Here is a 72,089-nt window from a genome sequence, read left to right on the forward strand (position 1 = left end):
GCATCTCTTTAAAGAAACCTCTTCTGCCTGGATACATGCTCTGGAAATTATCTTTGAGACCTCTTTCCCCCCTCTTAAATCTGAAATTTGCCAATGGGTTCAGAATTTCATGTCAAAAACATGCTTATACAAATGAGTGGGGTTTTTTGTGTGTGTGTGTGTGTGTGTGTGTAAGAGAGAGAGAGAGAGAAAGTGCACCCTAGTCAATAACCAAGCACTCTTATTTAGAAATAATCTGGAGGAAAATTATCATTTTTTCCTTTCTTCCCTTCCCAGCTGTCACTCCTTTATAAGGAAATGAGTCTTCTCTCTCCTGGTCTCCTGGTCTGCCAAGAAATTTTGTTGTCTATCACGTGACTTGCCCGGATCTCCCCCAAACAGATTTCTGTGCGATTTCTCTACCCAATTATTCTCTTCAGGACTGACTATCTCTATCTGTAGGCTGAGAATGCAGCAAGGTGATGTTAAAAGTACTGTTCTTCCATCTATACATACCTGGTCCTTAGAGTTATGACTCAGGAGAAGTGAATAGGTTATCTGAATTACTGGAATTTGCATGGTATTCATTTTATCTTGCACATGACCTTCTTTTTGCCTTCCAGGTTCCATGTCAATAGATTTGGGGGAAAGGTCTGGGTTTCTAAATATCTGAACAGAGAAGGAATTCAGCTGGATGACTGAATGGAAGAACTGAGCTCAGCTGAAAAGGTGTTCATATCAATGTCGTGACTGTAGCCCTTGAATGGGGCGTCTATAGTGGTTACAAATCTTCAGTACATTGGAAAGTGTTAAGAGACTCCGAAGAAGTTATGGAGAAGCGAAAGACTTCTTTGGCTTTTGGGGGATGGGCAGCCAGGAGCTTTAAGGGAGGGCTGGAGAGGGGACTGGGACTACAGAGGTGAGAAGCTGGGAGTCATTTCTGCAATGGTCCATAGGACTGGAGTCTAGTCTAAGCATGAGACACCATGACCAAGACTGAGGCTCACTTCTTAGTGCACTTCCTCTTGCATTTAGACATGTTTTAGTCTTAGTCCAGTAGTAAAATGCAGGTAACAATAAGAACAAAAGCTAAACAGAGGGTAATTAAAGAAGATAAGAACAGCTCCATTTTATGATGGCCATATGGACAAAGCCCCAGAATAGGATGCAAGTGGCCTGATTCAGAATCTCAGTTCTGCCATAGCCTTCTTGTATGACATGAGAAAAAGCTAAACCGTTAATCATTTCAAGAGCCATTTTACCCTTGTGTAAAATATAGACCATACTTCTTCCTTTCACCCTCACTTTATTATATACATTTAGATTAAGATTTCTCCTAAGCAGAAACCATTTCTTCTGTTGTTACTGAACACCCGATGTCAAAAGTCAGCTGGAAACTCTAGGCTATAGCATTACAGATGAACAGCAAGCTTCTGGCATATTTCTGGTAGTCGAATTGAATACAGTCTTGATCTCCCCTTCTTTCATGTCACACTCACTGTCTGAGGGACAGAGAATGTTTTCTGCTGCGTAGCTTCTCTCTAACTTGGGCTTCATTTCTATGTTAAGTGATTTGAATATGATGTTGTTATTCTTTTAGGTCTGGTGGGGAAGAGAAACCAAACTTCGCAGCAGTCTTTCGATTCAGTGTGCTGATGAAACATATTAAGACAGGTTATGTTGCTAGATGAATTACCAGCTGCAAGGAGGACTTAGATGTGAAAATGCTCTTAGATGGGCTGCCAAATTGCACCCGTTGATTGCACTGTCAATCTAGTAAAACATCATTAAAGGAGGGAGAAGGAAGTTCGGGTCCATAGAGCATTTGGTCTATTCCAATAGTTTAGGTTGATTTCTAGATACTGTGGAGACATTTGCAAACTACTAAAGATCTCTGCATGCTGGTTTGCTTCCATTTGCACTTTAAAAAGCCGCTATATGAATAGGTAACAGCTTTCCAAGCTGAAAATGAGTGTGAACCATTCTAAAAGTTCACAGGGAGTGTAATTTTTTCCTTCCCATTCATCAAGTTTGCCAGTGTCAGTGCATCACCTTGTTTATCATTCATCTGTAAAATTATATTAAAGTAGCATGAAAAATGGGAATGTAAAACTGAAACCCAGGAAATTCACAAGGGCTGTAATTTCTTCCTTGACTCAACCTCATAAGCTGATATTCCTTCGGGATATGAAGTTTTGTCAAGAGGCTGCAAACAGGGCGTATCTTTACCTACACTGTATTTTGTGATATGAAAACAAGAAGCGTTAGGAGAAGAGATTAACGCCAGAACTGAAAGATACTGGCTGCTGTAATATCATCAGCTTTCTCCAACTAAATGGGGCTGGATAAGGATGATTCAGTCACAAGAAAGGTGCTGAGTACAGTGATAATGGAAAAGATCACCCACACCAATCCTCACAAGTATTTTATGCTATGCCACCCTCCCAAATGAACTCACTGCTTCATGACTCACAATTAGCTTGAGCTCTGAACGTTGCTGATCCTCCCCCATTCCTGAGGACTGCTGGGACCCCTTTCATTTTATGGAGTCCCATAGTTTCCACAAAATGGACTAAGTACGCCTGGCGCTAATGAAGCTTTTGGGTTGTGCTCTATGTCTATCATGACACTATTAATATTCAGATTCTGTTTGATCCCTTGGGCAAAGGATGAGTGCAGTGGAGGTCTGCATCCACTCCCGGCTCAGCGTGCAYCTCTCTTGCCCTCCACTGCACTGATCCTTCGAGCTCTCTTTTCGTGTCTTACCTGACTTACACCATCTCTACTGCAACCAAACTCTTTTTCAGGAAGAAACAGTTTCACAGCTTGTACGTTACAGCCCCGAGCACATTGGGGTTTTCACCTTAGTGAAGGAATCTAGGTGTTATGAATCACATTAAAATACAATAGTAATATGTATGTGCACATACTGAGACTGCAGAATCTGTCACAGAGAAGACAGTAGTAGTCCCCTGAGACAGGCAGCTAAATATCCCCCAGGACTAGCTCCTAACATGTTCAAGATCAAAATACTAATACTAAATACTGATACTAATAGATAAACTATAGACTGGACACTGTTAACTGTAATTGGCATGCACAGTGAATAAAAATAACACAAAACTCGGGAGCCAAGTCTAAGCATTTGAGCAAATGTCTGCTGGTGGAAAGGTCTGCCATAAAAAATAACACGAACCAGGTGCTGTTGGCAGTTCATTTTATTCCTGAAGCTATTCTGGTCATTTCCTCACACCTGGGAGCTCATGGGTTAAGTCAGCAATGATAGAAGAATTTGCAATGTAGTTGCTTGCAGCGGAGTTTCATCTCCTCGTGAGAGGGGCTGAATTTGGCCCTCAATTTTGAAAGATTGGCTTGAAGCTAAATAAGCCTCAGAATTAGTAACACATTTTCAGATCACCATGGCTTCTGCATCGAACAAGCTCAGTTGCCCCTGGAGGTGAGAATGTAGGAAGTAAATTAAAGCAATCTTTTGCCATTATGCTGGTGTGTACATCCAGATTAATTGTCGGTACCAGCAGGGCTTTGCTGCGAGGATGCTCTCAGCAGGGCTGCAGTCCTAACCTATGGCTGTTGCTATAGGGAAAAAGGCTGTCAGAAAAGGGGGTGAAATTACACAAAAGGGGAAACGCTCCTTGGTACAGCTTAAATTAATGCTAATTAAAATAAGAAATAGGTTGCAGGAGGGAGACGGCAGTGTTAATCAGCATAATATAAGGCAGAGGACTGGAAACGCTCCGCTAGGATCTGCGCCCGTATAGCTCAGTTTGTTTACAACAAACAAAATCTTCTCAGCTACTGTTACCGTAGCCATAGCAACAGTATTGAGGTTACATCTATCAACAAAGAGAGCAAAACAAAGATAAGGCTGGTGTTTAATAAAGATGAGCCGTGATAATTATATGCTAGGCGGCAGAGGACTGCAAAACGAATAGCCCGTGCCCCCAATGTATGTGACATTCACTCAGCAGCAGCAGAAATGCTATAAACCTGTGACACCAGTGTCACCGTTCCCCTCATAGGTGGACGAAAGGGACTGAACATGTTCCCGTTCCCTTTAAATATTACACAGTGATGTAAACTCCTGGCCCACTTATTTATTCAATATATAAGGCATGGGTGCTGCAGTAACATCTGAGGCAGAAGAGAAGAAAAAAATGCTAGGGCTCACAAGCATGATACATCCAAGTGGAAGAAATAATGTATTAAAAGAAACAGCATTTTTACCACTTTGGATGGATGCCAAATGCTACTGTATTTTATCTGCATATCTGTTCACTGTATTTCTTCTGCCTCCTTATATACTTCGCTATGGACACCAATGTCCATGTGGTCCTTTGCAAAGAGGTCACGGATGGGTCTGTATTCTGGGGATGAAGTCAGCCTGTCTTCAGAAGAAGAAGTGGAGCACTGCAAGCCTTGAGATGGTCCCCCACATGTGATAGTTAGAGACATGCTGAAGATGCTGTGCTCAGAAATGGAAATGAGAGTAGGACATGGAAGAATATGTATTTATGGCTGACCTAGGAAATCTCTGTTTCTTTTAATTGTGTCTGACACACTGATTGTGCCCCTTCTAATCTGAGAGAAGGCCTCACAAGGGATGACTGTGGAGCTAAATTGCAGCAGGATATTTTGTAGCAGGACATTTGTTAGTCAACGCAACAGGTGAAAAAAAATTCACAGAGTAAATCATCCGAGTGAAAAAGGAATGAGTTGCAGTCATTCAAACGATGGCGTTTGATGGAATTATTCTAGTTGCATATCCCCCCAAAATGGGTCTGTTATTTGGACACCTGGCCTCCACACACCTATCAAGAAGAGCATGAGTCTCCTCTTAGTCCTGTGTCATATCTGACAGCACTAAGCAGATGTTCTGGATGCCATAGAGCATATAAAATGTAATATAAATATAGCCATCTATGCTTAGACAGCTGAATTGTTCTTTCAGCAGATAACCTGCTTTAGAACTTAGAGTAAGGGAATGATTTAAAATAGATCATTTAAGATCACTTTAGGCACCTAAAAGTTAGGGACTCAGTCTAAGAAGTTAGTTGTCTAGACTCCCTCATTAACAAATACGGAAAGACTGGCACCTCCAAAAAATGATTCATCACCTCCAAAGATACATGTCTAAGATGAATCACCCTCTGGAGTTTTGCTGCTGAACAAAGAGAAAGCTTAAATGACTCACTTAGAACCAACATACACCTCTTACGTGATTTAATTTTAGGGGAGAAATATTTTAAGTGTACTAGTAACTTATTGTAGTGATTCCATTATCTTATTTGGTAACAGATTTATTTTTTGGAAATAGCCAAAGTTGTCATCTGTGACCTTATTCTTCATGTTTTTTCTTCATCAGCAAAAGCTAGAGTTATGTCATTAATTGAAGCAAAGCCTGAGATCTTTCTCTGGTCTTGAGGTTGAGTGACACAGTTTGGCTAAATCCATACAAAGTATTTTGCTTTGCATCTGATCTGCGCTCTGTGCAGTACCGCTGTAAACCTTTGAAGGACTTATGATTTTGTATGTGTTTTTCTCAGTTTGAAGTTTCTGATGGTGTGAGGCTCAATTGCAGACCATGAGGGAGTTGTCGCATAGCATGAAACTTAGTGTTCAGCTTGCATGCCTTTCGGTGTGGCATGAGGACACTCAAGGGTCTCTGAGAGTATAAATTTTTTCTGAGAACTGCTGGAGGACTGTGTAAGACAATGGGCAACAAATATATCTATGCCTTATCTATAATGCCCATTAGAAATAGTCCCTAAGCAGTCCTTCCCATTAATTGTGTCTAGGCAGTGTCTCAGATGGTGCTTGCTGGCATGGCCAGGAAGAATCTCAGTGTGTAGCAACAATATAAATGATGCAGAATTCCAGTACAGACATAGTCAAAGCCACTATTAACTTCAGTGACATAGCAATTTTTCCTCTGGTTCAGGTTTTCTGTAGGCTTAAATGAAGCTGGAGAAGCAAATATGCTACAACCGTTTAAGCTGTGCATACACATCTATAGGTATGTGCCTAAGGGTAAAAAAATAAGTATGGCAATGTATTTTGTGGTACAGCTACCTGACAGAAAACGGAGGTAGAAGCAAAGCTCAGCAAAGAGCAGTTAATCAGACAATGGAAAAACCCTGTGAGCATTTAGAAAACATTTTCAAATTATATAATGAAGTGCAGTGACTCAGGAAGTTGACAAGCAAGATGCCTTTCCCTTTCAAATCTGGTTTAAGGCAAACCCAGATTTACCATCTGAAATTAGTAAATATGAAATGCTTGCAGTGGCTTCAGACATAATTGTCCTACTCTTTGGGAACTGCATCCAAATTACAATTGGAAACTGTGCCCAACAAGTCCTCATCCGGGAAGGTGAAGATTGGTGGAAAGATCCCTGTGCTCCTGCCTTCCCAGGCATGTGAAATACTACAAGTCTTCAGCATTCAGGCACACCAGAGTGGCACCATATTGTGATGGAAAATCCCAGTGGCAGAATTCATCTCACCTGTCCTAGACACAAAAGATTTCCCACCGGAGGACTTCAGAGATACCTATCCTTCTCCATTAACTGGAGAGAAGCCTATGTGCTTATTTTACGAGTGTTGTTTCACTTGACCCATAAAACTGAAGCCTCTGTTGTGCTTCTGTGCTTGGCAAAATAGAGCCTGCCCAACATTTTTAAAGGATTTGTTTGTTTAGACTTTTTTACACATATCCTTTCACCAAAAATGAATCAACAGAAGGAAATTTACTATGTATTTTACTGCAGACTGGTTATGGCTGAGGTTGTAAGATGAACATGAGATTCCTGCATGCTGGAATGGTTTGTGGCTAAATTATCTTCTCCTTTATGAACTTTCATAAACTCCCAAATATCTCAAAATATTTTGTTAAATATTTTGGATTCTATTCCAATCATGATTCAGGGAGGAGGTTGTTGACTTTTCACAAAATGTATGTATCTCCTGAGATAATTTTATTCCAGATGATGCCCTCATGAAAGAATTTGGTCCACTAAACATATACAGAAAACAGTGCAACTCATTTACACAAGTGAATATGGAATAAAGCACAAAACAAAACAAAACAAAACAAAAAGTTTTGTTTAGAATAAGAAGACAAATGTAGTTTAGATAATAGCTTGAATTTGGGAGGACTGATTCAGTTGCTGACAGTGCTACAGACTCTCTACCTTGGCAAAATCATTTTATCCTTGGATGCCTAAGCTACATTAAAGCTAAAGTATGTTTTTCTTCCGTTCAAGTTTTCCTTGCCTTTTCTTTCTATACTGTAAGCTTCTGCAGAGAGAGCTTGTTATTAACTCTATTTGCCTGCCAATTGTAACAAAACATGCCATAATATCAGTGAGGTATTTTATGCACGGTTTACAAGGGCGATACCAGTGCAGAAGGTAGCTCTGCGGCTGCTGCCATAGCGGTCTCCCATCTCCCATTTTTGGCCCCATCTCTCACATACCCCTTTTGCTAGGGTGCTGCCAGGAGGGATAAAACCAAGGCAAGGGGTCAAGTGCAAGGATGGGATTCAGCTTGTCCTAACTCTAATAGACTATATATGGTCTATAGCAGTCTACACTGCTGTTTTAGCCCATGGCACTAACTATACTGACTGTGAAGGGAGCTTAGACAACTAGCTTATATATAGACACTTATACTGTCAACAGCTAAACTTAGGACAAACTAAGCCCTATCCACGAAGGAAAGTTTGAGTGAAAACTGAAAGCAGCTTCAGAGTTTATTAAATATAGATGTAGTTCTTGATCTACAGGATATAAGGATGGGAGTAAGAGTAGAAGAAAAATAGTGACACCTGAGTTGCTCAGCTCTGTTACTACGGTGACCCTCCTCAACCAGTACCGTGTTTTAGCAGTGTTCAGACTTGGCCAAAATCTCCTACAGAGATACTAAAAAGGGTTAAATATTGTTTTGTTCTGGAAGAACTAAAACCTGTTGTAGGTTTCTATTGGGGTTTTAGATCTTCAGAGACTGTCAGACCAGGAGTCAGATTTGGATACATCTCTGAACCAAACTGGCAAATCTACAGAGAAAGGTTAATGAACCACTGGAAGTTTTTAATGAAAGTAAGAGAAGCCTCTGTTAAGTAGGAGAGATCATGTTGGTCCTTTTGGAACAACATAAGCTGCTGAAATCCTTTACAATCTGTAGATACCTTCTGCCCTCCTGGTAGCCCTGAGCTTGCCTCTGAAAGTTTGGTAGTTGGGTTCAGGGAAACACCTCAAATTGCCTTACCAGATGGTCAGGAAAAAAAAGTCTTTAAATGAGTAATGGAAAATTTAGGCTGAAACCAAGGGTAAGTGAGATCTATTAGACTGTAGACTGATCTCTAGAGAGAAATGGTGGAAACTGTTGCATGAGTCATTTGAAAGTGGACCGTAAAAAGTACTGGAAAATATACCACAGGGAGTGATCTTGCATCAGATGAGGGATAATGTAAGTGATTTACACTAACAGGTCTTTTCCATCTTTAATTTTGATGAATCTATGATCCCTAGCAAAACAGGCTTATTTCCTCAGTTTAATATACTGCAATCTGGGAGAGAATATGACAGAAGTGTTTGGGGATGTGATCTTTCATACAGCCCAGCAAATGCCAGAAATCAAGCTGCCAGCGCGCAATACCATTTTGTCACTGTCACTGATCCACATGCTAAGACAGCCCAAGGATTTTGGATGCTAGGCCAGTACGAGGGGAGTCTTTTGTTTTTTCTCTCTTATTGACTGGAAGTGCAGGCCACGTGACCAAAGTGTAATAAATACAGAAAATTCATTCACATTACTTCCATTTCGTAATGCTTATTTCCTTCTAATTTCTCCAGTACGTGGTCTGTTTGCTAATGTGATGTCACCTGCATTGTGTGCAAGAACATTAAAAGGTACTTTGACTCATTGTTTTTGCCTTAAGTGCACACATTCCCTACCTTCTTCATAAAAGCCGGGAATCACCATCTGCAGGTTTTGTGGGTTTCTTTTTTTTAAACAAACAAATCAGGCTAAATCACTGGAGAGCTGCATTATTCTAAACAATTTATGAGACAGTCTGCCTCACTGTATTTCCCTGTAGAAGGGATTGGGCTGATTTTATAAATGATTTATTACTGTTTTCTTCTGTAGGCACCAATAGACTAGACAGAAAAATCAAAGTAAATTGAATGCAAAGTAATCAGCTTTCTTCCTTTATAGTGCAACAACACACTCACACATCCATATGCATACACTAAATATTGTTAAAATTTGAGAGTATCTATTTGGTTTATGAAACAGGCACTATAAAAGTCTCATCATAAAAATACTGGATGGAGTAACGTTAATTGTGAATATAAAAAGTGGTAAGGAAGGAAAGACTTATAGCTGCCTGTGGAGACAAACTGACTTGATTGTTCAGCAACTCAAGAGCTGATTAGGGCCAGGTGACTTTCCTTTTATTTCCTGGAAATTCTTTTCCAACAGTTTGGAGAAGTTGCAGCAAGTAATAAATTCCACTTGACTTTTGATTTGACTGTAAATTAATATCAGTATTTCATTTCAACCAATGAACAAAACACAACAAAGCAGAACAAAACAAAACAAATTAAAAAGGGCAAAACAAAAGAAAAGTCAGGTCTGTCCAACCACATACAGTTTATATATATATATCTGCCATTCCAAAGCCAAACAAAAGAACAAAAATTATTTTTGTCTTACAGCAATTTTGCCAAACATACTGAGGAAGGTAAATAGTCATTTGGCAATTAGTTGATGAGTTCATATGCTAACTCCATTATACTTTAGCAGTAACTTAAAAAGCCAGTTTTGAGCTAGTTTAGACATATCTGCAAAGCCTGTTGATGTTAAAAATAGGGAACCACGTGTTAAATCTAAGAAATGATGCTTACAAACTACAAATACCTTGAATGTTAATTTTAGTTGATGCAGTTTGTTAAATTATATTTATACTGTCATTGTTACACCTTCTGTTGAAAATACTTTAACATAAGGACATAACCTAATAACAGACCATTTATATAACCCCCATTTAGAGAAAACAATAGCAACTTGCTAATACAGAGTCATGCCTGCATCAACTGATCAGAAATGTACTATTAAATGTACCATTTTGTTTGTGCTCCCAGTGAGCAAGAAACCGCAGACCCATTTTAATTTTACAGAGACAAATTAAAGAGTCAAGCATCTTCATTACGGTGCAGCTGTCATAAAAACTGAGATAGAAAACAGAAGTGAAAGTATCTTCAAATCACATCCATATTGGCGTTTCACAACTGCAGCCTGATTGTATTGTTAATTAATTCTTTAAATGCACAATAAGCCAAAGAGACAATTTATAAAGCATACTTGTCATTTAATTAGTAAATTAACTTTTTATCTCAAACGTTTCTCCATTTAATTAGTAGGTACTGAAGGCCAAGATCACACCAGCTGGAGTTTGTAGAGAGAAAAAATTATTTCATTTATCTAGTCAACCACTTTTAGCAGTGGTCTGTGAGTTCTCTTCTGTCTGGTTATTTATGCTTTGCCATTATAAAACAGAATATGGAAATAAAGTTTTAAAGATGTATTTGTTCTTGATATTGTAATTTACAGGATCAAGTTGTAATTATTCATGTGCTCAGTTTTACTTAAGTTTACTCACCTTTTGCACTGCCATCTTAAAAAATTACTTACATGAAGTCACTTAAATGTACAAATGTTTCTTGGATCAGGCCCTTTGTATTAAGTTAAGGAGGTTTTGAAATTACTCATTGAAAAGTGACATGTTGCACAATGCTATGTACACAGCACATATAGAAATGAAATGGAAATAGAAATGACTGCTTTGAGACACTGTAAACCAAGTTTGGTTTTACAGTGGTCTACAGACTTCTGTAAATAAAGACAAATTGCTAAGGACTACTCAATCTGATGTGTTAGATGGCCCAGATATTTTAGAATTTAGTTAGATGCTTTTTTGATACCAGAATCAGGCATAGGTTTGTGTTTTCTTGATTCACAACTCTAACCTGAAGTTTTGTGTCTCAATTTTTTCTTTCAAAGAACTAAGCACACTTCAAACTTCTTTTAAAATAAGCCTGCTAGAGATAGAAATGGTGGCAGCTTCCTCATGCAAAGCATCAACAGCAAACTCTCCTAGGAAATGAGCAGTTTTCTCCGTTGACTGAAATGCTGCAAATCTATATTTCTCCTTCAGCAGACGCTTTTCTTAGTCACAAGACAAGTCAGCTCTAGATAACTTTGCAGGATGAGAAATGCTCCACGCTTSTCTTGTTGAGGTTGTGCCAGAGTATGGGTTTTCAGAATCTCAGGCTTGCTCATAAACACATACATTTTACTTAAGTATCACTTCAGGGGTCTAAGTATTTCTGGATGTTGTTCTTAATGTCTTTTCACTCCTGTGAAGTGAAGAGGATATCACTTCCCTATCTTACTGGGTGCTTCAAGAGTTCTGGAGTGATGCTAATAGAAACATGATATATCCCTTTTTTCGTGCATATTAGGTAGAACTTATTGGAAAATGTTATATTCTATATGTACAGTATTTAAATCATATATCTCGCTCCTCTGACTCTTTTTTTCCCTTCTGAAGAAAAATATTCATAATATTTTGGTCTTAACAATATTGTCTAGGAGCATTTAGTTGAGAGGGATCTGCAGCTTATGACTAGCTGACCTTAAAAGTTGATTTCCTCAGTCATGATTCACAGCTTAAGTAAAAACAAAAATGCACACTGTGAAAGGAAATGTCAGTTTTGAATCACTCAAAAATATAGGAAAGAAAATATAAGGTGATTGCTTGAGAGAGACATATTGCCAATTCATGCCTTCCAGTTCAACCATAAAGAGGTTTCATAGTATGGTGCTATGGCTGTTGGGCTATTTTACAGTGGATTCTTTCCCATATAGGAAAAGGACAATGATGTTCTGTTCTTTAATGGATATTGACAAAGTCAAGGATTCTTGCTCTTAAAAGTCAAAATTGCCCTAAGAGGAAGATCTTCAGCTAAGATATTCAAGCCAAACAAATAGGAAAATAAATATTTACAACCCTAAGGCAATCAGACAAAATGCAAAACCTCACATCAGATTGATTGGCCCAATTCTACATACAGAGAAAACACTCTTAAAAAATGCTGTAAGTCAAGCTGTATTAGTGTTTTAAGTCTGTTGAAGAACTGAAATTTGAAATACATTCATCTCTACACATAGGCGCAAACAGAGAACATTCAAGGACATCATCTGGTAGTTTAGTGGCTAACCTCCAAATAGAAAAGAACGGCGGGTGACCCTTGAAAAAGTTTGTAGCCGCCCATTTTCRGGAGAGAGTTCTGAACTGTGGATTCCAACTGGATCAAGCACCTTCAATCTTTGAAACCTCAGCTACCTCGGTATTTTCTCACTAGCTAGCTAGTTAAGGCTAGCTACCTCCCTTTACCTCTCCCTATGCTGTATGTTATTTAGGACACTGGATTCCACTCCAAGGTATACCTTCAACAGGCACCACGTAACTGTCAGACTCCAAAATCCTTTCTGGATGAAATGATGAAGGACTGGGTATCACAAAACCTAAATAACCTAAATTTATGATACCATCTGCATGGCATGTTGGTGAATACCTTTCATCCTGAGACATATTGCACATGGGTCTAAATCCAGGAAACAATCGGACATCTTCCTAAACATAGTTCTTGGTGTAAAATTAGGAGTAAAGGAACTATTCACAGTGTAAGCTATTATGCAAGCTTAGTAATGGTAGAACAGAACCGAAAGAAAATGGCCTACTTTTATTTTTAATTGTCATAAATTCACATTGCATTACTTCTGGGATTCTTACGCTCTGATTCTACTTTTTTATCTGCTCAGCATTTCAGATTTTTTTAAAATTTACCCACTGTTTTGCCCAATCCATGCTAATTATCACATAAAAGGAAACAGTGTGCTTAAACTGGTACCTGCTTATCTCATTAAAGAGAGATCTATTTTTTCAACTTCTCACTCGGCACACAAAATAAAACATTACTTGATGATCTGAGAGGTAACTCTGTGAGAAAAACAGTGTCTGAAGTGTTATGTGTTCAGATGCAATTCATGAGAATCTGCTTTATCTGAGCAACTGGCAGAGCCAATATGGTTTCTGTAAAAAATTGCCTTCTATCTCTGGTTATGAGGAGCCTGAGTGATGTGTACATTGCTACCTCCAGGAAAATAATCCAGATCTTCATGGGGGATGTAAACCTTGCATTTCTTTTTTCAGAATAATCACTTTTCCCATCCTGTAACTCCTTACAACACAAAGGACCCCCAAAGCTCTGTGTGGATCATATGCATACTGAACCACTGAAATGAAATCCCTCCCAGGAAAAAGAAGAAGGGCAAGAATGCTCTATTTAAGTCACCGTTTTCATGTAAAATGACCAACTCTAATGAAAATGACCATTTTCGGTACTTGAAGTCCTACATGCTGTAAAGTGTATTGGAGAAAGAAGACTCAAAACAATTATATATGTCTATTATTAGTCTGGTTCTCAGGATCTCAAAATGGATGCTGATGTTACTTAACAAGTAAGTGTCAATGCAAGTAATCTGCTGGACTAAGGAGTTGTTCTGTTCGGATTGCATATACTCCCCAGGAAACCAATGTGCAGCCAGAAGTTCTTTAACTCTGAGTTATATAAGTAAAAAAATGCTGAACACTCCCTGTATCAAAATTACCTTTCTCTAAGAGCTCTTCATTAATGTCGGTGGAGGTGAACTATGGATCACTGAAGACTGAGATAAGCTTAGCTGTTCCGCTCACACCAGAGCAGTTCCTAGAGCTTGGCTAGAGCTTGGCATGTTGACCTATGCCAGGATTCAGTTTATTTAAGGTCCCAAACAATAATGTTCTGTGGGTTCTCTTACAAGACCTATTTGACTGCCTTTTTTTTTTCCAAAAGAGAAATTTTATTTCCAACAGAGAGGGATTTTCCTCTAAGTCTCATCCCATTAGTATTAGACATATCTCTTTGTCATTAATAGTTTGTGATTGCTCCATAAGGAAGGAGATAATTATCTTGATGGATCAGTTAAGTCTTTCTTCTCATGACTACTCCATCTGTACATGTGTACTCTATCAGTCCCTTTCACAAACTATATTATATTCAAACTTTTCTACATTTCTGCAATGATTTGTATGAGAGAAAAAATTAAATTTTTTTAAACTCATTTTTTCCAGATACTGACTGCTTTCCATTTTCCCACATTTCTTCCTCTGACAAAGATTTTTTGATAAAAATCTTTCCATCAGAGCAACAACCTCCAATTCATTCAAGAACAATAGTAATTGCGATGCGTTACAATACTGCCAGTTGGCCTCTCTGCTCCAAGGTCTGTACAAGAAATAATTTCCTGCACAAACAAATTGCAACAAAAGGAGAGACAAAAGAAGAAGAAGTGACCATGGAGATTTCCTGCGAATCARCCTTCAGTCAGAGCTGGATGCTGCATTCAGACTTCCTGAGCTTCAGTCCTGTTTCTACACAATACAAGCCATCTCACTGTATATAATACTAATAAGGAAGATTTCTGTTTAAGAGACAACATAACGTTTCAGCTATGGCCTGATGATCAGGGGTATTAATTTATAGATGCTGGACCTGGGAAGGTCCAGCCACTTTTATTTGTACATTTATGTCAACTATGAGCACAAAAAAACTTACTTGGCTTTTCAGTTTCTCTCTATGTACATAATAATTTGCATTAAACAAAGGTAGCATGTTTGCTCAGAAATCTGGGCTAAAACATCGCTTCTCAACTGTCACACCATGTTTAAGGTTATATCTGTGTCCCACTGCACTCTGGCGCATGACATTTATGAAGTGTTTTAGGGTTCCTAGCAATGGAAAATGCTATGTAAGTGTAAGATATTATAATAATCTGACTCTTAGTTTACATATTTTTCTTTTTAGGAAATTTTTCTTTCAGTGTAGTCAATGTAGTGACAGTTAGTTAATGGAATGATTAGTGGTCTCCTCTAGGTAGTTATTAGTCTTCATTAGTACTTCAGTGTCTTCATCGTGAAAAGTGAGCTTCCTAGGCCTCAGGGACGCAGCTGGCTTGACCTGTTTATTTCCCTGTAAGTGTCATATCAGTGGCAGCAAAGGAAGACAAAATGTAGTTTGCGTTTAGCGGTGCTAGCAATATGTGCATGCAAACAAACAGGAAAGCCTGAGTAGTCTGCTCTACTACTCTTGTTTCTGTTGCCAGAGGCTGAGAAAGATTCGTGGAGTATTTCTACAATTTTCTGAAGACTGTAACTATGCCATACTCCCTTTGCCTTGGATATGAAAATGGATGTGATACAGTTATCCACTTCCATGCACGGAGTTGCTATAGGAGGTCTATATTGTCCATTTCTAAGTGGTTAATATGGAGGGAGCAAGGATCTAGAATTTACTTACATAGGAACAAAGTGTGTAAAGAACAATTTGGAGAAAGAGGTTAAATAGGAATTTCTATATGCAGGTGGAAATGGCAAACTGCACAACTACAGAACTTGGGAGGCAGTAGTTCTGCTATAAGGATCCAGGAGTTATTGAGGATAACAAAAATTTCCAGATGCTATAAAGGAGACATCTGATTTGATAAAGTATAGATGGACCTGACCTCTGTAATACAAGTAATTATTCTGATCTATTCTACACTGCTAGAGTATCGAACAGAAATATTCAATAGAGCTTCARGATAACAGTCCAAGGTCTGTAGACCACTTCCTGAGTTTCCTGATAGGTTATAGCTCTCCCGATGGGTACAGGTGATCCACTCTGTGTCAGGGAAGAAAAGTACATGGCCTTGTAAAACTCCTCTCCAGCTCCATAGTTTGTGGTCTCATGTTAATTGCACTTTATGTGCCTTCAACCTCTCTTTTGTATATTCAAATTATCTCCCTTTGCTTTGTCGTAATAGCTCAGTTAATGTTTTTTTCAAGGTATTTTTTATGAAACTTTTCCATTCTGGAACATCTTGGCTACCTTTATTTTTAAAGCTTCATTATAAGGTTTATCAATATGTCTTCCAGATTTTGGAGTTAATGCGCTCATYGGCAGCAGAGTAATTTCAGTTTTGTGATGCAGCTAAAATATCTATTTAGCTAAAGGTTTAAGGTACTTGGCAAAGGAAGGAGGAGAATGGGAAGCTTACAGATTAAGTCTGATTAAGACTTTTTTTAAAAAGAAATGTTTTTCTGTGTTTTTTTGGGGGGGCAGGTATTGAAATCAAAACTGTTTTCAAGCAAAGGTTGTTTTCAAAAAAATATTTAAAATCATTTTAAAATTTCATCTTCTATATTGATTTTTTTTGTTGTTGTTGAAAATAGGCTATAATACAAGATAACATAAATAGATTGGTAAAGTCAATTTTAATAATAAAAAATTTTAACTGATCTGAAACTAAAATTTCTATTCCACTTGTCCCTTCACAACTGCTTTTAAGATTTCAGTGTCTTTCTTCCTGATTTGGGGTGAGGCAGAAAAAGACCAAGAGGGAGGAGGGAAAGAAAAAGTAGGTGTTTTTCTCATTCAGAGAGTTTGAACTAAATTTCCCACCAATCTTCATCGGTAACTGCTGTAAAATCGCATAGGTGCCTAGATCACCCRGTGGTGCCTCAGGTAGCCCAGCAAGAAAGAGGCATCCTGAGCCCACTAGATAGGCGTCCGGGATTCTTTYGGATTCCAGGTTAGTTGCACTGACCTCGAGAGATGGTCATTTGTCATGTATGAGAATTTATTAGAGCTAAGCAGTTCTACACATATGACGGACACTGGACAACTCTAAACAATTAACACCAGACAATCTACAAGCATAACAAAGCTAAAAAGTATAGCAAAGAACTAAAAAAAACCCAGCGCAAAGTTCCACAGTACCGAGATGCTCACGGTGTGAGTCTGAGGTGTCACTTCTCCTTTGCTGACTAGGTTTGCTCAGCCTTCATGGGGTCATTGGGCTACAKCAACCCCACAGTGTGRTGGCTCCGGCTGTGGGACACCTGGGAGTCCCTTAACTCTTGGGGAGCACCCCAGAGCAGAGCCTTCTTCTATGGGCTGCACCATCCTGAGTCCCACGCTCGCCTGTGTGGCACTTATCAGGTCCCCAAATCATATTTAATCCATTATATAAAATCTCATCAACTACTGGGCCAACATTTATATAAAAGTAAAATATGCATTCTAATTTACATATATTACTATAAAGGTATTCAGGATTGATGCAAACAAAGATTTTAAGATTTCATTTGTTCCTTTCTAATGCAAGTGTTACATTTATGCTTGTAAAAGCACATCTCATGGTACATGTACGTGAATAAACTGAATTTACTTGGTTAAAAAGGTTTGGCACTGAGCCTTATTCATCACACATCATCTGAGGTGTGTGGGTTTGTTAGCTTCATTGCTCACCATGCCTTACTTTTTTCTTGTAGTTCGAGAAAAGTTTATGAAAAGAGAGGAACATGGTTAAGTTAGCATAATTTTGTTTCTAACTTCCACTGGAGTCAAAAAAAAAAAAAAAAAAAAAAAGGCGGCCAAGGAAGCAAAGCATTTGATCATATTTTCCCTTTGGAAATAAAATGCTATTAATATTAATATAATATCTTCTTGTTAGTTCTTTTCTAAAATGTTCCCCCTTAGGTATATATCAGAACTGAAGCTTTGCAGCTACTGCTTGTCAGCTACATCTGAATATCTCTGCTGGTTTCCCATCGGGTTACCTACATAAATTATTATTTTATACCTCTGTGTATATATATATTAATGTAGGGTTTTGGTCTGTGCATGTGTGCGTGCTCTTTTTTTTTATAAAAAACATTAGCTTGCAATGGGATATGAAGAAGAATATACATTAATAGCTTATAAGGGCTGCATTAATTTTTTTTTTCTTTTTATGTGTTTTAATCTTGCATGCAGACACTTCACTCTCTCAGGAACTGTCTTGTGTGTTAACTTCTCACATGCTTTCTAAAAGGCAAGGGTAAAATTCCCTTCCTCTTACAGTCACTGAGAGCACATCTCTGCTGATAGTTCTCCACAAGAGAGTGGAAATGCTCATAACGTAGAACATGAATATAATAAGCAATTCACCCTCCAAAATGTTGCTACTTTTCTTTTTCTTCTATAAGTTGAAATTCAAACTCTGAACTGAAAAGTTTACATTACAATTGCTGGAATCTGAGACTATGATTCAAATTTTTCTTTTTTTCTGCAAAAAAAGTATTTGATTACTGCAGGAAAAAACAGACTGTTACAAAGATTGTAAAAAAAAAAAAGTGAATCTGGATGAAAAAATGGATTTTCCTAGAGTGTAAAAAATACTGATTTTCTAATCAGACCTAACTATAGAAAAGATGCTGTTTTGAAGTTTCCATCCAAAATTATATTTCCTTCCTTGAGATAATAATATGCACTGTCATGAGATACATTACAATTCATTTCACAAATCTGCAAGATTTGGGATGTGAAAAGCTTTTGTGTTCAGAATCTGCCTGTAATATCAGCTGTATTATTTACATTCTGCTATAGTTTGTAGAATAAATAATTCATCACAAATACATTAATGAGCAGTCTTTTCATTCCAAGCATTTTTATTGTTGTTGTGGTTTTTTTCTTCTTTAGATCCTTGAGACTTTAAAGTATCTTAAGCTGGTAAACAATCAAGCTTTTTAAACTATTATGTAGGAGAAATAATAATTATCCAAGTCTATTAACAGTGAAAGAGGCCTTTAACGTCATATGACTCTCTCAAATCTTTCCTCAGGACGTTTTCTTGGCTTGCAAGGAGCGGGGCCATGAGGGAGGATGCAGAACAGATTTCAGGGAATGACTGGGAAGAGCAGCCAAAGGTCTGCTCTCTTCTCCTTTCTCCTGCAGCTTATTACTGCTTCTGGAGTTTGCCCACATTTACTGGTCTTTCCAAGTAAGTGAGGAAGCTCTGAGTTATTCTACTTCAGTTAAAAATATTAATTTCAATAAACTAGGTGAATTCCATGCAGACCAGCTGCTGCCAGAGCAATCCTTAGCTGGATCTTCCATGGAGTAGGGAAAAAAATGAATCTTTCTTTCTGTAGTGTATAAATATATATATAGTATACTTGTGATGGTAAGGTCTTCTACCACTGTCATGGTATTTGAGTACACCTTACCCAAAATTGCTGTAAATCTCCCAATGGTCTTTGTGGAGTCTGTGTCATTTCCTCCATTCCAGGATCAAAATTTTGCTTCACAGTGTCTTTAAAGCTTCCTACAGGGACTTGTTGGCCCCTTGCATATGGGTTTTCCCACGTATTTGGGTAAAACCTGCATTAAGCTTGACATTTAGCGCAAAGCATAAGCGGAAATTAACCTTAAGACTCTAATTGAGGTAGGAAAGCAATTCCATAATAAAATCTAAAATGCATCTTGATTGTAATCAAGAAATGGAAAAAAAAAAAAAAGATGATACCATTTGGCATTTAATACAAAGTAGCACATACAGCTTTAGGTAGGTAATTTCCTTGGGTGGCATTAAAATGAAATGCAAAGCATATAAAAACAAAAAATCCATTCAAGTGCCTTATGGAATCATAAATTGCAATGACATTACAATGAGAACAACATGATTTGCCCAGTCAAAAACAATTATGTTAGGGGAAAGGGGGAAAACAGGAAAGCTATGGTCATCATAAACATTGTCAGCCCAAATCTGCATCTCTGTGCCTCTTAAGCCAACTTGCCTTACTATTTCGCTTGCATCTCAAAAAAATTAATTTTTTTCCKTGTTGAAATGGGCCTACAAGCTCTGTGGAATTAAACTTTCTGTCCAGTTTATCTTTTTAAGTGTTCATGTTCAAAGGTTATTTTATTATTTTTTCCTTTTATTTCATCCCTGAAATGTTTCTGTTGATTGCTATATATCACACTGCGGACACAGGCGCAATTGCATAATGAACTGCTCTAATCTAATGAACACGTTAACCTTCAAACTAATAAAAAGGCATATTTGTCTTTTATATACATCAGATATACTGTGCATTGCATTTCTTCTTGACCTGTACTTTTGACTGTGGTTGAATTTTAATTGAACTTGTAATTAACAGGGCAAGACATCTTTATCTCTTTCAACATGATTTCCTCTGATAAATCACAGTCTTGAAAGCTGCTGCACACCTTTAATTGGCAATCACTGAAACTTCAGGGTGCTCAGCATTTTACAGAAGTGCTCAGCACCTTCAAATTACTGAGAGATAATCAAGGGTTGCAGAAGATAAAAAGTCAAATGCTGTGGCCATTTGATCACAGCACGAAGAGGTGAGGTACCAAGTTTAGAAAATACTCCAGGCTTTCTGGATGGAAATGCATGATAGATGTGTTTTGCTACCATACTTATTACGGGAAGCAACCTGTCCTTGTGTGTAAGGCCAGCGCTCCCAGCATCTATTATGCACCAACGCAAGTTACCTACTTTCAAACACTGAGCACTATTTTTGGTTTCAGAGGCAGCATGACGCAATGACCAAGAAAACGGCCAACGTGCCAGACCGTCCAGGCTCTTCCTCCCACGCAGCGGGAACATGCCGGTGGACTGCATTTGGACCTGAGCGCTGGTGCTCACTCGGCTCAGGAAAATGGATCTTCCATTACAAGGAAGAATGCTATAAAGCTGAAATTGTCCAAATATGAATAGGGAAAGAGATTACACACAGACTATCTGCAAGCACGTAAAAATATGTACAGCTGTTCATGAGTATGTAGGTTCCTTATAGGTACTTTTCTTAAATACTGAATATGCTCCCATTCACTTGTTAGTAACTGCTGAATAAGAGAGTGATGTATCAGGGAAAAAAGTCATTCTGTGCCAAAGATGCTTTCAACCACTAGAGGGATATTACAAAAGGGGAAGAAAAAAGCTCTTAGTGGTCTCTTCACTTGTGGAGGCCTGTCCATATGTTGCACTGACAGCATGGTGTATGGTAAAGTTTTTCCTGAGGAGCACCAAGTGTTCATCATTACTTCATTTCCTGGACCTGACTTTGGCAAGGTTCACAGAATATAAAAGATGTCACTTTTGCCCCTCCTTTCTTAAAATACAGTGTATATAAAATCAGTGATGGTCTGCAGGACGTTAGTGTCTGAAAGAAATAAATCCTTGAAAAATAAATTTACAGGACATGGCATAGTGTTTGTAAAGTTGGGGGATAGAGAGGATTCTTGGAGAAGATTCGTGCATGGTTTAGATGGAGAACAGCGCTAGGAACCAACTGTTTTGAGTTCTACATCTCTAACTACCACTGATCTTCTGCATCATCTCAGTTGAATCAGGTCATCTCCGTATTTTTTTAGTTTATATAGGCTTCCTTAATAAACCAGAGGTGATAGTATCTATATCACATCTATATGGTCTTGGGAGGTTTCTATATGTAATGGCTACACATGGATTTTCATCCCATGATTCTGTGATGAAAAAATTATGCTTATTATGACAATCACAAAGCTTGTAATTAACACGGATATATATTTTGTTGATTTTAGCATTTCTGTAGGAGGCTTCACAATATTTTTATTTTCTTTAAAACTCCAGATTCAAGAATGAGGAAAGATTATCTGTCTGCTGCAGCTTTCACTAAAAAGCAGGGGGGAGGGGAAGATAAAATAAAAGTCTAGTTAATACGGTCTTGGAGAAAAGCTTACATGCATAATCCATATGTACCCTACAGGCTCAACCCTCCCCCCCCCAAAAAAAAAAAGAAAAGAAAAGAAAAAGATAGCGAGAACTCAATTTTTGTTACTTGAAATGTGACAATTTTGGAGGGACATGATTATGAATTTTGAGTACCTGAATTTGGTAGTAATGTCAGAAAAAATATTCCAGATGTTCACAAGTCTAAAATGAATAATCATACAATTTTTCTGCAGAAAGCTATATCTTTTCTCAGCTTGTCCCTGTATGAAATGTTTCACCTCTTCATTTATTAATTATATTTGTACCTGTCCTATAGATATCAATTTCTGGACAAATTCCTGAGGCTGCACAGAGCAGCTGAGAAATCAGTGTGCCTCGTCATGGACACAGACCTGAAAAGCTTAAATTATGAAATCCATGTCTGTAAAAATCTTTCATGTATGGGCTAATTTTTTTCTACCTCTATCTTGCACTCTTTGGTCACTGCGCAAGCGACGACATTGCACAACAGCAGTAACTGTGGGACAAAACAGCAAGTTCTTCTGATTTGCAAGAATTAGCCAAAACTCAGGGGAGATGGAGGATGTGGCCCACTAAGGCGGTATCTGCAAACATGGAATACTTTCATTCCCTCAAGTGCAGGAAGCAGGTGGAGCTAACGTTTAAAGGAGGATCCCAGATTGCGTGACGACTCTACTGGTCTCCTGATGAGCTAGCAATTACTGCACCTTTTCCCCGCTCATAGACCACAAAAGCAGTACTATAATTACTAAAAGAATTCAGTAAGCTAGTTCTACTCACATTGTCTCTCCCAGAGGCAAATTTAATCTGTGTTGACCAATGTCTCAGTGGATGGGCTAGCAATGACCATCATCAAAGGTCTGTAAGCCCATACGTGCCCCGGCTTTCCCTTGAACGTTACCATACACTGCTGTATTTCTGAGCTGATTTTGCTAATCGTAGGAGTCAATCAGCATGTTTCAAATGTTCCTTAGTAGTTACTGGAGGGAAACTGTGAAAGTACACAGTTGGCCTTGAAAACAATATTTCAGGGGCCAGAAGGCATTTAATTCACATCATATTGCAAGGGCACCACATGTTTTGACAGGCCCTGAGAGAGGTAATTCAATGAGCATCACTTTAATGATATATGATTTAGACAGCTATTTTTTTCCTTTTGTCCTCTCTGTGACCCTGCTCCTTCCCCCTTTCTTTTCAGTGCTGCCACAGACTCACTGTCACAAGGATGTCAAGTCTGAAGCCAATTGTGTCCTTGCTCAGAAAATAATATGCAAAGGATAGAATTAAATGTGCAGATGACTATGCAGTTTGCAAACCAAGGCAAAGACAATTAATTCAGTTCCCTCATTCCATTTGCTTGTCCAAGGCATAGGTTAGACATGCAGGGCCAAGTTCATCCCTGGTGAAAGCCTCTTGGTACCAATGGATTTTAACAAGGAGAAATTTAACTCAAGACAAGCAACTGCTTATGAGGGCTTGGCTAACACATATGAGGTAGCGTAACATGGCCCATCACTTTGACATTGATTAGAGCAGTGGAAGCAGGTGGACAGGTAAATCGTGTACTTAAATACAAGAAGAAATTCTATTGCCATTTGTTATTCCTGCCTTAACTCAGAGCTCTTGCTGAAAACCTGCATGGCATTGTGAAAGGCACTGTGCAATACAGAGCAAAAAGGGCACCATCCCAGCCTAGAAAGCTTAAAATCTGACTAAGCATATAAATGGGAGCAATTCACTTTGGCATGCCAAAATGGGGTTTTCTCTCCCCACACATGATATCATTCATGCCATACAAAATTCAAGAGGGGGAAGTTCAGTGGCAAAATGGCAGGGAAAGAGATTTTGAATCCCTTACATAGATCTGTGAACTCTGCAGAGCTGAAACAACTGCATTTCCTGTCTTCTTGCAACTTAGTCACCATCTCAAAGGCACTGCTCAACTTGAGAAAACGGGGCTGAATCAGGCCTCAGAGCTGGTCAGGATCAAATACCTTCACAGACGTCTGCAGAGAATCAGCTCCGCTATGAAAGAAAATCAATAGGCTTGGGAATGCCACACTAAATAATACTGATATTATTTACTGCTTGAATGGAGGGAAGGTGAAGAGCTTCTGGAAGGGACAGGCCACAGCCACTTCTACTAGATCTATTGAAAAGCTAAACCAAAGAAATTTATGGATTTAATATCCTCAAAACTCTGACTGCCATTTTCCCTCTGCTCTCAAATACATATATTGAAATGAAGGATGAAATGCTTGTGCAAACCTGCACTTTTCAGCATCAAGATTAAGGAAAGTCTTTGGGTAATTTAATGCTGTTTTCATCTTTGCAATATTTGTCTCCAAATGACTTAACTCATACTTCTCACTTGGTCCTGGATGAAGATTGTTGGGAGTCTGTTTTTTTTTGGTTGCAATTTCTCTCTCTCCATCGCTCACTTATCTGAGCTCATTATCTACATAGCCAATTGGAAAGCATCTGAGTGCTTCTTGAATATTTACAACCTGAAAAAAAATATATATTTTTTTGTTTACCTCATCACCAGTTGGATAAATAGATTTGCTAGTTAATATGGAGTTGGCTGATTCATATAGGTGTTAGTGAAACAGTGGGAGGTAAGTATAGGAATCTGTGTAAAGAGCTTGCTGAAGGACAGTCAAAAAATGAGTTTTGCAACGAGTTATGCTCCATGGCTGTGCTTCTCCAGATCTAGCTCTTGTAATGTTTCCCTTTCTGTATGTCCAGCGCTAGCCCTGTTAATCAAGGGTGGTAAATAACTGCAGCAGAGCAGGACTATGACAGGTGGGAGACACAATCTTTGGGAAAGCAGACATATTATGGAAAATTTGGAGATTACACAGAAAAACCTCAGCTGAACTTTATTGCCAAAGAGCATAACAACAGGCCTGACATCTAAGACAGATGTTTCAGTGCCTGGTAAAACTTGTTGAAAAATTTGCTTTTTGTATCAGGAGGTCATATGTTGATTTATCTGTCTTCATTTCTGGGTATAGCAATGACAATGCTGTAGCTGGGAGTTACCTCACCTCTCCCTACCCAACTGCAAATGAGATATCTAAAATCCACTGACTGTACCAACTAGATCTTCTTTAACAACAAGCAGACCCTGAATTGACYTGCACAAGCTAAAGACACCTGCATCACAGACAAGCATATTTATTTAGATGAATATAATTTCTAATCAAATGGTTTCTAAGTGCTAGCTATTGGATGGAGATATCTCCAGACAGGAATTCGTCTGATATATATGTATATATATATAAACTTGGTTTAGGATGGCATGATGTGCCGCCTAGCATGTTGCCAGCTAGTTGGCACTGGAGTAGTAGCTAAGTACTCTGGAGGTGCCTATTTCTCTCCCTTAGGTATAAGGAGGCCTAAACACTAAAAGACCACTAACCACTTAGCTGTATAATCTCGAACATTAGGTGACATGAATGTCATTCTTACATTTTCAGAAATAATTGCACTGAGAGCTATTCCCACACTTGTGTCCAGCAGTATGGGAACAAGTTTCCAGCTATGAAGTGGCAGAAATAGGGATTGCCGTTGCATATTCTACTTAGTAGGGGTCGCTTCTTACTCTTTCCACAGAAGTGTAGGATCATGGTCCACAAAATCAGACATAAGTATCTGAGAGACACAATCTTACTGCAGACTGCAAGAGGCCAGTCAAGCAATGATTTAAAAATCTGTAGATCGATTTTTTCTGTTCACGGGGAATGAGAGTCTGAGGAGTCGAGACCTTCTTCTTCATTTCAGTACTTTCTTCTCCAGCCAGAGCAACAGAGGCTATATCTGTGCTCTGTTAGATACCCTATTGCAACCGTGCTGTTTTCAGAATTATTTATAGTTTTCACAGGAAAAAAAATAGAAGAAAATTAAAGCCAATTAATATCACTATAAAATTTTAAGCATTATCGCTGTTATTTACTGTGCTTTGTATGTAACCTTCTCAGCCTTGATTACAATTTTAAATCTTTTCTCTCTGATGCTCGTATCTTTGCTGGCCTCTAAAAATATGATACTCTAATCCACACTTAAAATAAGCTTCCAGGTACCTGGGGACCACTGGGACATTATACCCAAGCACTTCTGCTGGGCGAGATTATGATTTTGATGGCATCAAGGCAATTAATAGTTTCAATATCTAGATACAAAATGCTCTTGCCTTGTATATCAGTCCACAAGATAATCACTGCAGGGACCCATAAAACCTTATTGTTTGTAGAAGCCAAATTAATGATGCAAAAGCCACTGGCACACGTGATTGCATCACTGTTGGTACATTTCAGTACAGTTGGACCAAGATCAAACCAAAAGCACCTCATATATGCCAATTCTGGCAAGGTTGGATTTTGATTAACTTCTGTGTTTGTTTATATGAAGAATAAATATTTAAACAGTGGGGGCAGGATCTCAAAATTTGCTTATTTTCCCTCCATTGCTTAAAACAAATTCACAGAACTTTCCTTTTTGCATAAATGACAGTTTTGTGCTAATTGCGTGGACAGGGTAGTAGTAGCTACTTTGGAGCTTCAAATTTAATCAAAGAAATAACATTGCCAGTCATAATATACTTTTCTGATGCACAAAACTAGGCAGAAAACATTAGGAATCTTAACATTTGATTAGGAAAAAGAATGAAAAGATAATTACTTATTATTGCTATTATCAGTATTATTATTTTACTACAGTGGATAGGGGCACAACCAACCTCAGGACGCTGGTGTGTACTAAGCCTTGCACAGGTCTAGAATGAGGCATAACCCCTCAAAGGGGCTCAAAGGGATTTCTGTCTAAAGAGAGAATACAGGTGATGGAAACAGGAAGGTGCTTTTAACATTATTCTACAGGTGTGTGGAGGAGGAACAAACTGCAATAGAAAACCAAGGCCACTATAGTAATACAGCCCTGGTTTTATAATGTCTCGAAAGATCTCATGGTATTAATTTAAAATTAATTTTAACTGTCACGAGATTTTGATAATTTGATTTTGTTCTTTTTATGTTTATTGTATCTGTGTGCATGGGAATAAAGGAAAAATCTGACGTGTTTGCAGTTCCTTGGATATATCTGAATTAACCTGTGGTATATCTCTACTGTACATAAGCACTCACAAGAATATCAAATATCTATCAGATACTATGGTCAAAGTTTGGTTTTAAATGGCTAGCTTTTAATAACTTCATTTATTCAGGAAACAAAGCTATATGAAATTCTGATACCCCAATTTTTGCTACATTTGACCTTTTGCCATACATTTTTCAACATAGCACAGCCCTCCTTATGAGCCCTTCCTAACTGCACTTGTAGTATTTACATGTTGCAAAAGTTTGCAAATGTCCTTTTGGTACCTGCCAGGACTTCAGTGCAGCACAATTAATTAATAGCAACCTAAGCAAATTTAAGAGTACAATCACTCAGCGATCTTAAGACATACAAGCTTCCTACAGTGAAGAAAATTACACCAGCAGAGACTCTTGTTGTTCTCATGGTGTGAATTATGTAAAAGTCAAGAGTGCATTTGAGGCTAGGCAGGATGGGGCTTTGAATGCTCCTAAATCAAAACAATAATGATTCACATGTTTATGAAGGGGATAATAAAAGTGATTCACTTGCCTGCAATAACAGGGAGCTAGACTTGGTGACCCATGTCCCCTCCAGTCCTATGCTGATATGAGTTGGAGAGGAAGACAAAAGAGTGAATTGACCCTGGGTCTCCGGCRTCAGTGGAGAGCATGCTAACCGTTGAGCTGCTGGGTACAAGGCAGGACCAAGCTTCCACCTCATCCTCTTCTGTTACACTGTTGATTTTTCCCTGACAAGGAATATTATTCAGGTGGCTCTGGTCATTCAAGGTGGGGTGGGTAAAGGATCAAGAGGAATAAACATGAGGCCGAAACCCAAAACTGTTCGCGTAGATGCCACATCTATCAAACCCACATGAAATGATGCTGAATTGGGCTAGCCAGTAGCTAGGATATGGAGTTAGTGAGGAGCACAAGTCCAAACCTAATATTGATCAGGATCAGAAAGGAGCAAAGAGAGATGTTAATCCCGGGTTGAAAACAATACTTCGGAAAACAAGTAGGATAGTCTGGGCTAGTGTAGAAGCCATGGGAAATGGAAGGACCCACACTGGAAGCTACTATTTTGTACTCCTCTGGTACACAGGCCATGTAGTTTCATTTTGGGTCTCTTCTTCTGCATTTAAACCTGCTACTGCCAGAGATCCCACTCCCAGACAGGATAAAGTATTGCTGCCATGGAAAGAGTGAAATCTGCATTCTCCATTATTTTATTGCTACTCTCTTTGTTTACACCTGTGTAGGGTGGGATTAAAAACTCAAACACTAAACTTTATATGACTTTAAAATGATGGAAATGAGAACATAATGTGAGCAACAGAGAATCAAGATTTGAACATTTCTAACCTGATTTGAGGATGCTTTTCAAATCAGGGAACAGCCATATGTGCATGCTGGTTATTTCCTTAGCTATGAATCTGCTGTTGCATGTCATTTAAAATCTCTGTAAACTTCATTTTCTCACTATATGTTCTAATTCCCAAATGATAAAATAACAGGATTGCTTCCAAACTAGAAATAAACCATAGTCATGCAGTATTAAATCCTACAATAATGAAATATGTCAGTTTAGCTGGTACTTTGTCCCATTCTTACACAGAGGAGAGGAAGATGAATTCTAAAGGTGGCTAACGAGATGCAAAACTGTGGGGCCGTGACCACAACAAGTGATGGAGAAATAGGCACAAATGAGGGTCAGAATCTACACTGACACCCATTTCCCATGCTACTGCAACATAGCAATACACCAAAATGGATACTTCTGTCCTTATATTTCTTATCATCCAGACTGATGACCTACCGGTTTGCCTACTGGCACTCATCCTACATGCACACCCAAGTTTCCTTCCAAAAGAGACAAGGGCACACAGAAGAAGGTTTACACCCAAAATCACATCCTGACATGTATCATTGATGGTGCACCAGGTGAGCTACCTGGAATTAGTATTGAAATGGGAAACAGGGAGTAAACCTAACCTGAGTGTAGAAACAATCATAAAGTACTCAATTATGGATCCGTTTTATGCTGACAATACATCTCCTCTCCTCTCCTCTCCTCTCCTCTCCTCTCCTCTCCTCTCCTCTCCTCTCCTCTGTTCTTCCTGTAAAGATATATCTTTCAACAGTTAAAGGGAAAAAAAAAAGGCAAATAATTTTTCTGACTCTTCATAAACATGGCAAACCTTAATGAAATGTTCTTCATTTGCACTTCATTGTATCATGGATGGAAAATATCATCTGTAATATAATAACTGTGACCAACAAGATGCAGCTTCAGAAGCCTGGCAACATATTTGTTCAAACTGTTTTTCCACCCTTTCAAAGGAATGACACTTGCTGGTAGTTCAAATAAATGAATTTGGGCTGAATTTAGTAAACATTACAGATTTGGGGGAAAAAATGTAAGCCCATTCTTTATTGGCTTGCTGTGTTTAAACATTTTAAACAAACAACTTTAGTTAAAACCTCAGCCATGAAAATCCAAACGTTTCTGAGAGACTTATTATGGTTCAGCCCAAACCTTGAGATCTAGAGTGGGACATAGTTATCTATTGAAAGCATAACTGTCGTTAAATGAAAGAAAACTTTGCTCTGTTTTGAATATCATTGACTTATAAAGTAAATTTCTAGAACATAGGTTCCTTCCTTCTATAGGTTTTCTTCTTACAAAAAAGAGAAAAAAAGGAGCAGGTGGAAACAGGCTGACTGAGGAAGATGCTCTAATAATAAACCCTAAGTTTTATTACTTCATGGCCTGGTTCCTCAGCTAGTACCAATTGATGTTACACCATCAAAATAAATGGAGCTATGCCAATTTCCTCCATCAGAAGAGCTGGTCCAGTATGCCTCAGCATCCTCATTCTGTTCTCCCGGACTGTGAAATTTTCTTCTTTTAATAGCTACAGCTATTAAAAATCAAGAAATTAAAAATTAAATTAAAAATCAAGCATTAATGCTTGAACTACTGCAGGATTCTGTTGTGTTAGAAGGTGTCAGAGCTACAATTTCCGCAGTAATATGGTCCATGAAGGGGAATACAGACTTGCCTACAAGAGAGAATGTGAAAAAATGTTTTTGTTTGTTTGTTTGTTTGTTTGTTTTTTTACCTTCAGTGGATGTGCTGAAGTCACTGTGGACTCACTGCAAGCTTTCCAAAGTGAACACTGGTCCAGGAGCTTGTGTCTGTGTAGAGGACTATATATTCTAGGGTGCATAAACCATCACAAAGCTGTTGTAGTTTAATTTGCTGTACATCTCCCTGGTAAATAACCAAGTTGTTTTTAAAAATAGTAAATGGTGTACTTAGCATTATTTTTAATAAGGGTGCCATAGGACCTAATCATCTTTATCACTATCTTTACTCTGAGTAGACTTTCTATCTAACTCTAGCTGTTTGTAAGTTAAGTCTCCTGACTAAGTTTTCCAGTGTCTGACTCCTTCAAACAGTTCATGGACAGTGAAAAAGATCTTTGCAGGAACAAGGGGGAAGACCTATCCTGTTCCTAAAATACGTATCTAAAGATGGAGTTAGCTGCCCCTAAATGTTCTCTCCATCGGCCAGAAGAATGAGATTCATCTGAATACTTTCAGGAATCACTAGTTATTGAACTTTCAGACAAAGTCCACTTTTCTCATCAATAACAACAAGAACAAAAATAGATATTTGGATGGCAACATAAAAACGCCAAAAACAAATATTTGGATAGCTTGGCACAATGAAACCTAAATATCTTGGGGTTCCATAAAACTAATTTCTCTGAACGAGGGCAGAAATGATTAGTTCTGTGTTAGTTTTAAAGATAATGGTCCCATGGTTTCCCTTCTACCTCAGGAGCTACCAGGAATAAATACAAATGCTGGAGTATAAAATGTGCCAAGGAGCTTCCATTCATGCCCCTGAGTGCCCCCTGCACCATGCTTTTGCTAAATGGTGAGTGCACCTCATGCAAGACTCAGCAGTCTGGTGGCTTGGGCAGCAAGGCTGATTCCTTGGCTTAGAAAGAAACCACAGTGGGGCTCATGCAGAGCTCATTCAGCACATCTCATTCAGAGTTTACACATCTGTAACTCCAGAAGACTAACATGAAAATGTTCTGTCTGAAAATATTGAAGTGTTCACCATGAGGACAAGAAATGAATTTCTGAATCTTCACTGTCTTTCAGGAAAATTTTAAAAAGTTGATTAATCTTTCTGATTAGAGAAGGAAATGAGAAACAACATGCTGGGATCTTCTGTGAGCTGAAAAGCCCAGAAACTACTCAGATCTACATTAAGTCCTACATGGTCTTGCACATAGAACTGTGTGGAAATCTCTGAGAGCTTCAGGACTCTGGATTAAGTTCCGTGTTTCTTTTGGTGTGAAATAGCCTCAATTTTAGTGGTAGTTACCGCTAAAAGAGACTTCTGCATGAAATGTTTTGGGAAAAGACAATCCTCCTGTAGCAATAAGTCAGCTGAAATGACTTTCTGTTCTTTATAGCCAGGTTCTTGTTGAAATGATTCTTTCATTGTCATTAGTGTTTCATTGTGTTATACAATTAGTGAAGATGCTGAGTTATCTAAACCTTTGGTTAGGAATCATTTTTAGTATGTTATATTCCAGGAATCCTTTTTTTAGTAGGTTATATTTCAATGCATGCATAAACTGTACTATTTTGATTTAAGAAAACAGAAAGCTGTCATTTGCTGACAGCTACCTCTTATCATTAATTTTTACTCTCCAGAAAATTTTCATGTCCCATTCCACCCAGCACTTCAGGTTGCTTGGTCCAAATTCTGCTCTCTGTGATACTCAAGCAAATTCAGGGCAACCCTGATAGTGTCAGGGGAAAATTTCTGGATCTTCTAGGGAAGGATTTGGTGGCTTAAGCTCTGTTGCTTTGTTCTGAAGCAGAAAGATAGGTGGGTAAGCAGAGAGACAGAACAGTTGTTAAGTTGTAAAGTCACTCTTTTTCGATCTGGGACAATCATAGTACAAGACGAAGATGGTCTTTCCTATCAAACCATTGCATTACTAGAAACATATTTGTATCTGTAAGAGTTAGCTGATTTTAGTCAGACATGTATTACTTCATTTTAAGTTGCCCACTGCATATTGCAAATTTTATCTAATTCCCATTGAGACATTCTTTCCATAGAACTGGAGAAGTTAGGGCTTATAATTAGAGAAGAAGACCTAGTTCAGTCCTCTGTAAGTATACCATTGCTCCCTAGAGGACAGTTCCTAGTGATGTATATTGGCTGCTATTAAAAGCCTTGAGTGAGGGTCTTTAGTTGCTTCTTCAGATAATTATTCACATCTAATAGAGCTTACCAAAAGCAAGATTTCCCCTCTGATATTCAGCGTAATATAGCTTTTCTTAACTATAGATCCTCTGAGAATTAAAAGTTCTTTAATAACCTTGTATATAAGTAAGTTCACTTTTTTCCTTAATATTTAATAAATGAAAGATGGATGAAAAAGGGGGGAAAAGAGCATATGCCAACCACATATGTTTAATAATTATGTCATTATTTTGGGCTGGGACAATGAAAGCTCCAATATTCTACCTCATTAACAGAAAGATACTTAGCCATTTGATTGCAGAATAAAGTCAGTGAAATATTGTGAAGGAGTGCTTAGTTAGAGTGACCCAATGGAGTTGCAGGGTAGCTAGAGTGCATCTGTCAAACGGTATCACATATCATGAAATTTTAACTTATGTCATTTATTTATCCATATTGTTGTTTATGAGCAGAAGATGAGTTAGTGTTATTTGCACTGCAAAACTCCATGGTGGAATATCCAAGGTAATAATTTAGACAGTCAGTGTTCTCTGGGGACATATTTCTGGGAACCAAAGTGCAGTTCATGTAAGGTAAAATGTTGCTCTTCACTTTGCGCTGAGTTAGAAAGTTGTTACTTTGGAAGGCAGTGTCATAAAATTTAAATATCATGGGCTTCCTTGACTTTGTGATTCATGAGGCAAATAACAGTACCATTAAAACAGAGTGAAGTAGTTAGCCCATTCGAATGCAAAGTCAAGGATTAGGGATACTTGAAATATGACCATGGACATCAATGAAAATGCCTCTGACTCCAGCGGAATGAGAATGGAGGGCAGAGGAGATGTTAGCGCTGCAGAAGTTATTGGGAGGTTAACGCAACAAGAGGTGATGTGATGCCTAATGTGGCAGGATTAAGCAAGTTAATGTGATACTTCCAAATTCTGAGTATATCATGAAAAATCACAGAGAGCTATTCTGCTACTGCCTGCGGCAGTATGTGAAGCAGACATTTCATCAGGCTAAAACCTTTCTACTGGGGTCACCATGTAAACAGTTAATGAAGCAGAAACACTCCAGGGATTCATTGACTGAGCACATTTAGATGTGTTCTATATACATGTTCAATTGGCAGTAGTGAAATTACCTCACTGATGCTTTAAAGAAACTGTGGACATTGTACCCTTCCAGCATTAAATGAGGTGTTCATAATTAATTTCTTATTTTCTAAGCCAATGTAACAGTTTGACTATAACTTTTATTAAGCATTGCAAAGTTAAAAGGGGAGGGAAGAATCTAGAGGTCATAAACTACTTCATGCAATTTAGAGTGCAGCAAGGAGTTATTGCGGCACTACAGCCTGTTAACGTAACTGCAATTTTCTGTGGAGTTAACTTTTTTGTCACAGGAATTGCCTCGTAACTGGTTACCACCAAATGCTATATCAATGTGATACAACTTAATACAAAGATAGTTTCAGATGTAATTCATGAGCCCAAGCACGGATGCTGTCTTGCACTATTCTGCAAAGCCCCAAATAGCATTGAAGCTAATGCAGTATTTCATGAGCCGCAGGAACATCTTACAGTGCCTTAACAATGTCATGTCCTTAACACTTCCTTGAGCATGTTAGTATTTCCTGGGACATTGAAGAGTGAGACATCCTCTACCACATTTCCTCCTATTCTTAGAAAAGCCCTAATAAATGGAGCACCGCTATGAACAGCTAAAGAGTGAAACTGTTAAAGCCTCCATGGTACTGATTTGTATTATACAAATTACTCTGTGAACCCTCAGATTGGCAATGAACCATTTTCTTTCACCATCTTCTCTCCATTATATCAACAGAAACACACATCCCACAAGAACAGTTATCTGGGAATAAATCCCAGATGCGGAGATTTTAAGACCGGGAGGAACTATTATGACTTCTGCATAACAGGCCATCGAATTTTTACAAAGTGTCAAGCCCTTAACTTGACTGTGCTAAAATCACACATTAAATATGTAATCCATCTTTCAGCACAGAACATATGAACTGTTTCAGTGCTTTTATCGGTTCTATTGCTCTTCCTAGGAGTGTACCAAGGGATAAATCCTCACTTAGCTTTATCTATCACATTCGTCTTAGAGACTGGCAGTATTATGTGGATATCCTCTCCTACCCAAGATCTTGATGATGGCATTGCTTCTTGAATGTGTATTATTGGCATCAACAGCTTCTCTGAGCTTCTTCCATTTTAGTTAGAGCAAAATTCTTAATGCACTCTTTCATGAATAGCTAACAGTTCCTCATACATGCCAAATATATTTTATGCACAAAAAGTGCAAAAATTTAAACACATTCTTTAGCTTTAGGCCCTACAAACAGTGTCTTTGAAATCAGAGAGACATATTCAAACTGATAATATTTCCTACACTCATAGAGACAATATTGAAGTGTCACTCCTATGACCATGTAAAGACATCTACTAGGTGAAGTACTGCATAACTCCTGGTAGGATGGAAACTGCAATGACTCGTATGTAGCTAGCAATTTGTTTAAAGAAATTCTACTATTCCAGCTCCAGTCTACATGAGTGCACTTCTCCATCTATTTTACAAAAGCTACTGTACCATGATAGGCTTTTCAAGAATTGGCAAGTTCTCTTTTGGAAAGACAACACCAACAGCTTGGTTATAATGTCTCTAAGTCTTTAATGGTTAGCACTTTATACTAATTTACAAAATATAATTTATTTATAGATATATTGACATTGTGTATACTTTAATACAGATTAAAGGCAACTTTAACATAGATTATTATCTATTTTTATTGTGGAAATTAAAGTATATACTAGATGCTACAATGATAGTCTCCTGTATATGCTTATATATATGTAATGTATATGTATACACACACACACACACACACACACACATATATATATATACACACACACTCTCTCTCTCCCACACACCACATCCATATTGCTAAGATGTAAAATATGATATGGAAAAATAATCTGATACATAAGTCTCTTATGAACATTCGGAGCCAAGGGGCAGAAGATTCATTCAGGTCTAGTTAATCAGCATCTTGAAATCCAGCTAGTGCTATAAGAGAAGTCTGTCTCATCTGTTGGTTTTCAAGAACTGGAAGGTTTTGATCCATCTGTCACACAATTCCTCCCATTTCTATTTGGAGAAATATGCAATCTGTTCCATTAATAAAATGTCGCAAGTAGTTTCCTCCTTCCGTGCAGTTCTAAACCCACTTGACAGGTGGATATTTTGACCTGTACATGGTGCAAAGCATTGAGTCATTTTAGTAAGTGTATGTCTCCACAAAGAAAAGAAAGATAGACACTAATTAAAACCTGGGTAAGTCATCTGGAAGACTGGTAGCACACTCTGGCATTTGTTAACACAATACAAAAGTCACTAATTATAGTAGTATTGTTAGTGCCATTGAAGTTATAACAGCCTGTCAGAGGTGCCATTATAAACCGCTAGATTCAGGTGTTCATAACGACAACCATAAAAATTAAAATAAAGCTGAAACTTGGCATACACGATCTCGGTTTAGAGCACTTTTTTCTTTAACAAACTGGGTGGGGGATGCCTGCGGCTGCACTCATTTATATCTAACTTCAGTGATTTAGAAATCTTACTTGGAAAACCACTTATACAAAAATAAACAGCTTGGGATTAAAAAGATGCCAGTTCAAATCCTGGTTCATCTGTTTGCTGTCAGTCAGGTACTTAAATATATGTGTATCTCTAAACAGCTGAGGTATTTAACAGTAGTAATCAACCGCAGAAGGTAGCAGTTTAAATACTTTAGTGCATCAGGTTATTAATTTCTCAGTGCTCCTGTTCCCTTCTTCATATAAGAATGAGGAAGAAAACAATGTTCCCTTTTCCTGGCTCCCCTTTGCCCTTTTACACTGTCAGCTCCTCGGGATGGGAGTTGTTCTTTGCCACTGTTTATACAGCTCATGGCCCAGTGGGATTTCAAGCCCCAGCCAGATAAAGCGCAACGGGAATGCAAATACCATATAATGGAATGTTTGCAAATATTCCTTGCAGTGGTGGCTGCTTTTAGGGTTTTAGAGGAAATCAATTACTCCTCTATCTCTGCTAAAATGGGCCAATTCACCAACAGCTGGCAAAATTAAAGATCTCAGCCCTTAATTTCTCATGGCATGTTAGTTCATAGACTTAATGAAAGAAAACTGTTTACATGTTATACTTATACCTACATTAGAATGATTAGATCCCATAAATTATGCAGGACACCATTAATAAGTTTCATTATGCATCAGATTACAATGTCCTCATTCCAGCAGCAGTCTCCGATTAATTACATAGCAATCACTGCAGCGCTGACACCGCGAGAGATGGGGGATTACCCCGAGTGCCCCTTGGTGCAAGCAGTCATTAATATGATGGCACAAGGATTTGGGATAACAAATCACCCTTGGTTAGAACAGACCTGAACTCATTAAAGTTTAAACATTGTATGGATTTAATCTTTTATTTAAAAAAGTAAACACAGGGGGGATTTGCCTGAAAATAGTACCTTGGGTTTTCCCTTATGCAAATAAATCTGCTTGTGGCGACAAAGTGGGAAAATAACAAGGTGACTTAATAAGATGCATCAGGTATGTATTAAATAATTGACTTCAGGACGTTTTCTTCTTCCAATGCTTTCTTCACTGATTGCTTTTTTCCCTTCCTCCCTTCATACAAATAGAGAGAAGAGCAATTCTTCCTCATTCACGACTCCAAAACCTGGAATCATTACAGAGTCATGTGCCAGGTTGGTTGTACCTATGCCATCTTGTTATCCATGCCATATAGAGCATCCCGGTTGTCTCCCACCTTTTTATAACAGTTAGACCTCGCGGAGAAGCAAGTGATCACCTTACCTATATGTATATAGACTATGCATATGGATTCAGTTATAAATATCTTCAATCTTATGGTTTCTGGGACCCAGGCTGTTGTGATATTTGAAACCATTGAGCCTGTAGATAGCAAACTCAGCTAGCGATCCTTCATTAGAAGAACATAATGATTTAGTCTTGATCCTGTACAAAGTCTCACCGTCTCCGGAGAGAGGCACTGAAAGTGTGCAGGACCAGCTTCCAGGCCAGCACCTCTACTTCCCACCTGAATTCTTTAGGAAGGAAAAATGCCACATCAAACTAAAACTAGACACTGAGGTTGAAATTGCCAGGGAAACAGACATATTTCAGGACGCTGAAATGCTGCCAGGACATTTACTCCAACACGTTTATTGCTCAAAGGATATTTAAATAACCCCTTAGTGGCCAGAAGCTTTGTCTCCATACATCTCAAGCAGATCATTGCCTTCCCACATCAAGCAGGGGTTGCGAGTTAATACAAACCCAAAAGAATCAGAGTAACACGTGGATTCTAACCTTGTTGCTTCAGAGCCTTTCTATTCTTCAGGATGTGGTTTATTTAATGCAACTCAACTGCTATCTTAAACTTAACTATCTTTAAATGTGTTGCTACGATGCCTCCACAAGGTACGTCTGAGGTGTCAGTGTCTGTTGCTTTATTTTGCCAGAATGTCAAGAAGTCTATTTTAAACATTCATCAGACATTGAGCTTTACAAATTTGTTTTCTCCTTTTTTTAACAGAAATCTTAAAACTCACAGTGTCTCTGGTGCTGTTCTTGTTGTTGGCCTGAGATTTTTTTTTCTTTTTCTAGATGCACRTATCTGTGAGTTTTAAACATCCCTTAACGGTTTTAAAAAGCAGGGCTATCTCAATATGCTTGGGGTGGGAATGAACCAGGAAGAGAACCCAAACAAGAAGTTATTGGAAGCTTTATATAGCTCCATCTCAAAAAAGAAAAAAACAAAACGTAATTTTTACAGCATTTGTGTGAACACAGAGACAATCTGAGGTAGAGCCTGGTTCACATTCCCCCAGGATGCCTGTGGCAAAGACAGAAATTGAAGCCTGACCCACCACACAGGTTCGAGCAATACCCATTTTCAAGTTGTCTCCTCCATAAAACACAAATAATTGCATGAAGCAGCCTTCATAAGCCCTGCCTGATGTTCCAGAGAAGTAGCCGGTGGCATGGACTTTCTTTCCTCCAAAGCCTTAATTGAAAACAAAGTCGCACACAAACAGACCAGACAACAAACAAACCTGAAAGGCCTCAGGACTAAAAACATCCTGGGTTACTAGTGACATTCGACAAGGATACCGGCACGGTTGACAAGCAAGGATCAGCTCTACACAAAAACTCCCAGCCCAACGTACCCTGCTGTCCCAGCGTGAAGTACCAGCTTGCTTCTGTTTCTTCTGTATTCCCTTTTTTTGCTTCAACCTTCCTGCTTTTCCTTTGTCTTTCACATTATCGCAAGTAAATCAAAAACATTTTTTTTTCCTAATAAAACCGCCCAATAGAGTCTATACATTCCTTTTCAATATTTGCAGATTTTCCCCTCTGCCCTTCTCCGATATTACTCTGATATTCTCACTGCCACAGGAAAATCCCACATTTTTGTACGGGCTAGTGCTTTCTATGCTATCCGCAGTTCCCGCTCCCTTAGGGCTGGGGCTTCGGGGAGCTGCGCTGTACTCCGTAAACACCCTTCTTCTGCCTGTCCGTGGCCAATTCACATTCATGGCTGTTCTTCACAGCCATGCGAGAGAAGCAGCACCAGTCACTCCATTATACTGACATGGAGCTGAGTTAAAAAAATAAAAATAAAAAAAAATATCCTGCTATTTCTACTAGCTGCTGCCACCGACCTCGTGGGTTGTTGCAGTACTTGTAGCTTAGCGGCAATTATGCTTCTGAGACAAACGGCCTTACTATCTATATTTCTATATCCGCACACTGAAAAGGCTCTCAAAGCAAGCTTTTAATACCTGAATTTTCATATCTCCATTGGGCAGGTGTAATTGCGGACTTCACTGCGTGCCTCTATCTTGCAGCGTCTGTTAAGATTTCTGCTTTATTTCTTGAATAAGTTTCCCCCTGCTGCCTGTGCTTCTTACTCCAGCTCTCAAGCCTGTATCAAAACTGCTTTCAGATCCCTTTTTTTTTTTTAATTCATTTTTGACGGTTCCTGGCTTCTGAGCATTTTTATTATGTCTCCTATAAATCGGCCTCTCTACAAAATAATGAGGAAGGCCACAGATTAAGTGCTAGCAAAAAGGAATTGAATAGTACCCCAGCATGTACAAGAAAAGATACCAGCCACCGAGGGGACACTTCGAGCTCATTCATAAATTGAAATTTGTCCTTTGAGAGTAGTATGTGGCCACTGTGAGAAAGATTTTCAAAGGCAAAAGGTGACCCGGGAACATGACGGCCTTTATATTTTGGGATAAGAAAGCCCAAAGAAAGAAACAAAATGGCCTTGTAGTTATGGTGTTAGGCAGGTCTGCAGTTGCATCCTGTCACTATTCAAACAACTCTGATATTGTTAAGCAGCTCATCCCATTAATACATATATGCATATATATACATATATATATATTCTTTTTCCTATATGGAAAAAAAAAGCATAAGCTTTACTCCAAAAAAAAGGAAAAAGTTTACGTTGGCTGAGATAGAGTGATACAAAGTCTGTTTCTAGAGCAGATCTTACCCTTTTAGTTCTTCAAGCATAAACCTGAGATAACAGGAGTCCCCTGTCTCTCAAGGGCGTTGTGGGGATAAACACATTAAAGACCGTGAGGTGCTCACCTCCTAGATAAGCACTTCAGGCAGTGCCCGCAGAATTCCCAAATGTTTGCTTTCTTAAGCTTGGTAAAATGACTGGGCCCAATGATTCCTGCTGTGCGGTGTCTTTACATCTGCCCCTRCGCACGCGAAATGGGTGTAAGACGCTGTTGGTTGGACGGTGTCGTCTTTTACACCCGTGTCTAAGTGTCCCCCTGAGATGCAGGGATCAGACTCTCAGCGTCCATGGCAGGGCGCGATACGACAGTGAGAGAAAAGCCATGATAACGTAAGCATGCCCAGGAGAAAAGGGCTTATCACTGCTTCTTACTCGGGCTCAGAGAAATCGCTAACGGATTCCTCCAGAGAAGCAATATAGGATTTAAAGGCATTTGTGTGATGTRAGCTTGAAAGGATCAGAGATGACATCTTCATTGCTTCGATTTTCATTAGCTGCAGGTCATTAAACAGGCATTTGCGGGTGTAATTCTGTATGCATAAAACAACTGAAATATTCATTACACACAAAATGAGTGAAAATGTACTCCCATCGTTTCTGCATGTGATATTTGAAGTATAAAGATACAGATGACCAGAGGTCTTGCTCTCACCCCCTTCTCCCATTAAAATACTGACAAACACTACTATTTAAAACCAAGCCTAATACATGCCAAAACTAAGCTACCTTTTTTGTCTTTTGTGGTGCAAGAACCTTTCCAAAGAGTGGATGTAGCTCACACACAGGAAACTACATCCAGACAACAGTAAGGTTTGAAAATCAATCTCTGAGCCATCAGGAAATACCTGTTCATGAATCCCTGCGTAASCTAAATTCAGCTTCCTTGTGCATTTACACTACAGCTGCTGGCTAAATAATCCTTTACCATTTCTTTGCACATGACYCTTGTCTCAGTCAGACAAGGTGCAAGCAAACGAAAGCAAAACCTTCTAATGCTTAAACATTTGGCAGCGGTGCTACAACTGCCTTCCTGCTTGCATAATGGGACAGGAGAAAACATGCATGGTGCTAGAGCGTTGAGAAAATGAAAATATCCAAAAACTGTCCCAAAATGTGATATGTGATATGATACTTAGTTATCTGATTATCATAACTCAATTCTGTTTAGTGGCTGGTAGATGGAATTTGCTGCATAAGTCTTCTCAGTGGGAAAAGGGGTTGAAACCTTTTTTTCAGTGACAGAAAACCAGTGGATTACAGAGATGTAAAGGCCCATGGGACTCAATTGGACTTCAGCAAGCTGTCTTTCCAAGGACTTTCTGTGTGGTCCTGGAACAAGTCACCTAACCCTTCTGGGACTCAGTCTCCCATCTGCAAAAYAGAAATAATAATTCCACCCCCATCATTACAGGTTTACCAGGGATCAATGCACTGAGATGCTTGAGGCCACCAGCCACAGGCAGCATAAAGCAACAAAAGCTGGAGGGAACAGTTTTCTGGTGGGGCGACGCTGGTGCTCTGCCCAAGAGACTTTACACAAAGGCTTTGCCGACAGTCTGGGTAAACCTCGTATAACATTAGGTACCACTGAGACGAGTTACCACTGAATGTGTTGTTATTTGTTCAAAGGTAGACTTTGAATCTCAGGAACTTGGGCTACATGGATTGTGTTCATTCAGTGCTTAGAATTGCATATTCAAGACCAATTATATTTTCAGATTCCTGCCTACTAAATCTTTTTGAAGCCTAACACTGTGATTCTAAAAGCAGTTTAGTTACGATTTGTGGCTTACTGTTTAGAAAAAGAGAGAAAGGGAAAAGTAACATATTTTGCAAGCGTTTATTTTTAGATATTTTGGATAAAGGAACATGGAAGAAACCAAGCAATCCCTTCCTCTCCTCCCAGGAATACAAAACAAAACAAAACACACTCAGAAGCCTAAAACAAAACCCAGTCTAAATTAAAATGGAAAAGGAGAAGACAAATAAGTAGAAAAAAAAATACATTCACACTTCTAGGAAGTATTGCATTAGGAAAACACCAGGAAGGAAAGGACACACATTTGCATCCTGCATAGTGCGTGGCTGCGATTTTGCTGTGAGGCACAAAGGACTTGGAGCCTATACAGAACATGCAAGGACATCAAAGTATATTTCAGCATCCAAATCAGAAGTGATCCCTCTCAGTGTCAGCTGGCATTTGGGTAAGCATCAACAAGCCGAGAAGGTGAAAAAAGAGCAGCCGTGGCAGAAAGAGCCCTAGTGGAATATAATACACCCGTTCTAGCTGGGGTGCTGGCCAAACAAAGGCATTTTTTCCCCCATAAGAAATGTTTGCTGTGTGTTCCTTAAGCATTAAAAATAAATAAAACCTCATATAACAGTATTGCCTTACACAACAGAAGTACCAAAACTGCAATTACTAACAATGCTTTGGTTCCATTTGGAAAGCTGAAGGAAAATCAGAAGTTTATTCTGGCAACAGAGAGCAGTAATAACAAAGTGTGGTAATAACAAAGTGAATGCACACGCTGCACCCTGTCTAGCAGTACTTCCAACCGCAGCTTATCCTGGTGCAGGGAAGTTTTCAGAGAGCAGTCCCTCAAATGCTTAAGATGAAGCTCAGTGTATCCATTCAGGGATGATGAAAACAACAAAAAACAACCAAAATCCCTTGGCAGGTTGCTATTAGCTCAAGGGCTCTGTCTTTGATTGGTATAAATAATTAACCAGCACTGTGCATGGACGACTAAGCATGATAATAGAGATGTTTCCTTTTGAGGTCGAGATTATATCCTTTATAACACTGAATAAATCAGGCAGCGTGTAGGAGCAAGTTGCCTTTTGCTGGATTGGACTGGAAATGTTCACAAACCTTATTCTGCTAGCCAAGACCCTCAGAGCAAATTTAAAAGAGCAGAAAAGGGCTGTGGTTTCCAGAGGAGGAATGTAAAAGTCTTCTCAGCCTGGGTAGGACTGGTTATCAGCATAGTATATAAATGCTTCCCTGGATGCCTAATGTGGACTTAACTGGTCATCTGCCAGTAGACACTGCATCTATTATGATTAAAAAAAAAAGGGAAGTAGCAACTAACTTTTATTGTTCTGCAACCAATAGCAATAACATTGGGCGTTCTAACATGTACATACATTCAGAAAACATTGTTTTGTTAAAATTTTTATCTCATTGTACCGATTACCCCTTTTTGCGTTTGAGCTTCTGGCCAATATTGGGAACTTTCTGAATTGTCTCCTGTGGAAGTTGAATTTAATGACATTCAGGTAATTCTTTGATGCAGTCCTACTTATACAGAATAACGTGTACAGATATCTGCCCCTCTGAACACAGTAGGACTCAAAAAAGTAGTTTCTCGTTTACAGTCCTGAGCCTGCTTTAGATAATAGCTTCCGTGTTTCTTTTTCCAGCTATCTTACTCCAAAAATAGACTCACCCTTCCTTACATTTATGCTGAAAGTTGGGCAGCTGTTGCACCCACCAGACTCCTTAGGGCCATACCATCTTCAGCCATAATCCTCTTATCTGGTACAACGCGGCAGTAGGTGGAGACACCAAGTTTGCCCCAAATGAGGTGGTATGTCTAAGCAGGACATTACAGTGCTATGAAGAGGTGCTAGCTTAATTTCTGAAGGAACAATAGCTGCATCAATCCTTGTTTTCAGCTAATATCTTCTGTTTTCCAACAGGATGACCTTCCCGGGTAGAACACATGGCTAATCGCAGCCTAGGTTTGATGCACCCACAAGGCACCGATTAACCATGTGTGGATGCTTCCTCGGTGGTCTTGCTCGGGGTGGGATCCTGAGTCAGTCCTATGAGGCTCTGAACAGAGCATGTGTGTGTGTGTGCACATGCCCATGCATGCACATGTGCATTTCCGTATGTGATGGCTTCTTTCTTCTTCCAGGGAAGAATAGACACTGAATCAATGGTATTTAACTTGCAGACTTAACAGTTCCAAGGGCAGTGCATGAGGTTTTGCTTCAACAAGACTTGAAGTCTTACCTCTTTTCAAAAAAGAAAGGAAGGTGTGGGCAATCTCTGCATTATTTATGACACAGAATTTCATCTTAATTTAGCGGGATCTGTAGCCATTGAAAACTGATTAAATGCTCCTCATGCAAGACAATACAAAACAAAAAGCCAGATTCTGTGCAGCATCTGACTTACCTTGGATGATGAGAGGCTTTCACAAAGTCAGATACTTTCCCTCAAATCCCTGTGCTGTCTCCACAGTAGCTTTGAGATGCCTGATGGCTGCTCCAAACTGCACTTTGTGGCTTCACCCTCTGTGTGGAGCTATATCTTTATAAGCTTCAGTGGCCTGAGCCCACTGGAAGCTATTATGAGGTCTAAGAGCTGATCAGTGATTCTCCTGCACTCCTTAGCTCTGAGTGTCTCCTGGGCTATGCCATTAAAAGCTTTATGGGAATTAGAGATTGCACTGTGATTTGATTGCTCATGTGTTCTCCCCTCGCCCATCCTTTTACACATATTTGCCATTGAAGACCATGGGTTTAAATACTAAAAGTCAGCTCTACTCATTGCGTTGTTCATCCCTCATGCTATACACATCCCCAGTGGTGGAAGCTGGGGCAGAAAGTCTAGTATATTGGCTTATTTGTTCCACTTTTTCCCAGGATAGAAGGAAGTGCCTTGTGCCTTTCTGTTGAAAGCTCAGGTCATTCTTATCTATCCAGATCTCCTTTTCTTTACTTAATGAACAAAATGTCAGCGGCTCTTTCACTGGTGCTCCACGGTTGTATAAGTTAGCATGAATTTCTTCTGATCTGCACCTTTGCTAACAGTTTTACGTCTATAATTAGAAGATCTGGTTGTTTTCCAGTTTACTTGGGTTTCTGTAGTAGAGCATGTAACTGCAGTTTTTCAGGCATTACATGGAAATTGATTCTTCACTGTTTTGCAGAGTTGTAAGGGACACACAGCTTCATCCTTTTTTTTCCTTTAAGGAGCCCCTACAGCTCTCCCTTGTAGCTATTGTTTCTCTTCCATTTACATCCTTTTCCTGGGCTATTTGTAACATTCAGCAAGAATGCACTTTATAATCAAGAACTGTGGATCTTCTCCTCCACTTTTAATTTCTCTCTCTCGATTCCACATTTTTCAGTGGTCTTTCTGACACCTCCTTCTATGGTTCTCCATTAATAATACTAAAAAATAAATAAATGCAACTTTACAGAGCATGTGATTCCCATGTAGTCTCACCAGCATAATGCTTTACTCATGTAGCGGCAAAAAAGCTGCTACATCCTGCTCGGGTTTTTGTCTCTCGTTTTTGCTTTTCTTCTTTCTAGCAACACTAGCCCTTTTACCAGGCCCAGGAGCTGAGCTTTACCTTTGATACTTCTCCTTTGCTCATGCTGCAGAGATCCTGGCACTTTTCCTTCAGGCTGTATAAGCTGAGCTGCTAAGTAGCAGCTAACAGAGTCACAGGAACGTGGAGCTTTAAGCTCCCAGAAGAAACCAGCTTACCCAGTCTCCCATCAGGGCAACAGGATCAAGTGTATGTCTCCAAAGAGCTTTTGCTAAGCCTGTTCTAAAAACCCTCCAGAAACAGAGACTCCACAGGAGCCTATGGCCTGTTCCTATGCATCACCACTCAAAGAGGTAAAAATTTTGCTTTGCATTATTTTCTTCCCTGTTGCTCAATCCTATGTTGTCTTTGCTGACAATCTGATCATTTTTAACCTTCCCTAAATGGCTAGAAAGAAAAATATGTATTATATTTCTTTTTCATATTGAGAAAACACCATGCATATCCTCAGCCTTCTCATCTTCAGACTTAAAAACCCTAGTTTGCCTACCTTTGCCCTACCAGTCATGTTTTCTAAATTCAGATCATCTTTGAAGCTTCTCCAAACCATCTTGAATTCTGATCTCATCATGCATAGTACATACTGTCTGTTTTTCCACAGAGCTTCTTGGTAGCACTTATATAGACATTTGTCACTGAAGACATTCATAAAGATATTGAATATTACCCTGGAAGAGACTCCAATTAGACCCCTAGATGAAATGCCTTCACAGTCTGGCATTACCCTATTGATAGCTGCACAGAAGAACATGACTTTTTAAGAACAGTTGTGTACCTAAATTACACTTTATATAGACCATATGTTCTTACTTGCTCATGAGAATGCCATGAAGGATCAAGTATAAAGCCTTATTAAAATCAATATCTATCACATCTATCAGCCTGTTTACCCATACGCCATGAGACAAAGATTATTTGATCTGTTTTTCCCAATCTGTGCTGACTATTTTTATCATCTTCTACTTCATACGAATGTAAATTTAGATTGTTTACAAAATGTTCCACAATTTCTTTGGCAAATCAGTGTTGATATTCCCCCAAATCCCTTTTTTTCCCCTTTCCTTTTTAAGGATAGGCAGTATATTTGACTTTCTTTAGTCATCTGGCCTTCCAYTTCTGTAAGCTATTGCAAATAAATAACATTAGTTCAGAGATTGCTCTGACTTGTTAAACATTCCTTAAGTATTCTAGAAATCATGATGGTATACCAAACAATTATATTTGATCTTGATTATCATGCTGACAAAAATTATTGATCACTGAATCCTTCCATTAATGCCTGCTTTCCCAGGAAATTTTCAAAATGATTGCCCTCGTCTCTGTCCTTCATCTCTTCTTCTGACAGATTCTTCTTCCCATTCATCACCCTCTCACACTGATGTCCTATGCCTTCCTCCCTGATGCCCTTATACTCAGAGCCCTCTCTCCAAATTGATTCATTATGCTGTTACCTCCCTTCAGGTTTCCCTCTGAGACACGTTTTTGGGATGATTCATATGAAAAACTGACCAGTGAATATTCGCTTAAGGAAAAGATGTGCAGAATTGATACTTACTAGTATGAACGGCAGCTTTTTATTATTTTACCTAATAACGTGCATTACATTGGATGCCGCATATATCACAGTGATATTCACAAGGAGTTCAGTTCCTGAAGAGGATATCTGAAGTTGCCAATGCAACTTTAAAAGCATCATTTTTTGTTTATGAGACCTATAGTCACTTGTCTTTCATGATGGATTTTTAGAATGAGATTATTAAGCAGCTAAACTGACTTTCATCTTACAGTACAGCATACAAATTGCGGCTTGTTTACCATAACTCTTATTACACTTGAAATGATATTTTATCCACTGCTGACAAGACAACAAAGTATTTCTATTTCTGTAGCTCAGCTTCCCTCTTAGGGAAAGAAAACCTGAATTCTCCGCTATTTGTACACTTGCTGCTAAGTGATCCTGAGGAGCAAGTCCCCAAAGGGGTTTCTGTGTGGCAGCACTCAGCAGAGCTATACCTGGGCACTTGACTCTTGGATCAAAATGTTCGATCAAGGAAAAGGAAATCCCAAATTAGGTGTGTAAATTCCCCGTTAATGCATAAGCCTAGTCACTGCAACAGGAGCAGAGTTTTGATCAGGTATATGTGTGTGTGTGTTTTGGGGTGGGAGGACACGGAAGGAGGGATGTCTCCACCAAGCAGAAGTCAAGGAGAAGGTTCGTGGCTGAAATGTTGCTCTTCCTTTCAACTCACGTTCCTACATGCAGCTGTGTCAGACACCAGGCAAGCCTGGGATTCACAAATAAAATCTGTGCCCTGAATTTCGTCATCAAAGTCTGCTTGCGCTGAAGGGTGTAAGAACTATTTTCTATGAGCATGAATAGCTTATTCTTTCCCTGTCTTTCTGGCTGAATCCAAGGTGCCGGCAACAGCACTTGACAGGTCGCACTTCTTCACGTGTTTTCTTCACATTCTTGTCTGTAAAGTGGTCCAGTTTCAGCCAAAATCCTCTTTCCTCAAGCCTCATGAACTGGCAAATCAGAAGGCTCCCAAGTATTATCATTACTATACACAGCGACAACACTGCCAAGGTTCAATTAACTATCAAGTCTAATTTCCTAAGAAATTAAAGCCTAAGTGCTGCCGTGCTGCTTAGCATGAGCTGAGTTGACTTTATTTATACAATCTCTTGCCGTTCTCCTTCTTCTAACCTCTGTCCCCTGTCTGCCTTCAGTTAACTGTCAAGATCGTTGGTCCACAGACCTCCCTGCCTCAGTCTTAAGGAAGTGAATTGTAGCATGGCTGTAAATAAAAGAATAATAAATATATACAGCCATTCATAAAGATGTAGGCCTAATAATCCTCTAGGAGATAGTCTGCAAATGTCTGCCAGATGCAATGAATTGTCCATGATAATCCTTCCTAGTTATTAAAAGAGATTTCATCTAGTTATTTATTTTTCTCCAGGGTAAATGAACCATTACAAGGGTAACTTGTTTTTGTGGTTTAATGTTTTCATCGTTGATGTTACTTACAACCTAAAGACATTATGATGACTCACATGCTCTCAGACTTCAGAGACAGACACACGCTACATGTAGCAAAACTTTATACATATCAGTCTCATCATCCTAAGCTGCACACCTGACAAAAAAGAAAAAAAAAAAGAAAAAAAAAGATAGAGTGAATGGTCCCTTATGCCTCCAGCAATTGAATTCATAGGATCAAAACCTGAAATGCTTTATGGCGATGTAATTGCTCTTTTATAGGCCTGGCTAAGCTAGTTATGGAAATCTGGAGAACAAGCACAGCAATACTGTGTTACTGTGGAAGAAGTTGGGGAGGAAAAGAAGAACTGGGGTTACTCTACATGTACTGAGCAGCGTTGCTGGCTAGCTGTTTTCTGCAAAATGGTAAGGTTTTATTTTTGGAAACCTTCTGTTTGCTAAAGATGAAACTTTCCCCCCCAGCCCCCCACCCACCACAGCAAAGTGTTTCTGGTCCTGATGAGCAAGAACAAGACATCCCTCAGGAAAAACAATAGCCAAAGGGTTCGGTTAGTAATCTCATATCCACAGATACGGATATGGTCTACTCCAAGGGATTCAGGAACATTACGTGTATGAATGGTACAATTCATAGCAACCAAACTAGAAACCTAAAAATAAGTGACACAGCCTTTTTACTCGTACTTTTTACTTAGACCCATACAGATATGCTCACTCTGCTCCTCAAGTTTTAGTACCTTGGTCTGAAGCACTCTGGTGTGAAACCAAATGGCTTCTGTAACTTGGAAGATAGCAGGCCATTTCTTCAGTGAGCAACTGTATTTTATGATAAAAATGCTAGTGGCTTACCACCGTATTCATCACAAATTAGCTGTTTTCAGATGGAAAACAAACAAACAAAAGATCATAGCGTTACTGGAGACAGAATTGCTCATCCATCATGCAGCAGCGCGCTGAGAAGATCAGCCCTTGGGCAAACGGAAGAGGCAGGTTCGCTTCAGTCCTACCTGCAAGGTCAGAGCGTGGGTATCCTGTGCCTGCTCTGATCCCTCCATTAAGGCAAAAGGACACCACCACCATACCGACTCTTTTTCATTCATCTGTTTTGTATGTTGTAATGGGAAAAGGGTTTATTTAGAAACAAAAGAGGGGACTAGTCAAGCAAGAGTGCTAATGCTAGCTTGCTAGCATCCTGAGCAAATCAAAAGATGTTATGGACTGAAAAGCAAGAGTAAACTTTGTTGTGGTAATGTCCTTGTTTTAAACTAGGGAGCTGGTCCAGTAATCTAGTGAAACTAAGCTCAAAATCCTCATGTGCAAAATGCACATAGTGATTATCACTTCTTTTGTAAGAAACAGGGAACTATTGACAAAAGGGCTATATGAGAGGCCTTTAACTCTATTACTATTTTTATTACCATTATTTTGTTCCTGTTATCTGATGCCAATCATGTGAACATTTTCTTATTAAAGGAAAGGTTTTAATATACGAATTTTACACCTGCTATTAATAACATTACTACAGCTGAAAGAACTGTGAACATCTGGAGTGAAATCCTGTATCCTTTTAAATCTACATGAGCTTTTTAAATTGCCTTAAATGAACGCAGGCTATCTTTCTTGCTTTGTACCAATCATGTAATGTATTTACTTTTGGATTATTAGGTGGAGGGTAATTCCTGGTGGCTGTGAGTACATTTAAACATGTATTTAGTGACACTCTGGTGAGCTTATGAAAGAAGGAGACAAATAGGAGAAAAAACAGAGGTTCAGAAGAATGGGAATCCCAAAGTCCTCTGTCCTATGCCCAAATCACACTGAGTAGTCTGTACACAATCAATCCACTCCCGTTTCTTTTCAGAGTTTTCATAGGTTGTTATCAAGTATGCCATATTGTCATTTGGAGTTATAAATACTGCATCAAATCTGTTGCCTTTAAAAATGAGAGAACAATCAAACAAAAATGTGGAAGAGAGATTGCTACTAACGTCATGCTTTGAAAAGGTTATTTTTACAAAATTTGAATTTAAGATCTAAATGAACCTGACCTGGTSTCTTCAAATGCCATGCGCGGAAACTGAAATGTAAAAGGCATTCACGCTGATGCACTTCCGTATTTGCTTTCACTCAAAGGAGCAGGGAAGATGTTCCCCATAAGAGAACGGACCTCCTGGATGTCTTTCTGGCAGGTTAATTCACTCAAATCCCTTCTCCTAAAAGGACAAGTGGTTTAATGGTCTGTTCAGTTTAGCACCAGAGGGGCAGCAGCAGGAGTAAAATGAAGAGAGTGAATGAATAGGAATACCAAATTCCTCCCCCTCTTTAAGGAGGGCTTACTCCCCGGAGACAGATATGCCTTACATGAAAGCACAAGAAGGACACTTCAGAGACACCAAACACCTGTAAAACTGCTGATTTCAGTCCCCAGCAGACTTTTCCTGCGGAGGAGGATCCCTGAGCAGCATCCCGCGCCCACAGCAGTTTCTGCGTCAGCTGTTCCCAGCTCCCTCGTCCGCAGCACAGCACTTGCTCAAAACRTGGCTCGTCCGGGGTTATCTTAAATCCCAGCCTACTTGGACCACTAGCAGCAAATAACAAGCCACAATATCTTGAAAAGTGCTGCATCTTATCCTGGAGGTATGATGGGTGCTAGGGGCAGAAGGACATACAGGTAACTGAGCAGACAGAGGGATTTCTTGCTGTCATGGCTAGGCAAAGCGACACCCTTTGTTATTTTCCCTTGTATTTTTTCAGCACTGTGTAAATTAGCTCAGAAAGTGCACACATAACCTTACCTGGCTTCTGGAAATCAGGCAGAACCATATTTGCTGTCAGGTAAAGACAAAGATAAGCATTTAACCCCCCCTCCTTCTCCCCCAACACACAGCACGCTTCATCATTTGTTTCAAAAATTACAGCCATGAATGTTTTTCAGTTGAGTTTATGTTTTGTAGAAGCTCAAAAACCTTTTTTACTCAAAATGATAGGATTACATTGATTTCAGATGGCGTGATATTCATCTTTGTTGTCTGCTTTCAAGTTATAGCCCTAGGGATAATTACTATACTCCTGTGTTTCAGAAAACTGGCCTAATTTTTTTTCTCTGCCTGCTACCTTCTCATCTCAGCCCCTGTTGTCTTACCCTCTACTCTGGAATTTGAGTTTCTTATCTATTCRCCTTCCCATCAAGAGCTGAGGGTTGTCTCCTAACTGGCATTTTAGCACGAAAATCCCCTCAATGTCTGGATTACCTCCATGTGCTAACGCATGTCTTGGGGAACAAAAGAGAAAGGAGTTTGGCACATAGCATGAGAACAAGAATTTACCAATCGCCGTGCAGCTGTGGTGGATTTTCTTTTGTTGTGCCCTTGGGCCCCAGGAGATGTTTAGAAAGAATGACATTGCCTGACTTTTCCCTTTTTTTAAGCCTGCCTTGACTTGACAGCTCTTGACTTCTAGGCAACTTTGGTGGCATCTTTCCTGTCCCTTCAGCTTTTCAGAAGGTTTTCTGTRTTTTCTGCAGCGCTTTTTCCTTAGCTGATTTGAGACATTTGTCCTGAATTCTTTCCTCGTTCACTCCTCTCCCACTTGTATCTCTTGCTCATGAATAGGGCTTGCTTTTTTTTTYCYYYTTTTTTTTTCCTTTAATCTTTAGGTCTTTACACTATAAAAATCTTCCACCTTTCCTTAGTTGTTGTGAGCAATACCATCCTCTTCCCTATAAAGGAAACTACTACTGATTTGACCTACCAGTCTGGCTCTTTTGTAGTGCGATTTTCTTCCCCATCAGCACTGGAAACACTCATGCAGGTGTTTGTCATCTTTTCTCTTAATTATAGGCTCAACAAGTCACATTTTATTCCAGTTTCCTCTGCAATTGGGTAGAAAACAATTTCTCTAGCCTGCAAGAGATGTCAGAATTTTGATATTTTTCTATGAGATGAATGTACACAAAAGTCAAGACTATGCTTATTACGGTGCGCACATGTGTGTTTGTGAACTGGATGTTTGATGTCTTTTTTACCGAAATGAATCAAAACATTTTATTTTGATCACTTCAACATTTTTCTTGGAATTTTTCTTTTTTATTACAAATTAGTGCAATCAAACTATTTTTTGGGGKTTGTTTTCAGCTGGATCAGACTTCTGGTCTGGTTTAGACTGAAAATGCTAGTGTTGATAACAGCAAAGGGGGTGGGACAATGTGGACAGGAGCTGGGAGGAGCAGGGAGCAATGCACCTCTGGAAAATAGCAATGATTACATTGGTCAGGGATGTCTGGGTGGAGAACTGAACTGAGTCTGTGTTCATATAAGCTCAATAAATTGCAATGACTGTCTACGTGTCTGTTCAGAGCAGGTGTACGTGACTAGTCCTTCAAGTACACTCTGGTTGCATCTTTACAGTGTGTTGCGTAAGACTCCTACGCCACCTTTTCCTCTGTTTTACCTGAAGTCTGAATAATTGAGGAACCAAGACAGCAGGACAGAGCTCACTGTCCCATCCTTGTGGCTGCGAGATGGTCAGTGTTGGTCCCCAGAGTTAGATCTGCAGAAATGCCAGGGAATGTACACTCTACAGACACCCTTAAGCTGGACTAAACTGGCATCAGAAAAAGAGGCATGAGCACAAGGAGAAGAATAAATTCATAAAAGTTTTCATTTAGTGAGAATCTAGTTTGCAACAAAGAGTGAGATACAAGTAACCCCCCACACACACACCTCCAAAAAAAAAAAAAACAGTTTGGATTTTTGAGTTCACTATCTTAAAATTTATTAGAACACCGAGCAATTTCAAAGGCAAGGTGGACACTTCCTCCTTGAAGTCACGTAATGCCAGCCTCAGATCACAATAAACTGTTAGACRTAGAATAATCAGGACTCGGCAGGAGAAGAAAGGTAACAAATTAGTGMGGATTGTTTCTTTACAAGCTCCTTGACCACAAAATAAGTGAAATGCAGAATCAGTCAGAACATAATTTTCTGTCCTACGGAAAGCTTAAATTTTTAGAAGCCACTGGTTAGTGAAGGAAGTGTGTGGGACAAAGTATTTTGTGATCCCAAGTATTATAGGAAATACAGTTCAGGCAAATTAAAAAAAAAAAAAAAAACGTGGAAGAATGCAAGCAAAATGCTTCTGAATTATAACTTCCTTGAACCACTGTGAAGAGAAATATACTTGGCTTTGGCTTCAGTATTTCAGTTCTGGGCCAGGTTATTCTTTTTTTCAACTGAAGGCTGGAAGATTTCCATTTTCCTGGGTTCATAAAGTTATTTGTTTGCTATTTCGTTTGTTTGTTTTTTGTTTTAATATTAAACATTTCCACTGAAAGCAGACTCTTGTTGAAAAAAGAAAGCCAGACTTTAGGAACACCTCCATAAGCCCTACTCTCTTAAAAAATGGTGAACTCTCTTTTATTGTCTCCTATCCTGTAGTTTGGTTGCTGTTGTTGCTCATTTGTTCAGTTGGCTTCCTTTTGACTGCTTTTATTTTGTCTGTTTTTATTTTCTTTTGTTGCTATGGGGTTTTTTTTGAGGTGTTATTGTATTTGATTTGCTAGGCCTGGTTTGCATTTGTCTTAAAGATAAACTCCAGAAAACATGTGTTCATGACATACATACACACACACACACACACTCACACATATATATTTGTGTTTGTATATACATATATGTATTTATATGTAACACATTTCAGCCAGTACTACTCAATCTGTTCTAGGGACAAATATGTTCAAATGCTTCTCCTGGTGATGTGTCATCAAGAAGAGTGGTTTTCTAAACAGAACTGTTGTAAATGTCTTAAAATTAAAGGATGAGCTTMGGGCAAATAGATGTATGTGCAGCAAAAAGCTATTACTTACAAGACCATAGGTGCCAGAAGGCAAATACTCCCATGTTCAGAGATGGAATAGAGCAGACAACACATTCCAGTTCTGAACCCTTTTAACGTATCTCCCTTACACACACAATAAAGATTTTTGGATCAAGCTGACTGCTTTCTTTCTAGCGGAGTAATCAAGCTCTACATCATTAACCTTTCTGTTTGCCTGGCAGATAATCTGGGAGAGCAGCAAGTGACTACTCCTCCGGGCTTTGGAGGCAAGCCAACACAATTACTCTCACCCTGTTCTCTGAGGTGGCAGCTGCAGCGAGATCGGGATGCAGAAAACAGCCATGAAACCAAAGGGTTACAGACTTTGGAGCCAAGTCTTCATTCATCTGCCGATCAGCCAGAGCTCCTAACTTGGAAGACAAAACCTTGCAGCTCACTCTGTGTGTTGAACGGTTACGAGCTACCAGTCAAGCACAGAGTGTCCTCACGAAGGTCTAATGTTATCCCCACTGTCCTTCCACCTGTCTTTAGTTGCTGATGATAGTAGTAGYGTGAATATGTAACCGAGCCAAGAGTATGCTGTCTTGCAGATTCTGCTCTCCTAATRTGTCTAATTGGACAGTGTTACATATAAAGTCTACTGATATTCTGCCAAATGCCAGCTTAGATTTTTGATTGCGTTCAGAAACTTGCACGCACAGGGAAAAACACTTCCCCACTGAAACCCCTTAGCTCCTGGATTGCAGATATGGCAGCTGTTTTGTGTAGCCGATGAAGGTTAAGGAGAAGAYAGTTACCTGTGAGGGACAGGTAGTGAGAGGGGATAATGCCTAAATCCCATTTCTAGGATTTGCAGCTTCRTAGGAGAGGAATAATTTCATTATTTGAACTATGTGACATCTTCAAAGAAGTTGTTGAAGCATTTGGTAAGAGACAGAATAAATAAAAGTACAAAGGAAAAGAGAAATACAGAAAGGTGAAGTAATTTATCCAAGTCAGGCTAATCATGTTGGGCAGAGAAAAGATCCCAGACTCTCTGAGTCCTAAGCCTGTATCCTAGTTGCTAAGCAACTGTCCTGAATATAAGGGTGCCCAAAGCACAGTATATCAAATATTATAACACTGGTGTACTGACACCTTCTGTTTTGATTCATGCCRTATCTGAGGTATAATAAGGGAAAGAAACGGGCCGCTTTGTCTAGCTGCAACTTCAGCTCTTCTGTATTTAGTCCCTTAAATGAGACCCCYAAGTTTGGAGTCCAGTTGTTCAAAGCTTCCTTACCAGCAGAAATAAAAGAGCAGCTCCGGTGGGTGAGTCATACAACCTAAGACTGGAATGATTTTGTGAAGGTATCTTGCTCTGAGGTCCAAGAGAAGTGGTGGGGAGCACCKTAGCTTAGAGTCCTAGCTAAGGTTTGTCATCCATAGACAGGATATTGGGTGAAACAAATCTTGGCTTTTGTGACTTAAAAGGCTGCTGGAATACATCTTTCATCACTGTAAAAATGGCTGAAAATCTTAATATYGAGGAAAAATGGGAATTTTCTAATAAGTAGAAAAGGATTCTTAGAATTACCAAGCCAATGTCTGGAATCCTTCAGTGACACTGTAATTACATGGCACATCTGCTATAGCTGACTTTTGGATGATATTCAGTTGGCAGGGTGGAGAGCATCCATCAACCAGCAAATATAGCTCATAGGTCTAAAATGACAGCCCWGACTTCCCTGAAAGAAATCAAGACCAGGGGGATCAGTTCCAGCAGTGGGAGCCAAAGGTTTGCTTCTGAAGGTGTTGAAGGGCACCCGGGAGGTGGGCTGGGCAGCCCTGCTCCCACCGAGTGTTCACCAAACCGCTTTTGTTTGCACTGCTCTGATGTGCTACGCTCTTGAAGTAAAACCCACAAAGCTTTCCAGGGCACCATGTATAGAATGGAGGGGAGTTAGACACCTAGGCTGGAAATCACAAGAGCAGAACACTGACTAGAAAATTAAAACTRAGAAATAAGAAATTACAAAGAGAAGATTTACCAAAATCTGGATGAAATCTGGTCTGCCTAAATCCATACAKCAATAGACTTCACGTGCTTTTCAGAACTACTAAAATCTATAGGCATCTAAATTCATTAGGTATTTTCCTGCTCAGCCTAAGCTTCCTAAAAGGCATATATTTCTATGTATACTTGGCTACACACCAGAAATGCCTGCCCTGGAGAAGTTAATTCCTRTATCCCACCAGCAGTTCTCCAATGGTCATGGTGAGTTCTACCAYTCATGTTGGACTTGATCCTAGCCTAATGGCTCAGCTAAGGCTGAGTGAAATCTAAACTTTATTTCCTGCTCCCAGAGTTATGCACATGCATATGCATAGACATACATGCATATAATTATTATTAAATGAAAGTTAAACATAAAATGTAGACATATTTATTATGTTAAGGCTGTAATCCTGCTTTACCRCTTGCCAGATGAATGCTCTAACTATTAAGCTGCAGTCAGGCTTTTTCATGACTGTCCTTCTTTGGGTCTGCACAGTACTGCTGCCGCTTTGGATTCACAGTGGTTCAGACTCAATGCAGTGGACAGGGATTGCCGATACCTTCACCRTTAAAGAGGTTTCAGTGAAGGTTCAGTAGAGCCTAGAAGCTGCATCGCCTGCTTCCTGGGATGACCACATGCTTGTTTCTGAGGGATGCGGTGTTTCTGTATGGAAGGAGAAAGATGGTCTGACTTGCCCTTTGTATGTCTTCAGAGATGTCAGCCTGCACACTGACCGTACAGAGGATTTAGGCAATCCTGTGAGCTGTGACAGGATCATATTCAGCCAGGATCAGGTACTCAAAAGTCTGGAGGTACTCAAAAGACCTGAGGGGTAGCATTTAAGTTAAGTTATGTCACATTCAGTGACACAGATTCCTCCTCATGTCTCTCTGTCTTCTGTAAAATTTTTTAATAGTAGGGTTAGTTAAGGGCAATTAAATATTGGAACAACTTAGCTAGGGTCTCTATCTACTCAAATTTCTAAGTAGAACTGGATAGCTTTCTCAAAGATAAGCTCATGAAGACGTTAATGGCTTGATGTCAGAATTACCTTGTAGGAGGCTACTGCCTTTGTCATGCAAAAAGCACAACAGATGCTCATAGTTCTATTTGACTTTCAATCTACTTATGTACTTGACCGTAGCCATGAAAGAACTAATTGTCAGCTTTGGTAAAGCTATACTGCATTCATCAGCTGAGAAACCCATCCTTGTGCTGTATATATTTTAAAGAGAAAAAAAAAAGAAAAGAAAAGAAAGAAAGACTGAGGGTAAGAAAAAGCCTGCAAACAGGATCTTAGAAGTTTACATTTAAAATATAATTTGTAACAGTCGTTGTAGAACAAAACCAATAAATTAGCAATTATTAGTGAGCGTTATCATTAATGAAACTTAAAGTGGTGTTGCAGTGGGGTTTGTTTTGTTCAAATTTGTTTTTAAAGACTTGTCTTCTMTCCTGTTTGTTGTTTTCCTCTGCCTGTTACTTCCATCACGCTGCAGCAACAATATAACAATGTTGGCTGAAAGCCAGCWTGAGAATAGACTGAGGCTTCAATGGCTTTTGATGCATGAATATTTTGAGGGGGCATTTAAATGATGTTTGTACTTCTCACAGTGTGAAAAAACAACACTGCCAGGTTTTTTTGATCTCCTGGAAACAGGCTATCATAATACAGAAATAGTTAGCTGAAATAAGTACATTCAGGTAGCTTCTTTCTACTTAACTGCATATCATTTGCTTCTGTGCTCACAAAGGAGGTTTTCATTCAGCTGGGGCAAAGTGCACACAGTTATTGATGGTTCAAGTATTTATTCCTTAAAATGACAGCTCTGAAAATATATTTCTCTCCCCACACAGAGAGTGGGAGGGCAGTAGAAGGGAGGGGATAATTGGGGAAGCTGGAAGTGAAATGATGTTCATGGCTGTCAGATGCCATTTCCATTTTAATGACCGTGAAGAGGAGTCTCAGAGAGCGGCCAGGCACTGCAGGTCTGTGTGACCAGTCACCGTATCAGGTGTTGGGGGACACGGGGCTGGCATTCATGATCGGAGGAGAGGAATATGTCTCCTTTCCTCCTTCCCTAGGTAAGCAAGACGGACTGATACTGTGGAAAGTTTTCAACGTTTCACTGTTTTCTCAACAGCACAAGCTCGGGCTTCAGCAGGGTGGAAGCTCCACCGTATTTGACAGCCCACAAGCATACATTCATCAAACCTCTACTCCAGAAACCTGCGGTCTGAAAGATAAATACTGATGGTTTGGCGAAGCAGCCAGTCCAGGAGAGAAGGAGGACAAGTAATAATAGACTGTGTTGGTATGGATAGCCTGGCTGTGTACACAATTATAGGAACATGCATGGTGTCAYGCTGGGTCAGACCTGTAATCCATCTAGCCCAGTGTCTTGTCTCTGTGACTTGCCAGTACCRTGTCTTAAAGAATTTGGGGCCCTAAACACAGGACATCACTGGGATCCTTAGTGTCCCTGCTAAAAGACCATACATATGCCAAGAACTGTAGGCCCTGCGAGGTAGGCTCAGTGTTGAACTACATTTCACGAGCAGATTTATCTGTACATACACATCTCTCCAGATACACAGCACCCCAGGCTGCTGAGCATCTGGGGAGAAAAAAAATTGATGCATAAGTAAAGTAATATTCTGTGTACAGGACAAAAAGCCTGATGCTCAGCATGCACGACTCTAATACAGAAAGTACAATACATGAATTAACCCTGACGTGAGCTGCTTTGTCCTAAGAGTCTTTTGCCTTCAAAGGTTGTGGGATTTGGGCCCAGACCTAAGAAGGCTCTTCAAGGGGAAGCTCAAGAAATCTGGCCTTAAAAAAGAACTTTCCTATACTTTCCAAAAAAAAATTGGCTTTTTTTATTTCAACTTTGGCAATTCTGGTTATCTGTTTAAATGTTTATTTGAAGTGTCCTTTAGTTTTCACTTTCAGTGTGTCAGAAGGTTCCCCAGCTTAATCACTCATTGTAAGAAAAAAAAGAGTACTGTTGCCTTTTATCTGACTTGAACTTGCTACCCTCCTTAATTTTATTGCACATTCTCTTGTCCTGCCCCAAGCTGAGGAGAAGAGAAGCACCTAATCTATCTTCTCTAAGCCATTTATTTTATCCTTTCATTATGTCCTTTTGTCCCTCCTTTCAAAGGTATCTCTTCCCAATCTTTTCAATCATTCTATGTGACAGATTTTTTTGTTTGTTTGTTTTAATGCCTGGATCATTTTCATCAGCCACAGGTGAGACTTTTTTWATTTTGATTTTTTTTCTTGTTTTTATCATTATTATGTTTTTTATGGTAGTGTAATAATACTTCACAAAATCTTCCAGATGAGACCACACTTTGATTTATAGAATGGCAATGTAGTATTTACTGCATCATTCCCAATCTCAGTTCTTATGAACACTCACATCTTGTCTGAATTTTTTTTTTTTTTAACTACAGCTGCATATGGTGTAGATATCTGTCTTCACTGATACCCAGATCCCTTTCCTGGGTTGAGACAGTGAATGTATACCCCTGTCAGATGTACAAGCCATTTAATTTATTTTTTCCCTTCAGTATGCCTTACTTTGCATTTATTGGCATTGAACTTCATTTGCCCTCACGTTAGTCCTCRCATGGTTTAGTTAAGTCTCTTTGAAGTTCCTCAAGGATCTCTCTGGTCTGTGCTAGCTAAATAACTTTGTGTCATCAGCAAGTTTTGCTAACCTCAGTATTACCCTCTTTCAAGATCATTAATACAGATTTCAAACACGAGATCTAATGCAGAACAATGAGGCAAGGCATCCCACTGTTCACCTTGTGCCACTGACTATTTATTCCTTTCCTTTGTTTCCCATCTTTCACCRATTTTCAGCCCATGTTTGATGCGCTCCGTGAGTACAACAAATAAGTGAAACCATAAGTGTAGTTAAGCGTCAGCATGCTCCGTTTTTCTCACTGCTTTGAATACAGTTGTGTGGTAAATACACTGTGTTTCTCTGCAAGAGATCCCATTTTATTTATTTATTTATTTTTTTGACAGTAAGAGAGCTCTATAAATCCCTCTTGTAGGCCCAAACCTTGGAAATGTCTGAAAAATAAAGTTACAACTATGTATATATTTCAGGATGTCAGAAATTTTCAGACTTCTACTTATGGACAGACCATACCATTTTTCTCTTTGAGTAGTCAAGGATGAGAGGACTGCATACATTCCTCTGCTAGCTCAATAACAGGACCTTGCTAGCACATTGCTACTATTTCTACCACAACCAGCGTAAGAGGAATTAGCCCATTTTTACAAAAAGAGTAACCTTGATTCTGGCCCCTATTCTAAACTCTGTTGATATAAGAGAAATTCCCAGCTTTTCAGCCTACTTTCAGCTGGAAAGGATGCTGTGTCCATCCATACAGCACGGTCACTGCTGGAATTGATGCTATGAGTGCTGGCCAGGGTAGACAACCTGCTATTGGGTCTAGGGGTCCCACATCAAGTGCCTACTTAGTGGGAGGACTCTTCAGTGCCTGAGGTTGCTCTTTGCCTTTCTCAGATATYTCTTGCCCATACATCCAGCCATTCAGCCCTAGTGAGAAAAGTGAAAGAGACCTAAATGCAGCCAAACACAGCCCAGGAAAATAGCATATCCAGTAAAATAACTAGATCAAACTCTGTAGCCAGAGGGTGGGAATCCCAGCTTTGGTGACACAGAGCAGGTGGATCATGCAAACTGATGCAAATAACAAAGATGGGGCCTGCATCCAACCATCTCAAGCCTCTTATCTTCTGGTTTATTACCTCTGTGCTGCCACACTATCTGAAAACTCCTTCCACCACTCTGTTGTGTAAAGCAAGCTCATACAAGCAAGTCTCCTATATTGTGAATACACACCATAATGAATATGACGCTCTCTTTTTTTCAAATGCTATGCAATATGATCTTAAAAATGAGCTAGCTCTGCAAATAACCTTGCCAGTTACCTAATTTGCCATAATATCAAGGGAAAATGAATATAAAAGATGTATGAGCACCAGCAAATCAAATGTGTTTAGCACTTGGAAGGAACATTAGTAGAAAATGTTTAGTTGCATTCAAGCATCTCCATTCAKGAGCCTTTATGATGTGCTAAGAAAGAGAGATTTTATCACCTGAGTATCAGAGTGCTGACACTAAGTTTGATCCTRCTTCCTCCTTTTATCTTGGACATCTTATTTTACAGTAGCATTTTGTATTCTGTGAGCATTAAAGCACTGGGTTCCTTTGACTTTCCCTAGGAATGTGGTTACACATACAAGGCGCTTTGACACTGTAATGTTCAGTAGTACAGACCTTAATTTGTAGGTTCTTAGTCACTGTAGCAGCATCCGCAGAATGGGTTTTGTACTAGTGAGGAGGATAATTAGTAAGTTACCTAAGGTAATACGCAGAAAATACTGAGAAATTTTCCTGTCATTTCAGGATTTTGCCATCCTAACCTTTCCTGCAAGGAGGCATTTACGTCCAATTGGGATTTGCAGTCATAACCCCTCTGTCTCTTCTTTAGTGAAAACAAACAAATAAGCTCAGGTAAGAGTCTTTATTTTTAAGGCTGGAAGAAAGGGAATTAACTATGTTCTTATCACTAATCAAGTTTTGGATCTGTCTTCCAGCACGTGGGGGATCTGAGTTCAGCTCCATCCTGTGCCTGAGGAGGTTCAAAAGTACACTTCTTATCTCCTGAAGCAGAAAAATGTCAACTACAGTGATTCAGAAATCCTCATTTTCAAATACCTWATGCATCTGTGGAGTGAGCATTTTGCTGAAAAATGGGAGAACTGAATTTAAATCCCTGCTTCAAATTAGGCAGGCTGGGCTTTCAGTAACAGATCTCCTCTCTCGTTTGAGTGCACTAACATATTTTTCATATCTACAGTAGGGCAGGAGTATCTCTGGTTCCTTTTCAGTTGGACTCACTTGTCTTACGTGTTTAGCCTTAGGAGAAGGTTGACTGTTTATTTAACTATTGGTAGCGGGATTTAATTTCTGATCTTTCCTCAGAATTTCCTACTGGAAATTTTAGGCAGTTCCTAAGTAAGCCTTATGACAGCTTCCCTAAACTTCGCTCATTTTAGTCATTTGACCATCTCCATGCCTTCTTAAGTTCTCAGTCCTGGGTGAAGTATAAAGATTTCTCTAAAATTCAGTCAATGAAATCTGCTGTCCCTTGAGAAACTTGGCACTGGGCTCCTGTGTACCTAAATCATTTGGAGCTGAATCTCCAAGTCACTTACAGCTTGAATCACAAAGTGATGTTGGGACTTCTGACACTCACTTCAGCTTTAGCACCAAAACACTTACGTGCTTATCTTATGTCTTGGACTATATGAGAAACTACTGGTGCATCTCCATTYATTTTGGATTAAGACTGTACTTTTGAGGCAAATCTCATGATTGTCCTCAGTTATTATGTTTGGTTCTCGCCACAGAAGGGTTCTTGAAAACTTTCAAATTAAACTAACCTAAAAYATGCTCTTCAAGAGCATGCTTGAAGCACTGAAGCCAGTATTGGATCCTCACCCATAGGCCTATGCTAAAGACAGTCTGAAGTAAACCATCCTAATTGTAAATAGAAGTGGCTGTCAGCACCAAGTGTTTCACTCTACAGCTTACTCCTGTTGCATTGCTCTCCTTGCTAATATAGCCATAACTTTCATGAATTAGAGTAGGTACCTAAGTTTACAGGAGATGCATTCCACCTTTGCCCTGATTCTTTTAAAGGCAGGGCAATTTTCTTCTTTCAGGAAGTCATGAGCATGTCTTCCTGAGTGAAAACCTGATTGCACATCACTTCATCAGRAAAGAAAAAAGGTGCTTGTGCAGTCCAGAACACAAAAAATCTCTTCACCTCTTTACTGGGGAAAGAAAAGTGTTAAATCAAGTCCCAGAGGTGAACTATTAACCAGTTAGTTAACTAATGCTAGTTCCTCTTCTTTAGATTGCGAGTCACTTGATAAAGAATGAATAGAATCAATAAGATTTGCAAAACTGGAAGGAATCATATTTGACAACCTTTGGAAATATTCTTTTTTTTTCCTCAGATGCTCTTTTTATCACAGACTTCTTCCCCAAGCCACAATCCCAAAATTAAGAACTCTAGTGAAACATATGTAGTCATTTCTCTTTTTTGCTTTTAGGAGGGAGACAAACCTCTGTGGGACTTTTTTTCTTTTTCTTTCTTTCGGAGCGAGAGAAATTAGACTGAACTAATCAGCATGAACTGTATGGGGAATGTTATGAGTCATCAGGAGGAAATTCTGCTTCATCTTTGTTTAAAAAGAAATAAAAAAAATGAGGATTTTTAAAATTACTGAAAGAAAAGGAAGATTAACTGTGCTCTGAATGCAAGAGCTTTCCAGGAGACCAAATAAGTCTTCTATAAACTGATTTGCCTTTCTGACTGCGATTTAGTAGAGTGACACCTAATTTGTTCTGAGAGTCATTGATGCCTCCAACACAATGGAGGATGACAGCTTGCATAACCTCTCTTTCAGCTCTCATCTCATTTATTCCGTTTGAAGTCGAGTTCCGACAAGAGAGAGGCACAGAATTAATATTACCTTAGATCAGCTCAGTCTCCAGAGGGAGCAGCAAAAGCTTTTCTGGAAACAATAAACCCTTTAAACATGACAGGAGGAATAGGACCTTAGGAGGTATCTGAAAGTATCCATTATTAAAGAATGAAAAAAATATATATCTATGTGGGTCATTTTGATTGTTTTGGGTTTTTTTTCCTTAACAACAAAAGATGAACTACTGTCAGTTTTACATACAAATTTAAAGACTTCAGATACTTTGTGGTTAACATCTATATTATACATACGTTCTACTTACACACACGTATACATATACATATATATATATATATATATATGTATATATACACATTTTTCTTTTTGTTACTGTAGCAGAGTCCCTAGCCATGAATGGTATTTGTTTTGACTTTGAAATTCCCTGCTTGTTTGATCTGGTTCCTTTCCAATTTAAGAAAAAAAAAAATCAGGAAGGGAAATWCCCATCACATCTGATAGTTTATAAGGTCAAATTTAATTATTGTAATTTGCATTTAAAATTAACGTAACACTTTTAAAGTAAATCAGAGGAAGCCAAAGAGATAATTTGTGCAGACAGCTTTCTAGAAGGAGCAAAAATAAAGAAGCATGACAATTTCTGTGTAGCTGTATGTACTTTAATCTGTGGTTTACAGAACATCAGCATGGGTAACCTGGCACAATTCCATTCAAGCTAGAAAGCTGGAGTGAATTATGCCAGCTAGTGGTCCTTATATATAGAGAGAGAGACCTTATATATATATATATATATATATATAAGGGCCTTATACACACACACACACACACACACACACACACATATACATATACATATATGATTGACAGATTAGATACTTGAGGGGAAAATGTATATAGGTAGAATAAAAATGTTGCTGTTTGTCTAAAACCTTCACATTAAACCACAACTAAAGGAAAAAAAAATCCCTTTGGGTTTTTAACAGCTATCAGTGGACAGACTCAATACTGGGGCTATTCATTAATAAATAATCTATCCGAGGTATAAACCTTGCAGCATTTTCTTTTTGTGAATTCTCAGTGGACTTCGGATTTCTATCAGCAGACATCCAATTTACATGTGAATCGTGATTTCATCATATCATATCCTGTCATTCCACTAGGAATAATTTCCTGTCATTCCACTGTGAATCATTACAGGAAAGTACAGATGACTTAATAATTTACAATTAAATAGCTCATGTCATGCTGGAGCAAACCATGAGAAAAAAATCAGTGTACTTGCCACACAAATGCAAATACCTCTGGGAGGTTTGGGGTGGAGCAGAAAAGAAAGGACTGGAAAAGGGGAAAGATAAGAGGAGAGGACTGTAATTTAACAGTGGACAGTAGAATGGCAGAATTTAGCAGCACTGTGGAAAACCATCACCATTTTAATAGAATTCCGAAAAGTAGAATATAAATGAGGACGTTAAGTAGATTGGAGAGAAGGCAGCCCAAATATCATTTTGTTGGGAAGGGTGATGTAAACCTTTTCTGTTCTGCTGAATACAGGCAAACACTTAACAACCCCAAGGGACTAGCTATAGGCCTGAGATTACACTTGCCTTCTCACTGAACAATTTACTAAATGAATGTCTCTTGTCTTCCCTCCACTCCCATCTCCTCCGTCCCCCCACCCTCATTCATAAAATGTTTTTTGAATAGGCTTTGATTTTCCGCATTTTCTTAGAAGTTCAACATTATTTGTCAGCAGCTTTGAGCAGCTCTGCATATGGCTTTGTGCTAAACTATTCACTTTGGCTGTGCCTTTTATCTTATTTGTGATGTGTGGCCAGCTTCACTGTATTCCTCCCCGACTGGAAGAGCAGAGAGAGGAAACATATTCCTGTGGTCTTAGATATGCTACYACTACTTCTCATTTCTGGATGAGATTCATCTTGCCTAACTTTAGGCAGTTACAATACAGATGTCTCCATCTTAACTACTCATCACTGGCTCTTTATAGTCTATGAAAAGAAATAGGTGCTTTAAAGTAGGACTTTTCTGACCTACATTAAACTATCTAATTCAGGATGAGATTAATGTCATTCTAAAACTGCCTGTTTCTTTCTATAGTCTTTAAAAAGAACCTAGAATGACAGCTGAGATGGAAACATCTACAAGTTAGAGGTTTAAAATTAGGTATAATTAATGCTACCCTACAAGTTGGCTTATTTTGGTAATCCAGATAATGGAAAAGGATACTGAAAARGGGTTTTGAACACAAAGATGAAGATACCTCTCCAAAGCAATGTAAACAGACAAAAGGTGACTTTCTAACTGAGATCTGAAATAAAATCACTTGCCTRCTAGACAAACATCCCTTGGGAAAGCATTCTACCAGAGTGAGTCATTGTGAAGAAGGTCAATACTTTGAACACTAARTCAGAGGAGGACAGATAGGAAAAATTAGTCCTTTGATGGCATCTAACAGTCTGGGAAACTCGATTCCTTTCACTGTATTAATTTACTTACATATGATGAAGTGAAGGCAAAAGGTGTCATTCATCTCTGCAATTGTATTTTAAACTTATTCTTTAAATAAGCATGGAGTGAAGGAAGATAAAAAATGAAGAGTCAATGAAAAATKTAGGGTTTCACTATGATAAGCTTTATTATAAGATTTGTCTGGCTAGTAAGGAAACTAGAGCTATTCTGTGCATAAATGCACAATCAATTTTAAGAACAAAAATCATATGAAAAATTGGTATCTGGTACAATACCTCTCTGAATGCAAGGTGTGTTGGGTATTATAAAGGTAAATTAGTTGCTATGAGAGTTAATTTCCAATTTACTCCATGAAATGTCTGAAAGTGGTCAAACAAGTTGCATCAATAAAAGGCCTTATATATTTTATGGATTTCTATCAAAGTTCACACAATAATTAACAAATATCGATTATTCTCACAATATCGCCCTGGTAAAAAATTGATAAAACCTATTGAATTTGTGGATGAACTCATGGCCCAGACAGGAGGCAAGAAAAAAAAAAACAGAACCTGGCTGTCATGGCTGCCTTTCAGAGGAGTATGTACAGTGAATCTAAGTTACATTCTGCAAGTCTTTCATCTAGCTTCCCTCCAGAGAACGAGATTGAAAAAGTAACAATAGAATCTGTCTTTATAACAGTAACTCTGTGGTTATAGCAGCGCTCCAGGACTGACAAAGCTACGTTCAATTCCTCCCTGCAGGAATTTAGTCTCTATTCCCTTCTTACATGCAAAGAATCATCAAAAGTTTCCCACAGAATGACACAACTTCAACAGGACACCGGAAAAGTGCTCCTGCCCTCCTCAGTTTATAATAGAAAAGCATCCTAGCCACTGTGTTACAAACTAGAGTAAGGTGGAAGTGTTTTCTGCTCATTCTCTGGAATCCTTGTCATTTTGCAGGAAGGAATTCAAGATTAATCAATTGGGCCCAAGAGAAGGAATAAACCCGAAGGGAGGGTATGTTCTAGGGTGTCCAGCTAGAAATAGGTGCTCTGTGTTGTAGCACCTGCTCTCGATTTTCTATCTYGTCCATTGATCAGCTGATAAAATATTCAAGTTTAACCTGTTTGTTAGTGGGCTCCCCCAGGAAGCTGAAGATGACATTTGAACCATTTCAGGAAAAAAGGGAGATTAAAGTTGAGCCACCCACTTTCTGAGATTTCTATAGTTKTAAAGCTGTTACATGAATTTCAAGACACTTATTGCTTTGTGAAAAAAAGACATAAACATGTATGTTCAATAGAGAATTGGGACTGTGATCCTGATATGGGATGGTACGTCCTTAGCAAAGTGGCTAAGATTCAGAAAAGAACAAGATCTGGAAAGCATTCTTGTCCTTCGTGCTTCTTCCGAGGTAGTTCTCAACCCAAGCATGTTGGTTGCTTCTGCTGCAATGCTGATCGCTGTCCTTTGATGCATCTTTCCTTTGCGGATATGTAGCCCTACTGTCAAAGCTTCACTCCCAGCCCTGTACTCTTTTTTTTTTTTTTTTTTTTAACCACACACTGGAAGGAAGATTTATATTTAAAAAATGAGATTTTGAGGTACAGAGAGATAGCAACTTCTGCCTTAGGTTCAGCACTATTGCTCTCTTTTCCTGTGCTATGGCATCTCTTTTTGATGCACCTGTATCACCAAGCATAGTTCTCAACATCTCTAGCTAGAGTGCTAACTCAGTACCACCGCGTGTTACACGCAGGCTGAATAATTGTATTTCCTTCTCTTGGCAAAGCTTTGGATATACTATTTGTCTAGTAAAATATATGTCATATTAATTATTAGTAGTATTTCATGTCACTGTTCATTTCCTCATTACCGGGTGAAATACTTAAGTGCATGTAGCCACATTAATTTTCATTACTGATGCCAATTAGCAAGTGGTTATAAACTTTTAATAATATTGTAACTATATAAATCCTTATTGGGGTATTTTCATTAATTTTTATCAGCACATAATCCACTAAATAACTGAATTCTTCTGCTGTAAATTTGTCATTTCCGTCACAAGTTCATTAAACAGTGGTTAGGGTCTTAGGTAATTTTCTCCCAAGCTATAGTATTAATAACTATCTCAATCCCTGCTGTTTGCCCCAAACTGTGCATACTCTTCAGAAAATCCTGCCTCTAGCAACCCAGAACTGGAAGGCAATGCCTGTATGGCTGCTTTTCATTTTACCTCGTTTTAGGCAGCTGAGTGTTAAGCATCCAACCAAAGCTTTTTGTCTAGTCTCTCTTTATATCCATGCAGAAGTGGGCAGCTCTAACCCAAGGTACTTTGCTAATTCCTGTTTTGGAGTTAGGTGATTTACATTCAGGTAAACCTGAAGCATTTGGAGGAGTGGGGGGAGAATAAAGGAAAAGGGTTGGTTTGTTTTTTTTAGAGGTCAGGAAGAGATGGGACTGTTTTGCCTGCTGAACCCAAAACATTTCTTGGGGTAGAACAGAATTTTTCAGTGAACTCAAATGTGGTGTCTTGTTTCACTTCTAGTATTTTTGTGTGTATTTGTGTTTGGTGGTATAGAAAAACCCACAAACGCTGAAATAAAATGGCATGTTGAAAACAACAACTTTGGGTGGGATTCAACTGCCTAAACTTAGGTGTTGTCATTTTAAATGCTCTGGGTTCCCTGCCTGACCTCCAGCTGTCACTCCGCTGTGATGCAGGTCTTCAAGTGGCTCTTGGGTTACATTCATCAGGCCCATGCAGAAGTGTCAGACATGCTAAAGCGTTTAAACAGCATTAGACATCTGTGTTTAGGTATCTGAATTGTTGTGATGAAATGAAACGTTCCACCTGTCTCAATAAAACAATATTTTTTTTCTTCTTCAAGGATTTTTATTTTTAACTCAGACTTGCCTTTTCACCTGATCCAAATTTGCCTTTTTGGAGGGGCTGTTGGAAGAGTTCATCCCTGAGACTTCACCTAGTGAGAACAACAGATTTTCCTGGAATGTCTGAATTCAGGTGCCTCTGCCTAAAAGCTGTGCCACTCGCCAAATAAAAGTGGCAGGATAGATACAGAATTTTCTAAGCTGGTGCTACACAAGAGAACAGATTATATAATTGCTCTAGTCTCTTTGAACTTAAAAATCTATTAACCATCCCTAAGAATTTTAAAAATGCTTTTCCTTAAAAGCAAAACCCAGCAACAATTACTCATTAGCTAAGAAGCCAGAGAGATAAGAATGAAAGGAGTTATAGAAATGAAGAAAAAGATTCTTCTCCAAAAAGCATGTGAGACCAAAGCTGGTGTTCAGCAAATGCAGAAGACAGCTCTGTTTTGTCTAATAAGCATTCAGGCAGTAGGTTAGTAAGCACAGCTATTTATGTCAGAATGAGTGTGAGGAGACTTCTGGAAACATGTGATACATGGTGAATTTTCCATGAGACTCCACACATAGCATTGCCATGCCCTCGCTAATATGTTATAGACTAATCCCCTCACCACGAAAGGAGCACACAGACATCATTTTGCCATTATTTTTTAACCATAAGCACATTTTGTCCATTAATTCAGTTTCTTCCTTTTTTTCCCTCCAGAGTAGCTCTGCATCCTGCCACTCTCAACTCAAAAAGCTAATAATCAAAATTATTCAACTGTTGACACTGTTTTACATTCACTGAGCCGATCCGTTTAACACCTGTAATATGTTTTCACCCTGTGGCACTGTTACATCCTTATTTGTTAATGGAACAGATATCAGCTTCCAAATGCCTCTGGCTCAGCAAAGAGAAATGGAGCTATCACAATTAGCATGAATCAGTGCGTCCAGCACTGTTTGGTGTGCTTCATTTTAACCCAATAGTAATTTTAATAATAGGGTTATGTCTGCCTAGAGCAATCGGAGAGATCCCTGAGTTAGTGTCAACTGAGCTGTTATATCCGCTCAGATCAGTGAAAAGCCATGCACAAGCACTCATTTATGCCCCCAAAGTGGGAAAGCTTCATTAGTGAAGGTTTTCCATCAGGTATCTCATCGGGGATGAGTAAGGTTTTGGATGGAGTGCATCATCCTGGTGATGCTGAAGTGACCCTCTCTCTCCCTCTTCATCGCTTTAAAGAAAGCTGGGGTGAACAGGGACAGAAATTGAGGACTTAAAATTGGGTAGCTGAATGCAGGCAAAAGTGACTGAAAGAGCTGCCGACACTCAGACTGTTACTGGTTTCTTTATGTGTCTGGGTTCTTTTTTATTTATTTTTATTTGTTTGTGGGTCACTTGGCATTAGTTCAAGTTTAGTAGTTTAATATTCAATGACAGGACATGTAAGATGTCTTTTCCTGCACCCTCACATTCTGCTACAGGGCACTGACTGTTTATTTACCTCATTAGGAAGCTATATGCATATTTTTTAAGCACCATCAATTACAAATCACAAACGACTAGCACATAATTGTGTGTATTTTCAGATTGAGTCAGACACGCGTGTGCCAGTACCTGTTAGATTTGATTGGACAAGGTCACATAGAGGAACATTAAGAAATTGAGACAGAGATGTCAAAGCATTTCCAACGGCAACAACAACCACCCCACTTGTATCAACAGGGGGGAAATGGAAGCATAAACCAAATTGCATCCAAATGATTGCAATTGAAGCACATGTGTTATGGGAAAGGTTTGAAGTTAGCACATGTGCTGATATAGCAATATGACGATGAAGGGAAAAAAAATTCCAGCATTCAGTGTCTTTGCAGCACAGATGGTCGGGTTTGCTTTGCTGGCCTAGTTGTTCATTAAAATGAATCAGATGTATCTGGCTATCCCAAACTGTTAGTATATGTCTCTGCCTTATTATTCTGTGCTTTTCAACAATGATGATACTATACTGCCCATGGGCCAAATAATGCTTTGGTGTGGACCACATGATTTACTGGCAGTGGGCTGGCAGTGTCTGAACCAACCATCCCGTCAGCAGAGAAATCTCGGGAAGGGTACAAAGCACCAACTGGATCACATCTGTGGTTTAACCATGTTTTACAAAATCACTTAGTAGGTACTACACAGACTGTAAGCAATTATGTGTGATTAATTACAGCCTCGCAAATGACACTGACTTTTGGGCACTTCTTTACCTTTCACATTTTGACGGTATCGAGTGGTAAACACTAGCAGAAACATTTTTTATTTTTATGTTCTTTTGTTATGTGGCAAAGGGTCTGCATAATGCACATGACAACAGAGCTTTCCTTCTTTGCTTTTTTTTTCCCCCCCCCTTTTCCTTCCGGAGAATGAATAACTGTTATGAAGAGTGTGATGATATATGGCTCTACTAGACAGCCATAAAGTGTAAATTTCCAACATGAGATGCCTGTGGGGAGGGCAGATTTTCCCTTAGCCTCACAAGTCCCACTGACATTAATGAAGGAGGCATGTCTACAACACCCCTCGCTGAATAATTTACATCTGCACGGACAGAAAGTCAGAAGGCAAAGCTGGAGACACATCAGAGAGCTGGCTTTAAATCAAGTCAAAAGTTTTCCTGTGTTTGTGGGTGGTTTATTATTATAAAAAGAAAGCAATGCAAAGTGAAATTAAAACTTTGCCTTCAGCTTTGAGGCATTCAATATAYAAGGATGGTACGTGATTCCCTGGGAGGGGTGGGAAACTAGAAAATATGAGATGATTGAAAGATAAAGAGTTGTTTAAGGAGGCAAATTAATTGTAGTTTGAATGAACAGCAAAGCGGGTCATGAACTGAAGAGCAAAATTAGAGTAGATGTTTTTAAACTTCTTTCATAAATAYGTTATTTTATTAGACAGTACAGGGCAAAAAAAAAAAAATCCAAGAATGTAGTTGGAAATCATAGAGTATTTATTTGGAATTAGGGGCCATGATTTAGACCAGAGATTAGGACCAAGTTTTCAAAGAAATTTAGATGTTAAGAGATGAAGATAGACAGCCAGTGGCACCTGTAGGTATACATCTTAGCAGATTAAGTTCCCAAAGGCATGCAACTAGACATACATTCACTTGATAGTACTTGT

Source organism: Apteryx rowi, unplaced genomic scaffold (assembly GCF_003343035.1).
Source record: "Apteryx rowi isolate R43461 unplaced genomic scaffold, aptRow1 scaffold_87, whole genome shotgun sequence".
Taxonomy (NCBI): Eukaryota; Metazoa; Chordata; class Aves; order Apterygiformes; family Apterygidae; genus Apteryx; species Apteryx rowi.